Genomic DNA, 70,061 nt, shown 5'->3' with positions numbered 1-70,061 from the left:
ATATTTTGTCCAGAAAATGAACAACCATTTCACAATAATAATGTAAATAAATATACACTTAAGTGAATGCACATAATTTATATGTAGCTTTACACACATGTACAATTACAAACCTCTTTTGGGAAACGAAACGGAGTAATGAATCATGTATTGTTTTGTTCTTATGACAATAATTGGACAATCCATACGCTATAAACATCAACTGCGAATAAAATGTAAAGACATATTACCAATTATAAAGATCTAGGTTTCTCTGAATTATTTATAACAATTAAAATTCGTTTCATTCGAAAGTAATGAGCCAACCTTACGTTGTAATGAGAATTGATTCTAAATATATGCATCTAGTTACAGAGTCGACATCAACTAACATAACATAATAAATACGGTTATTATTGTATTGTCATGTTAACATGTATATCCATTCCCAAGTGAATCAAATCTGCTCGACCCAGTAATCAATGCGTTTAACAAACTCCCCTAGTACTGGTCTAAAATCAGCAATCATAGATTAGGCAATATCAGCATTCCCTCGGCGCACATCTATGCTAACAGCAAACCAAATAAGCGGACAAGGGTAATTAAATATCTTTTCTCGTAATTTATGACTTTATTTACTTAAATTCATTAGTGAATCTATCACAGCTGCTATAAATCATATACGCAGAGGACAGCCGAAGTGCCTGTCATGCATTTTGCCCGACGTTTGCTTGACGAGTTCGCGATAAATGCACTTCAAAAAAGATACTTTACCACACGGACAGTGCACCGTGATCATGCTGGCATAGAAGCTAATGAAGGCTCAGAAGCTAACGAAGGCTCGGAAGATAATGAAGGCTCAGAAGATAATGAAGGCTCAGAAGATAATTAAGGCTCAGAAGCTATTGAAGGCTCAGAAGATAATGAAGGCTCAGAAGATAATTAAGGCTCAGAAGATAATGATGGCTCTGAATATAATGAAGGCTCAGAAGATAATGAAGGCTCAGAATATAATGAAGGCTCAGAAGATAATGAAGGCTCAGAATATAATGAAGGCTCAGAAGATAATGAAGGCTCAGAATATAATGAAGGCTCAGAAGATAATTAAGGCTCAGAATATAATGAAGGCTCAGAAGATAATGAAGGCTCAGAATATAATGAAGGCTCAGAAGATAATTAAGGCTTACAAGATAATGAAGGCACATAATATAATGTAGAATATACTGTATAATATAATGTAGAACATAATGTAGAATATAATGTAGAATATATTGTTTTATATAATGAAGAATATCATGAAAAATATAATGTAGAATACAGTGAAAAATATTATCAAGAAGATAATATAGAATATAATGTAGAATATAATTTAGAATATAATGTAGAATACCACGAAGAATATAATGCAGAATATAAAAATGTAGAATATAATGTAAAATAAAATAAAGAACATAATTGAAAATATAATGTAGAATATAATGTAGAATAAAATTAAGAATATAATGAAAAATATAATGTTAAATATTTATTATGTTTTATGTTTAATATGTTTAGTTTATTTCACAAGGTCCAAAAAGTCAAAAGACCCATGAGGACAACATATTTACAAGTAATAAATGACAAGACAGCGCTTACAAAGTATATGATAATACACATGTACATGTAGTTGGAAATAGTGCAAAAACAAAAACGTTTCAATACATGAGAGCAGGATGACAGATGGTAGTTATAAACTTATACGTAAAAAGTGGAGATTTTTACAACAAAACCCATGAGTACAATATATGTTACTTGTACAAGCAAAAAACAACAAAACAGCGCATACAAAGTACATGATAATAAACAAATAGTGCAATAGACGTTTCATTATATGAAAACAGGGTGACAAAAGTTTAATATAAAAGTTGAAAGAGGAGATATTTTACAACAAACTTATTAAAAACATATAAGCTTGTATTAAAAGTGTACCCGTAGTATATGATTGAGCGTGTTATTGATATAAGTACTGTTTTCTCAACTCAAAAGAATAGTATATATAAGAGCCAAAGTTTCTAAGTACGTTTCTGTTTCTTGTTTGAAGTAATTGTATGAACTTATGCATAGTTGATCTTGTGCGAAAAAACTTATGTATATATTTATCTCGTAAATCTTTATATAAATCGCATTCCATAATAAAATGGTATTCATCTTCGAGTTTATCACAAAAGGAGTACGTTCTATTTTCAACTAGTGTAACTACTGGTTTACTCCATCGGCCTGATTCAATATGTAATCTATGTGATGACACACGTAATTGTGTTATACAAATGCGAAATTGTGTAATGTTAACAAGGTTAAGATATTCTTGGAATTCAAAAGATTTAATGTTATTATAAAATAGGGCCCTACTGGAGTCACTTAATCGACTTGACCAGTTTTGCACAAACGTGTCTTTAAGACGCTGATTGACTGTCGACAAGAAAAGTTTCACATTTTCGACGCCCTGCATTATCCAGATATCCTGAAATCCCAGGGAACACAATAGAGCTTTAACTTGTGAGCACCAATTTGTCTTGTTTGGGTTATTTTCAAAGTCGTTTTTCAGCAAATTGTGAACTTTGTTGGCGAATTTGTTTTGATTGCATTGCAATAGTTTTATCCAGTATTTGATTATGTTAAAATGCCTAATATTCTGCATGGACACCCTCCCCAGCTCACCATATACAAAAGCATTCTGCGTACTTCTCTTAACGCATAGAGTATTTTTGCAAAATTGTAAATGTATACGTTCAATGGCTTGGCCTTTGTTTAATCCCCAGACTTCGCAACCATAATTTAAAATAGGAACAAATAAGTCTAACCTGTGTTTGACAGTCACATCTGTAAATTTGTATAAGTATTTATTCATTTTAAATATAGGTTTATGTACATGCTAGGTTTTGATAGTTGTTTCCACCTTTACGGAAAATCATTACTTTTGTTTTTGACGTGTTAACAGTGAGTTTCCATTGACTACAATATTGTTCAAGTAAATTAAGACTAGTTTGCAGTTCTTGACTGCTGTTTGCAAAAATTACAATATCATCAGCATACAAAATTAGAAACATTTTGAACGTGTTTACATCAATACCCGGTAAGCCGCTGTGAAGGTAGATGTTTTCTATATTATTTAAAAACATGGCAAACAAAAACGGACTTAAACATTCACCCTGTCGTACCCCGAGCATGCATGGGAAACTTTCATTCAACATATTGCAATATTTAACACGTGATTTAGTTGAGTCATACATGGAGCGTATAATATTTAAAATCCTTCCTCTAATTCCTAATTTTATAAGTTTCAACCACAGGTTATCTCCTGTAACATAGTCAAATGCCTTCGAAAAATCTATAAAGGCACAATATAGTTGTTTACCTGAATTTAATATGTGAGATATGAGACCATGTAACACAAAATATTGTCTATTGTGCTCATTGTCGGCCTAAATCCTGACTGTGCCTCAATGTTAACATTATATTTTTCGGCCCAATTTGACAAGCGTAAACTCAAAATTCGTGTAAATAATTTACCTAAAGTGCTCAGTAATGTTATGCCCCTATAATTATTAACATCATTCACATTTCCCTTATTATGTAGAGGCACTTCAACTCCTTCTAACCATTCAGTTCGAAAATATCCAATTTCAAAAAAAATTATTAAACACTTATTCTAACAAAGAAACACAGTTTTACCATAAATGAAACACTCATTTAGGTAATCATCTGGCCCGCCACATCTATTTGTTTTGAAATTATTAATGCCTTTTAAAATTTCATTGGTTGTTATACAAACATTTAGTTCATCAAACATAAATGTTAGCGCATCGCGCTCGAATCTTTCAATAAAAAAACATCTTAATAGGTGGGAAGAAATGTATTTCTGGGTTATTAAAATATAATGTAGGTTATAATGTAGAATATAATGTAGTATATAATGTGGAAACAATGAAAAATATAATGATGAATATAAAGTTTAATATAGTATAGAATATAATGCAGAATATAGTGTAGAATATAATGTAGAATATAAAGAAGAATATAAAGCAGAATATAATGTAGAATGTAATATAAAGTATAATATAAAATATAATATAGAATATAATGTATAATATCATGTAGAATATCATGTAAAATATAATGTAGAATATAATGTAGAATATAATGCAGAATTTAATAAAGAATATAATTAAGAATATACTGAATCATATAAAATAGAATATAATGTATAATATAATATACAATACAATGAAGAATATCATGTAGAATATCATGTATTATATCATATAGAATATATGTAGAATATAATTAAGAATATAAGGAACATATTATAATGGAGATTATAATATAGAATATAATGTAGTATACCATATATAATATCATGTAGAATATAATGAAGAATATAATGTTGAATAAAATGTAGAATATAATATAGAATGTAATGTAGACTATAATGTAGAATATAATATAGAATGTAATGTAGGCTATAATGTAGAATATAATGTAGAATATAATAAAAAATATAATATAGAATGAGATGTTCAATATTATGTATTCTCTGAAGATAATGCAAACTCAGAACATAATTCAGGCTTTGGTTTCGGAGAATAGAGTGGGCTATTACACAGTTTTTGTGATATTTTATCATATGTCTCTTTTAGCGGTTGATTAGAATTAAAAGGACATATCGAAGACTATACGGTATGATACAAAAAATTATGTCAAATTTATATTAACACTCATTCAATTATTTATTTAAACATTTTTCCCGGGACTTTTTACGCTGGCATGGGAAAATCAGTTGTAGGAAAATTTTGTTTTGATAAATTCATAAAGATTTAACTACTAAGACTTTATTTCTGAAAACATACATTTCACACTCACACGAAGTAGCATGAAGGTTCAACAACTTTTTTTTTACTAGGAGAAATATATTTTTAGAGTATCATGTGCATAAACGAGAAAAAATAGATCTATGTTCAGTTGAGATAATTAAAAAGTTTGACATTGTGGAGATATGAAAGAAAGATGGCAGCTGCATGCTAGGAAATGCTCAAACTTTGCATGAACAATTAATTTGTGCGTTTTAAATGTTTTATATTGTTTCCTTCATTTTTACCCTATGGGTTAATAGGTACTATGATTTTGAGATACAGGGGCGATGTCCTTCCATTTACATGTAAAGAAAAAATAGTGGGCTAGAAAGACGATTCAAAGAATTACGTTATTTTGTGTGAGCATTTTAAGTCAAAAAGTGAAAATGTTTTCGAAAGTAACTTTTGTGTTATTTTCTACCCAAATTTGTTTTGAATCAACATTCTAACTTCTGATAAAATGTTGGACTTAATAGCAATCCCAAAACATGTGTTTTGTGAAATGAGAACTTGTCGAACAAAAATCGCAAATATACGACTCCACACATTTACCTTAAAGCAAACATGCATTATTTTGTATAATTGATGTAATGTTATTATACTGAAAGGTCTACGTGTGGTATCACCGGTTAGTGACTGAAATATTGGGTGTTGTCGCTTGTTTTTACTTTCCACCTAGATACACGTTTTAATTGTGTAGGTTTAAAAGCGTCAAGAATGCACGTTAACGTTTTTTGCATATTTTAGTTTACACTGCTTTTAAATGAGTTATCCTTTACAAGTGAGTGAAGGTTAAAAGTATCATTAACTTTTAAAATAATTGCGAGACGCATTGGATATTAAGATTATTTTGAGATAAATCTGTTCAGTGACATTTCATGAATATCAAATAAGGGGAATAGGTAACTCTCCGAGCTTTCTATAGAATATTTAGCGCGTAATTGATGATATTATTCAGGTGCCTGCTTTGACACAAGGGCATTTAATCAACGATAAATATCACGCAGTCCCCCCTGAAAAGTCAGCAATCCCCGGCCAATGTGTCATTTCCGGGAGACAATAGATGGCTTTGACACAAAAAACAATACACATCCCTCTGAGTTTCTTGCTTTTTAACTATGATTTGTGTACGTTTGATAGCCAGTCTTATATAACAACAACAACAACAGTAATTATAACGACATCAGCAACAACAACAACTCTTAATACTGCAATTACTTCTTCTTCCAAAACACCACCGCCACTACCGCCACCACCTTCACCACCACCACCACCAACGCCACCACCACCACCACCACCACCACCGCCACCGCCGCCACCGCCGCCACCACCGCCACCGCCGCCGCAGCACCAGCAGCAGCCGCCACCATCGACTCCAACGCCGCCACCACCACCTCTACCACCATCACTACTACCACCACCACCACAACCATCATCACCACCACAAACACCAACACCACCACCTGCAACACCACCAACACCACTACTACTACCCCCACCACCGCCGACGCCGCCGCCACCGCCTCCAACGCCGACACCACCACCACTACCAGGGACGACACTTTCCGCTTGAATGGTATTTTTCGTTTAAAGGAAGTTCCTTTTTACCGAAAAACTAGTTTAAGCGGAAAGTGTCGTCCCTGATTAGCCTGTGCGAACTGCACAGGCTAATCTGGGATGACACTTTACGCATATGAATTAAGCCCAGTTTTCTCAGAACAAGACACAATTATTCGAGAATAGGTATGTTACATGCTCTGTCAGATATCAATAAAACGTATTCAAAGAACAATAGAAAAATACGATATTATATGTTTTATTTTTTGTTTACTGGTGCAGGCTAAACGGGTGATACGTTTAAAACAGTGTACTGCACCTTCAATATGTTCCCTGTTTGCTAGCTATGCCACCGTTTCATATTATCAGGGCTACACATCGATTGTCATAAAATATCATATTACTGTTTTCAATAATGGTATTATTATTTGCATTGATGTTAAACTATTTCCACTTTATTTACACAAGGTTTAGTGCAGGCGGAAAACGTTGTCGACACACTGTCAAGTATCATTATAAAACACAATTCTAAGTTCTTTTACAATACAAAACTTTAATTCCAGTGGACTCTCGAACGAGTACTTAAGTGTTGGTGATAAGCAGGGTGAAAATCATGGAGTATGAAACGGTTATAATCACGACTGTCGTGATTATGTTGGCGGTGTTACAATTTTGATGGTAATGCTGCTGATGTTGATGATGACGATGTTGTTGTAGTTGATGATGAGGATGATGATGATGAACATAAAGATGATGATGATGTTGACGACGACGATGATGATTATAATGAAGACGGAGAAGAAGAAGACGAGAACAGAAGAAGAAGTTGATGATTGATGCTGTCGCTGCTGCCGCTGCTGCTGTTGCCGTTGCTGCTGCTAATGATGATGGTGAGGTGGAGTATGAAAAGGAGGAGGAGAATGAGGATGAGGATAATGATGATGATGCTGATGATGATGATGATGATGATGATGATGATGATGATGATGATGATGATGATGATGATGATGATGATGATGATGATGATGATGATGATGATGAAGTAGAAGAAGAAGATGATGATTATAATGATGATGATGATGATGAGGAGGAGGAGGAGGAGGAGGAGGAGGATAAGGAGGAGGATGATAAAGATGATGATGATGATGATGATGATGATGATGATGATGATGATGATGATGATGATGATGATGATGACGATGATGTCACCTATTTGCGTTCAACCATATTTCCATTTATTATAATACTCTCCAACATGTGAGCACATTACAAATCATTCATTCAATAACTAGTTTATTAATTATTAAAATTTCTCGAAATTGAAATGAAACTCAGTCCGTAATGATCGATTGCAAATATTTCTTTTGAAGGCATGATGAGTAATTAACGTGCCAAACAAACAGCAAATTCCTATTAGACAGTCTGCCGCTGTCACAGCACTGCAACCGTACTATGGTTCACTGGAGGTGGCATACATAATATTAATATGCGACGAAATCAGTTGTATTTTATAAACCAGAAATGGGCAGGTGGACTAGATGTGAGGTGCGAATAGTATTTTTCGGTGAAAGGTGTTTACACGTGTGATAATATTCTGGGGTCGTTAGTGGTAGCATTCGTTTGAAAACTGTAGACATAATAACTGTGGGTTATTTTGCACTAGGGATGTCAGAAGAAGTATTCGCGTTGACAATCCATACATTAAGGATGCTTTATGGAACTAAGAACAACAAGAGCAATATTCGTGTAAGTACTGTATACTTAAGTGTAATAGGGTAATTAGAAGAAGTATAATTCCTTTGAATAACGTATTCATTAACTGTGCTTTTGTGTGCTAGGGTTGTCGGAAGTAGATTTATTTTAAGTTATGTATTTATTAAGTTTGTAACGTTGCACTGGGTATATAAGAAGACGCTGTCGACTAAATAATGTTCACATTACATTTTTCATGTGCTTCGTTTTAGTAAAGGCGTTCGTAGTAATTTGTAGTTAAATACCTATTACAAATGTGTGTTGTGGTGTAAAATAAAATGGCCAAGTAAGTTGTGTTCTTCTTCTTTTTCGATCGCCGCTACTCTTGGAGTAATCTCACACCTTTCCGAATTCCTATAAGCTATACAGACCGCAATGATCGCCTTATTGGTCTGAAATGTGTTCCTTATAACATAGGCAAGGTGTATTGTCTGTTCGTTCGTACTCTGGCATCGTCTGAAAACAGCTTGCTCTGTCGCTATGACGCTCTTGGTCTCCTAGCTACATGCGTTGTTTGACAATGCGCCCCATGGTCTTGTAGGTTCTGCTTACTAGGCTGATGAGTCAAAGAACAGACGTTTCGACTTATTCTTCTTTTCTTCGGGACAGTAATATTCCTTGCCTCCCTCAAGCATTATGGTACCTGGCTCTACGACCAACTGACATTGAAGATGTCCAACAGCGTCTGGAAAACTTCATGGTAGGATTGTTTGATCGTTTTGTTGATGATTTCATTTGGGCTTGGATATTTCCGTCTCTTTAGTTATTGATAACCTTCTATTCTTCTTTTAGTGTCATTCGTCATGGCTTCATGCTCGTTTTTTGTCTTTGCCGGTCCGTTCTATATTACAACATAGACGTCGTACGTAGTGTTGGGTGCAAAATGTGTACAGCTGTGAAATTAACAAATTATATTTAAATTATAATTATACACTATGACTCTTAGGTTTTAAAATGTCACCACAACTAAAATACGGTTACCAGGTTTCTATATGTAAAGTGAATGATCAAAGTCAATTACATTCAATTATGTTTAAAAGCATACATACTTACCAAGTACTTGTATTTTATTTAAGAAGTGTATTTGTTACAACAACGCATTGACAATAATTGTACACCATACATGTTCGCTTTCTTCCCAATTGCGATTGGAAAAATTAGCAAATCGTTACCGACTGAATGTATAGATATTGACACGCCACGCTGACTTATTTGAAACTACTGTCCATCTTCGCGTGTGGTGTGTGTGGAGGACTCTATTTAAGATATAAACACGGAACTTACCGTTTGCAACCCACAAACTTGGAGTTATCAAAGAAAAAATTATAGATGCTAGATCTATATTGGGTATAAACTTTTCAAAAGATATTTAGTTTATGTGCGTACAAATTTAAATGTGACTATTATAAATAATGGGCGGCAATATTAGTGATGGGTATAAAGACAGTGTTAGTAACTTGTGTTGTGATAAATTATAAATAAGACTGCTAAGGGTCATATATAAGATTTCTCGATGTTACTGAATGTGAATGTCATCAAATGTGTATTGCACTTTTTCTTTTCATGGAAAAGGTAAATGATGGTCATTTCAGAACCGCAAAAATTATTACAAAGTGAATCAATCGAACTCATTTATATTTTGATATTTTAATGACAGGTCATGTCAAGCTTTTTTTTATTAAATCGAGTCAATGAATAGATGCATGTAATATATCAATTGATAGGTGCAATAACTGAATTACTACGGAACGTCGTTTAAATATTATAAACTGGTGTTACAGTAGAGGTAAACGGCAGGCGCTAAATTACCCAACTTTTTATAATCGTGTTAGTGACAGTGCTTTTATAGCTTTATTGTATTTGTGAAAATTAATATAAAGGATGAAATGGCTAAACTTGAGTGGTATGCCCAACTTAAAGTTTTTTCGCTAGGCCAGTGTTTGTTGGTGATTGCAAAGCTGCCGTTTCTAGAAGCATTGACTCAAGACCTTAAAACATGTAAGTATTGTGCATTTAAACTTAAATGTTGATTTATTTTTGTCTTATTTCTTTTGAATTTATATTATACAGACAGACAGACAGACAGACAGTTTATTCAGAACGTATACACAATTAAATCTTCTTCATAATCAAATATACACATTAATTTCAGTCACGTAATTAAGTATATTAACATAACAATACATAACATAAAATGGTCATTTTTAGAATATGAATATGAATAAACACACTCAATTCTAAGAATACGTAAATTATATCGAAGCGGTAATTAATTATTATAATTACAGATAGGAAAAAATTACACTACATGAAGCATATTTCTATTATGATGAAGAGTTATTAAATTAAGAACATTTCAATAACAACATGTGCACAACCTTAACCAAGCAGATTAATATGTAATACAAAGACATGATAATAAAATCATGAAAAATACACGCCCAGTCTATGAACGAGTCTGATTTGGCAATTTAATTTAATATTTACATACAATTATTGGCATTTTTATTGGTTTGCGTGACGGAAATTCTGTAATTAAAAATAAAAACAATAAGCAAAATGAGTCGACTTGTTGCTTACGGAGAAAAACACAATAATAAATATAGATTTTTAATACAATTATTTTTTTGTTTAAGTAATCTTCAACTTTTTCTAGTTTTTGTTTTTAGAATTCTTATTTTATTTAATTTAGTAGAGATTAATTCATGCGCTGTTATTAATATGAAAAATAGCAGGTTCTATTTTCAAAGACTCTTATCAATGCTTTGAGTTTACCTTTTAATTAATTAATAAAAAAAAAAAGTTTGCGCATTGTCACTTAAATATTTAAGTGTGTTTTTATGTACTTCACTATGTTTATGCATTTAGATAAGTCCATCGTTATCATGGTTTACTTTACCGGTATACAGATTCGCAGTTGTTATAATACATTCGTGTTAACTCTTTCAGTGCGGGAACCGAATTTTGAAGGCCTTTGCAAACAGTTTGGATCCAGATGAGACGCCACAGAACGTGGCGTCTCATCTGTATCCAAACAGTTTGCTATTCTGATAGTATTTTTTGAAAAAAAATCGAAGAAATGCTCATTGTAGAAATTCAGCAGACGACATTTTAGCAGACGATAAATTTCCCAGCATGCAAAGGGTTAAAGCTTTGCATCTGTAAAACAATGCACATATCATATGCATGGACAATGCCTGATTTCAGACCGATATTTATAATAAATATATGAACAATACAAAATTATTCTCAGGCGGAGTGCATTGTACTGCAGAAGTAATCATGACGGACTCAATGTATTCTTAATTTTTGAATGAATAAGAAGTTCATGCATCTCAAGATTATCTTTCATGTCGTCTCGTACTTATTTTATACAAAAATATTGGCGCAAATATATTAAAAACAAACATTTACCAAATATTGCAACATGCGAGTATTTGCTTTCTCAAATGTGTCATACTTGCTTGGTTAAAATGCATTTCGCTTACTTTCGTACGATATATTTCTAATGGTGTTCGTTGTTTTATTAAATTAAACAATTTCACGATTGTAACCACTCATAAGTATTTCAAATGTCAGGCCCTTTTGTTTCCAGACACCAGTTGCAATGACGTCATCGACATGGAGACACAGAAGGTGCACCAGGCGGCGTTGGAGCTCTCCATCAGCAGCGCCACCAACAGTGACTCCCGGGTCTCGTGTGACTTCACGATACGCACCGGCATCGGGAGTCATGTGATGTTCTACTTCACCGAGCTCTACCTGGGGTCGCCAAACCGCACTGAGCGCGTGGACAGAGCTTGCCTCGAGCCTCGTGACGTCAACGGCCCGTATGAAAGCGTCCCCACAGGTGCGTCGGCTTTTTTAAGAATTTACGCCACTAATATTAATTTTGCTACGTCAAGAGAGCCATGCCTTTCTACAAAAGAACACAATAAGTTGTGTTTGTCTATTTTATTTAAAAGTGGATCTGATTAGAGATGGTAAAACACTTAAGAAATAAGGTTTCGAGTTACGAGGTCAATATCATGTCTTCTTTCAACGGACGCCTCACATTACATTCGAAGTAAAAGTATAAATTCATTAACCCATTTATGCCTAGTAGACTCTCCCATTCTTCAAAATTGGATCAATTTATTTCCAAAATTAGGGATGTCTAGTATATTTATTTCTATATTTAGAATATTTCTTAGAAATTCATTTAAGCAAACAGCGCAGACCCGGATGAGACGCCGCATCATGCGGCGTCTCATCTGGGTCTACGCTGTTTGCCAAGACCTTTTTGCTAGACGATAGGCATAAATGGTTTAAGATTTGTCCATTCTAGGTTCAATGTTTTAATGATTCAGTTGGATGAGTTTAATCGGACAGAACATATTGTTTTTATTCCGTCATGCATATAGTACAACTTTAGTCTTCACCTTACATACATATCATATATAACATGCAAATTCTTTGAATTGATATCCCCCGCAAAATATTTTTGTGCAAATTCCTTGATATACGGTTTAATCTCTCAAAAGTTTCCTGTTTAAATCTTGTATCGTATCTGGGATATAGCCTGGAATAGTTATATCATACAAAAACAACAAAGGCCAATAACTCTTAATTAAGAGAGTGTATGGTTATGGTTCATGTGCATAGACCCTTTTCCATTGATCTGTATACACATATGAAGTTGCATGTTAAACTGTTGCATCGTTTCTGAAATATAGCCCTGAAAAGTTCCATGATACAAAACAACAAAGGGCAATAACTCTTATTTAAGCAAGTGAAAGATTATGGTTCAAAAGCATGGCACTTCTCCTCATTAATATCAATACACCCATGAAGTGTCATGTTGAAGTTTTGCATGGAATCTGAGATATAGCCCTGAAAAGTTACGTCAAATGAAAAAATAGCATTAACTCTTATTAAAGAAGTATAGGGCTATGATTATTTTGCATGGCACATAAACTCATTGATATCTATTCACCTATGAAGTTTTATGTTGATATCATATAAAGTTTCTGAGATATATCCCTAAAATGTTTTGTGACAGACGGACGGACGGACAGCCAATTCTATATCCTTCCGCCTTAACCGGTGGATAAAAATGTCACGTGTAAAGGTAGTGGTCGTAACACATAGTTATACAAAATAACATTTAATGGACTCGCATAAATATGTGTTTTGTTTATGAGTGTTATTTTTCATCAAACAAACCAAGATTGTTAAGAACATAATATATCGTAATTCAATAAGAAAAATCTTAGACATTAAATAATTTAATTTCTGGACTAAAAACAGTGAACATATACGCAGTAACTTCGAACACACAAATCTTTATGTTCTTGTATGTTCACGTACTAAAAAGTTCGTATCTATAAGTGATTTATTTTGTTGAGTAGGTCAGTTGGATTTGTTTCTTGAGATTTTTTTAATGATGTCTGTAGAAAAAAAGTTAAAAAATGCTTTCTTGCTAGCTAAATTAGAATAAACGCGAAATTCAATTTTTCTAATTGCATTCCATCCACATAATTGAAAATGCTCTCATAAAACTGCTCTCTAAAAGGTCTTGAAATAGACGTGCTGGATCATTCTAAACAAGTCATCGGTCCAGATTGTATTATACAAACATAAAACAGCCATAAATCGCTTCCCAACATCACTGCAAATGCCCGGTTTAATTTCTCTCCATTAATGAAACACGAAGCATTAACGAGCGTACGGATGATTATTTGATGAATTTGGTTGTTAATTGTATACATATCGATCCGTCCGTGCTCATTTGATAGATTCAATCACGTGTCAAATTTGCCTGGAGTCGGAATACACTCAACATTGAAAGTTGCGTTGTATAAACTAGAAAGAGGGTGTTCGTTTAAATGGGATTTATGGTCAACTCCTTTAATGTTTAATCCGTGAATACTCGCTTTTCAACGATATCTGATTATATGAGCCTCGCTTGGTGAAAAGGGGGGTTAATGAATGTGCGTAAAGTATCGTTTCAGGCTAATCAGGGACGTCACTTTCCGCTTTTATGATTTTTTGTGTTTAAATAAAGTCTCTTATATGCAAAAATCTAATTTAGGCAGAAAGTGCCGTCCCTGATTAGCCTGTGCAGACTGCACAGGCTAATCTGGGACGACACTTTACGCACATGCATTATGCCCAGTTTTCTCAGAACACGACTCATATCAGCGTCACTATATGACAAAACGAAGGTGATCGTGAAACTGACTAAGCTCTCCGGCATTTCAAAATAATTACTTGGTTCTAAAATATTTGGTGCAAACTGAATATTCATCACCGACTCATTGAAGGAATCTAGTTAATACGTATATTAAATATTCTAGAGGCATCATCATATTTCGAATGTAGTTCACAAGTTAGCAAAACGTAATTATTTTACCGATGTCAATGTGCTCATACCATTAAGATGATCATTGCAAACGATTGCTGAATTTCAAATTTTCATTTTCATTCATAGTTGTGGAAATGGTGAAATAAATGACGAATGTGTAGCCACACACCACGCTAGTATTGCAGAATGAAAGAATGGGTGGGTCACATACGGCGTCACATTGATCATATCGCGCTTTCAGTCGCTAATTTACGACGCAAATCCTGAAATATTGTTAGCTCTTAACATAATGAAGTCAGCAAAGCTTTTAGGATTGTCTTTAAACGTGAATACCTTTGTCCGTTAAAAAATTTGACTCTACATATGAAGATTATAAGATTAAAATTAGCTTTGACAGATATGTATTTTAGTATATTAAGATAATTATTGGACATTCCATCGATACGTGTAACGTTAAAATACATTCAAATTCCACATGCAAGATTTGGTATCGTAAACTGAAAAAGCAAATAGAAGAACTTGTGCATGCAGCATTAAAAAAAAATAGTAGCCTGTGATTAAGCATTATCAATACTAATTGTATTTTAAACGAAACTTTTAGGTGAATGTCTTTTCATTTAAATATACTCAACTATACCATACACAATATTATTTTATTGTAAGGGACAAAGGTATACGTACCGATACACTATGGCATTGCTATGCTGTCATGACCCTTGGGCAACGCTGACGTTTGCAGTGGTATATTAATATCGGCTGAGGAAATGACAAACCCTAAACACCAATTTCCACACCTAGCCTATGGGGAAAATATCATGGCATAAACATGGTTTGATCTGTTTCACTGAAATTAACGTGCTTTGGCCAGAAGCATGCTTCATAATTCGTCTGATATTAATTGCAAGATGCGGTTATTCGTAAAACTAATAGCAGACGTCTGCAGGCAATACATTACTGAAACGAGGTATTAAGAACGTGATTATTGAAACATTTCTGTAATGATTCTGGCAATGTTCTTGTGGCCAAAGTGTGCTGAAGCAAATAATGAACTATTTACTAACTTATTGTAAACACAGTTGCAGATGAGGCTATCAGAATCGATATAAGCGGATCCAGGCGGGTTGGGAACACCCCGCGCGCGCGCCTCCCAAATATTTCTGGGCCATCTAGATACAAGCACATACCGATTGAAAAACTTTGAAACTCATGTTTATAGTTTAACTCACTTCATTCGCGAACATGCACAAAAACATATAATGTTTCATACATAAAACTAAACTTACATAAAGCGGGTAAACAGTTGGGGAAATGGCCGCGCCTTTGGCGACTGCTGTTAACAGGGATTACAATTCCTACTTCTATCCCTCTAAAAAAAATCTCTGACACAAATTTCTTAGCGAAATATCTTAGCGGGTCACACAGGTCCTGTTAACAAAAGTCGCAGCGAGTAAAGTTGAGATATAGAGCGAATATTATTACGATATAAACGCTAATCACTTTCTTGTCAATATGGCTGGAAAGTGAGCGGCATTTTAAAAATTAATAAAAGTAATAAAGGATATAAATCGGCGAAAAATACCTTTCTCGACAGGTCGCCATCTTGTTTGTCACGCGATTACCCCCTCTGAAAACAATAAAAGCATTCGTGTTACAAAGTTAGTATCACAAAGCAATATTCAACATAAATATTAGCTATATCATAAGTCAATATCTCAAACCAATAGCTTCTATAGAAATATGACAAGTTTTATCACGTGTATTTGTAAAACATGATAAGCCGTTAAAGACATTTAATCCGATCAAAATCACTGGATAAGGGTCTGGTTACTTTACGAGGCATTAAATGCGACTTTCAGATGATCCGCCTCGGGAGACAGTCAAGTGAGCGCCTTTAAATGTTGTAGTATAGTTTTATACACGAACCAATTAAAAAATACGTGACAATTAAATGTTTGATTGTTTAAATGATTAACAAAAACAGTTTTTGTCTATTGTTGTGTAATTCTCAGTTACATTATTCTCCGTTTGACAGTTGTTGTTTTAAAAACATCATTCCTGTGAAAAATGCCGTTTAATTCGGCGAAGTACTGCATGCATAGAGTTCCATATTTGGGATTGTCTTATTTAAAATTTTTACTTGATGTATGGATGGTTGACAACAGGAACGTACCAATGCGTTAAATTCAAATGTCATTTTGTATCGTCTGGTTTTCAACCCACGCTATCAAGGGATGTTATCGTGATTACCACAAAGTCACTCGCGATGGGTCACTCCCATGACCTCTGTGTGTTGAAATTTTTAAAGGTACCGTCAACCAAGAATGACGAAAAAAGAAAAGTTCTAAAATACCGTATTTTTTACAATGATTAGTTTATATTGATAAAATATAACGACTGGTATATTACATTACATAGAAAAAGGTTCATATTTTCATTATATTCGGTAATAAAATTTCATCGCGAAAATAGGTGACATAACGATATACACACTATAAATAACGCAAACAGATTGATCACTTTATATATAAAATATATACAATTCACTACGCATGCACAATTTGCATTCCTGGATTTACCACGTGACGATAATGATCAATCTACAGGCGTTGTTTATATTTAACTGGTAGTTACCTGGTAGACATACCCAGTAAAATTTATTACCGAATATAATGAAAATATGAAAACTTAACAACATTTTTTTCAAGTTATGTAATATACCAGTCGTGATATTATAATCAATATAAACTATTCATTTAAAAAAAATCGGAATTGTACTACTTTTCTTTTCTTCGTCGTCGTGGTTGACGGTACCTTTAAAGACTGTTTCCTCTACTATGAAAGGTGCTATGGCACATTCGATATACGCACCTCACAACCTATCCGTTTAAGTACATCTTATTTTTCGACAGAAGGTATTTTGTAATTCTTTACGGATAGTCAACCTAAACCCAAAGGCAAATGTCCGCTCTCATTACTTGCGTGTGCTTAACTGTTTGACGATTATCACGTTCAATGTTAAATCTGAACAGTTGCATCATTTTTTATGGAATAGTTTTTAAATTTCTTTGATATAGATTCTTCCATGTGTAATCACATACATTCCTCATTGAAAGGACGAAAATTAACGATTTCTAACAATAAACTGTTTAGTTCTTGAAAACATGTCACAATGCCGATACTGAGTTCGAGAAATGATAAAACCAGTGCAGCGTGTGTAGGCTTTGCGGTAACAGGTCGGTCTATCAGATAATCAGATGGAATAAATGCTCCATGTTCGTTAAACAATTTGTTTAACAATTAACAATTAAGAGCCTTCTCTCTTTCATATTGCATTCTCACAAAAATCATCTATGAGTAAAAATGCATAAACATTTGTTGTTAGTTTGACGCATGTGTATGTATATGTATTTATGATTGATTTATTGTTTTTGACGATGAGCTGTATATGCTTAAGTCGCAAATAAACTATCTGTTAAACGAACTACTTTGACTTTTTTAAAGAGATTAAATTCAAACTGCAAATATGTGATGACGTTGGCTATAACGTGAACATAGGCATGACTTTTGCTCTCATCCCCAGTGGACACATCATTCCTGAGTTATTTGACCTTTAGTATACATGACAAACCGGTGCAAGAATCTTAAGATAATTTTCGGTAAAGCCCTAGTTTATGTAGCGAGATATCCTATGTTGGTAGCGTGATGAAAGGTCTTTACGGCAATGGATACACACGGGGGCAAGATGTTGTAATCGATCCATTTGTCACACCAGCGCTGCCAAGTGGAAACCGTCGCGAGCATAATTCGTGGTGTGCACGATTACAACTTGTTCGCGATACTTGTAAATACAATAGTTAATTGATATACATGTACATGCATTCCCGAATGGATGCAATTCTAGATATTGAATATCACCAAAATATATGAATTGTTGGCAGTTGACGGACAATATTGTAAAGTATTCTGTTAAGGGAAGCATATACCAACTATATTGGTAAATATACTACATAAAACATGTATTTTTGTTAATGGATTTAGTGTTGTCTTTTCGGTGAATACGCTGTAATCTGCAGCTCGTCTGAGGCAGCCAAACACATTAGCGTTTGCTCGAGAATTTTAATTAAACCGCATTTTATCAAACATTTTCAAACATATGTAAACCAAGAAATAAAAATCATTGCTCGTGAACATTTTACCCCAACAAGTAATCTCGAAAACATTAAGTATATAACGATTTTCGAACTTTAAATCGATAAGTTCATGTGCATCTCACAGCTAGCGACGCGTCAATCTCCACGCAAAGTTTTCGTTCCATGCTTTCACATACAATCTCTGCCATCACAAGAAAAAACTCCTACCAGATTTGGTAGGATTTCATTAAAATTTTGTGTAAGTATTATATTATGAAAATTAGTATAATTTGTCAGATTTTGAAAACAGTGTATAAGTTTTGGTTCATAATTAAAAAATACCTATATTAAATAAAGTAAAAATAACAACGGGAAAATTGTTGAACCACGTGGCTCGGCTATCATCACGTGGTTGGTTATGAAGGCAGGGATGGGATCCACCTATGCTGTTTCATGTCAAATCTCTGTTCGTAAAGTGGCAACGCGTCTAAGATATTGACATGTATAAACCGTTTGAAGTTATCAAATGTACATTGTGTTGTGAGATATCCATATTTACATGTGGTTCATACAACTTCGTGCTAAGCGTATTGGAACATTCACTGTATTTAATTCATTCTCGCAATCAAAACAATATCACTGGAAAAACACTATTAACTTTTTTTAAGGACGCATTTCTTTCTTTAAAGTACTTTGAATTATCGTCCATGGACTTACTGGAACTGTAAAAGCACCTCGTCTGAACGACAGAGATAGCCACTTTGGAACATAAATACCGCTACTTTAACATCAATCATAAAACATTTAAGGTCGCCATGTTGTAATTGATATGGAATTCGCCTAACGACCGGGAAGTCATTGGTTCGATCCCCACTGCGGGAGCATTCTTTAGATCTTCCACAAAGACACCAAGTACTTGTTCTATGCTCAGGAAACGTCATCGAGAGCATTTAAATAAGCCAGAGGCTTTCAATGCAATCGAGCTAAAATAAATAGGTTTAAACTAAACTAATCATAAATCATATATTCGAAAGTTGACCGTTAACAGCACGTGTTTATACCCTGTTTTGCTACGGTGCATGTCGGACCGTATTTGGTACAAAAACGAATATGGTACAAGTTTGTACCATATTCGGCCGAATATGGTACAACTGTCTAATTGTACCATATACGTATCTGCAGTTTTGGGGTAAAATGCCTGACCGAATATGGTACAAACTTGTACCATATTCGGATGAAAAATGTACCACATTCGTTCCGAATATGATACACACTCATCATCGTAATCATCATCATCATCATCATCGTTATCTCATCATCATCATCATCATCATCATCATCGTTATCTCATCATCATCATCATCATCATCATCATCATCATCATCATCATCATCATCATCATCACATCAATTATCAACACCCCAATGATCATCATCGTTGTTATCTTTACCAACACCACCATCATCATCACCATCAAAACCAACATCATCATATCCATTATCATGATCGTAATGGTGATCACAAAAGTTTTTTTTGTGATGATAATGACAGCGATGTTTTCGGTCGATAATGAGGATGTTGTGATGATGATGACGACGATGAGAATATCATCATCATCATCGGCCAATAAACATCGCCATCATCATCATCACAAATATTTTGTTATCATCATCATCATTATCATCATCGTCGGCCGATAAACATCGCCGTCATCATCATCTAAAAACTTATCATCATCATTATAACCATCATCATCGTCCGATAAACATCGCTGTCATCATCATCCCAAAACGTTTGTTATCATCATCATCATCATCATTATCATCATCATCATCATCATCACCACAATCATCAAACCCCAATCATCATAACCACTGTCATCATCATCACCAATACCATCATCATCACAATTTTTTTACCATCATCATCATCACAAATGTTTTGTCATCATCATCATCACATATTCATTTTACATTTTGTATTTTATAATTTGTTTCATTCAAGAGATTCAACAAACTTGTACTTTTTTCATTTATTGGTATACTGACAGGATTTTTCAAAGTAATATTGAAGAACATAGAACAGCATTTAAATTTTAATCCAACTGTAGCATTTTGACAAGACATAATATACATATATACATTCATTTTAGTAGCAGCCAAAATATCCCAAATGTGCTTCGTAAAAAGTTACCAGTAAATGAGCAAATGACAACAAATTTCCGGTAGAAGAACATAATCATCAATCACAAAAATAACATAACAGGTTTCCAAACACCGATATACATGTATATTTCACCTGTAATGTCTGTACATGACATCTATGATATCATACCAACCGATTCCACTAACACGCAAACGCAGCCATGCGTTTGCCCATTTTGGCCCCTTGATGATTCCTTTTATTGCCGAAATAAGACCGCTGTTTCTGCCCGCTCTTGTTAATAGGAAACGAACGCTAACAGGATTTCTGTTACTAGTATCTAGTCCAATATCCGGCCGAATGTAAATTCTAGGTGTTTGCAAACTCATTGACCTTATTAAATCTCTAAAGGGTTTGCCGACCTTCGCCAACACAAACTGGATTGACGGGTTTGATTGTATGCAGAACTTAAAAATTTCAACTTGAATGTGAAGTGGTAACATCAGAAATGGAAAAGTCGTTCGCTTCTGTGCCCTCCTATTGTTTATCATATCTTGAAGCTCTTTCAGGGCTGAACACACAGAGACGTCACCGTTGTCGCCAGAGTCACCGTTGTCGCCGGAGTCACCGTTGTCGCCAGACGCAGCGTTGTCGCCGGAGTCACCGTTGTCGCCGGAGTCACCGTTGTCGCTGGAGTCACCGTTGTCGCCGGAGTCACCGTTGTCGCAAGAGTCACCGTTGTCGCCAGACGCAGCGTTGTCGCCAGATGCAGTGTTGTCGCCAGACGCAGCGTTGTCGCCGGAGTCACCGTTGTCGCCAGACGCAGCGTTGTCGCCGGAGTCACCGTTGTCGCCGGAGTCACCGTTGTCGCTGGAGTCACCGTTGTCGCCGGAGTCACCGTTGTCGCAAGAGTCACCGTTGTCGCCAGACGCAGCGTTGTCGCCAGATGCAGTGTTGTCGCCAGACGCAGCGGTGTCGCCGGAGTCACCGTTGTCGCCAGAGTCACCGTTGTCGCCAGACGCAGCGTTGTCGCCTGACGCAGCGTTGTCGCCAGACGCAGCGCTGTCGCCAGAGTCACCGTTGTCATACGACTGTTCTAAGCGTGATATTATGTCCTTGTACACGCGTTGATTGATACGGATACTAACGTAATGCATGCCAAATCCTTCTGGGAAATACCCCAATGCAATTGTTCCAACATCACCATCGAACTTTCCATCTGCTGACACAATTGATGAGTGTTCTAGTCCTCGGGTAGAAACTACCAGGCACTGCAAATTATATTCTCTCATAAGTGCAATGAGCGTGAGGTTGTCGCCGTATGTCCCATTCTTAGACATATTCTTAACGTATTCATCAAATGTTTCATCATAGACAAAAGTTTCATAGAAATATCTGTTTTCTACAATGTGATGGACTGCTTCCTTACGTAAAGCATCTACGTCTTTGTATATACCAATTTTACCAAGTTGATGCGATATAGCAGCAAATTGACAATTTCCATCCGGATTTGGGTCCATGGCAATATTCACCCCATCCAACAACTGCAGATGTTCATGGTGTGTTAAAACATGATAGTACTTAGTTCTGTGATTTTGTTTCTCTGAGCGGTTCTGTTTTAATGAATGTTTTTTAATTTTTCGTTGTTTCTCTAACGCAACAGTTAGGCTAGTCATGTTTTCGACCCCAACCGATTTGCTTACGAATCCAAGTTCGGGTTTGTTCGGTACTTGAAATGACACGATATAAACACCATTTCGTTTTACTTTTTCTACCTTGCCTTCGATAACATATCTTTTGGTTGGCACCCTGGATTTTCGAAAGGGATAGCGAATTAATACTGTCTCTCCTACTTTGTACTTGCTTGGGGAAGTTGCGTTTTTCAACAGCGACCTGTAAGCCTTTTTATTTGCTCGCCGTATGGTTTTCTTTATTTCACGAGGTAAAAACATGACTTCTTCCGTAGTAGGCTTCAAAGGGCGTGAGACCCCCAAGAACTCGTTTGAAACTTGTGTTTATGGCATAGGCTAAATCTTGAAGCCCTTCGACCCAGTTAAATCCACGTTTACTTTTTGTTGCAAATAGAATCTTGGCCTTTATAACACTGTTTGACCTTTCACACTTGCCCTGTGATTGAGGATGATACGGCCTACTATTGATCATTTTGATGTTGTACTTGTTCAACAAAAGTTTCATACTAGGGCCTTTAAATTCCAGTCCGTTGTCACATTGGATGATGTCAGGGGCAAGGTTAACCATCAACACGTCCTCTAATGCCTTTGCAACTTCACGCGAACTCTTCGTTTTCAGGGGTTTTGGCATAACGTACCTAGAATAAACGTCCACGACTTGTAGAATATAACTGTATGTGGACCCCTTGTAGCTAACACTTTGATTTTTCATGTTAATTATGTCAATCTGCCATCTTTTGCCTGGTTCCTCTTCTGTAATTGTCTTTGGCTTTGGCTTGTTTGTAAATCTCGGATACTTCTCATGGTAATACTTGCTATTGTACAGTATTTCAAGGATAGCTTGTTCCGAGAACCCCGTGTAATTTACTTTCAGTTTGTTGTAAATAACCCTTGCTCCACATCCTTTGTTTTCCATGAACATCTTCTCAACAAATCTAGGAAGATCTTCTTTCACAAGGACTTGCTTTCCGCCACACAATAAAGAACCCCGGTCACCAAGCTCGAAGTCCTTACGTTTTCTAATCATGGCCAAACAATTATTCTCTTCAGGTGTCCGTTTCTTCACAGGGACATCGAACGATCCGTTTAAACATCTGACAATAATGTCGTACTTCGACCTGGGCAAGCACCCTAATTGCTTCCTTTTTCTCCTAATTGCTTCCTTCATCTGAAATAATATAATAAGTTATTATACATTTATACTTCATTAGTTAATAGAGCTTGTATTGAACACCGCGTGTCGAAAACGAATGTCTCACGACATGAGCTGAGCTAAAATCACTCGTCTGATAGCTCCGCTAAAATTTACAATCCGAACTTCCGGGCAATATGCGCAATGAAAGTAGCAAGTACTTCATGTAAAGTTTCATTGAAATCCAACCGAATTCAAATTCAGGGGAAAAATAGCGGGCAAACTTATGGCGGTCAACGGACAAACGGTCTGTAGAAACCAATGCTACGTGGATGGAAGGGATATAAAGAAGGGGCCCTGGGGGCCTAGGTCGCTCACCAGAAGTCACGACTAGGCAGGGTTCGAAGGTCAAAGACCTATAAACTCCATAAAATTTAAAATGTTCAAATCTACAGATTACAGGAGCTCGATCTGATTTTGGTGGAAAATACACTTTCGAAAAAATGACTGTAGCTTAAATATTTTAGCAGTTTAGGAGTTACGCACCCGGAAGGAATGCCACGGATAATTGGATAGACGGACGGACAACTGCAAATGCACTCTGAGGGGGGGGGGGGGGGGGGCATAAAACATAAAAATCAATGCATGTTAAAACATCAATGCATATTAAGACAACTGAAAATTAAAATTATGTACAGTACTTACTGTCAAGAATTCTTTTGAAGTTTGAAGAAAGTTTGGATTTCAATTCTTTCTAGTCGAAAATCACAACTTTTCTTGCCGACCGCCAAGTCAAATATGGTTACTGACTTCTGAGTAAGACTCGTGTGCAAAATTCCCGCCTTTTTAAAGCGGCACGTTATCAAAGAAAAAATCGGAAACTTCAAAGCTTTGTCGGCTTCTCAGCAATATGACGTCGGAACGACAAATCAACTTTACAAAGTAATGTTTAGGAATACAGTCACACCTGTCTAAAGCAGCCAGTCAAACATCCTTATTTTTGGAGAGATATATTCATTTAAAAGAGCTCAAAATCTCTTAAATCGGATTTTGGTGAAAATACACTTTCGAAAAAAAAAGTTTTAAAAATTTGAAAATTGCTATTAATGATCTCCACGAAAGTATCTGGCCCGCCCGGGAATCGAACCCAGGCCGCCTGCGTGCCAATCTGACGCGCAACCGACTGAGCTAGCCGGCGAAATAATTACACAACCAGCAAAATCCATGTAAAGTGTGGTTAGGTTAGCTGTTTCTGTTACTGCTAGTTACGACGACGACGACGACGACGACGACGATGATGATGATGATGATGATGATGATGATGATGATGATGATGATGATGATGATGATGATGATGATACTTTTGTCACTTCCAATATTAGGTTAATACAATGTATTTGAGTTTGAAAAAAAGTTTACACATCGGCAGACTATTTCATTTATTAAGAAATACATAATTTATGTACCATATACGTAGGCCATTTTCATTTTTATGAGTTTTTTTGGTATGTACCAAATACGTTTTGGCGAGCATAGAAAAACTTATTCCAACCGAATATGGTACAATGTTTGTACCATATTCGGTCGAAAATTGTACCATCTTCGGTCCGAGTATGGTACATTTGTACCATATTCGGCCGAATATGGTACAAATGTACCATATTCGTTTTTGTACCAAATACGGTCCGACAGTGCCATCTACCCAAGGAACTGTAAAATTTGCATGATGTCGCAAAATTCTCATCTTTTATTCTGCACACGTGTATGTTAATGTAATCAAACATAAAAAGAGCCGAAAAACTAAATATACGGCGTCAGATGGCCACATGACTTATAGGTGCATGCTTTTCCATTGATCATAAACTACTACATAATGTTATTTAGGAGAATTACTAAAATGTTCTAATTTTTCAATCGTGATTATCGATTAAAATAAAAAATAAAGATAGACCTATTGTGCGTAATGGTTCGCGTACATTATTGACAAAACTATCAAATTCAAGGAAGTGTATCATTATCAACTTAGAAACCGGAAATTCGAAATTGAATGAAACTGTCTGCTTGTAAATTGCAGGCATGCGTCCAATTATTTGCTCCAAAACGGAAGTGGAAATAGGGAGTAAAGTGTACGCAACAACCGGAAATGCCTTATCACTGCGATTTTACAGAAATCGAGGATTCGGAATCGATGTGCATTTCAAGATTGTTTTTGCAGCATTTCGACTAGGTAAGAATTAGAAAGCGATACAAGTCCTTGTTACCGTCCCTAAAAATTAATTATCTTCAATAGCCCCTGTCCGTTAAAGATAATGCATAATAATTTTATGTAAGTGTCGTTGTACTATACTTTATCTTTCAAAATTCTATAGATAAGGATTCATTAAAAGTGTTGACCTTACAACAACATTTCACATCTGTGTTGTGTCGGCCAGGCTTTGGTCTATAAATAAGTTAGATGAATACAATTACACTCGTAAAACACTAAAGAAATGCACTAAAATACTATATAGTCGTCTTACGTCTTCGGTCTCAACTGTTTGATTTTTATTCATCGCTAAGGTCTTGCCTTAACCTGCGTTAATATGCGCTCGAATCGCTTTATCATATTTAAAAATGTTAATTATTATTAATATATTAATATATTATTTAAAAACTATATTGATATATGGTCCCTGATTCATTCTATGATTCACTAAATAAAGCATCGAATTCCAGTCAATGCGTGTTTAAAGGTGACTGAAACCCGTAAATTTCCCACTATTACTCCCGTTCGGCTGTCCCGGTAAGTAATGAGTTGACAAACCGATGTCGTATCAGTGTTGACAAAGGTCTGATTATTCACGAGATTCCATTAGATTACAGATCTCCCAGGAAATATTCGGGAGAACTGAACGAGCGGTAGAGCATATTGACATGAGCGAAAACAACCTGTCTCAGATGCGAAGTTTATTTTTTATAGCATTTGCTAAGTAATTGTCGGCGAATAGAATTGTTGCCGCAACAGTAAATAAAGACATCTTTAATGAGCTGTGTTTTTATTGTCTGTGTGTTTTTGTTTAATTCAGAGGAGACGCCGTTTGAAATGAATGATTCAATTGTGCGTGCTTACTTAAATCATTGTTTTATTTCCATGCATTTAAGTCTCGCCCTGGGAAAACAGGGCTTAATAGATGCTCGTCAGATGTCGTCCAAGTTTAGCAAATGGAATCTGCACAAGATCACCAGGGACGACGCTTTCAGTCTAAACTGAATTTTGCTAATAGTCTTTAATAAGATGAACAATACCATAACAACGCAGAGTGTCGTTTGCCGGAATCCACAGTTGGGTTGTTTAATCTCGCATGCCACGTTTTTTTATTCGCTGTAAAATGAGACTCAAAACTTTGATCCGCTCATTTTGACCTCCAATATTATTTAACAGTTTTCACTGCGGAATTCGTATTTTGTCAATAAGAGGCTTTAACACAGAGCAAAACACGTTGTGTGAATGACATAAATAAACACGCGGTGCACGGATATATATGAGACGCTTTCTGAGAAAACTGGGCTTTATGCATGTGCGAAAAGTGTCATCTCAGATTAGACTGTACAGTCCGCACAGGCTAATCTGGGATGACACTTTCCGCTTTAATGGTATTTTTCATTTAAATGAAGTCTCTTCTACACGAAAATCCAGTTAAAACGGAAAGTGTCGTTCCTGATTAGCCTGTGCGGACTGCACAGGCTAATCTAGGACGACACTTTACGCACATGCATTATGCCCAGTTTTTGCAGAACACGAATCATATATTTATCAAACAAACACTGAGGCACGTGATAATTGAAGAGTTTCTTCCTTATTTGAACTCGTGATCCGACATGTTTTGTGGAGTTTTCAAGCAGGATCTTATTTGTTCACGGCCCATTGTAGTGTATACATATTCCCGTCATATAGAATATTGTCAATTAGAATGACATCTCTCCAGATGACAGATTGCTCTTATCGTGAGGAGATGTTCTGAAAAGGGTCATTGTGTTTATCTGTCAGTGCCTTCGTAAGCGACCAAGAATGAAATATTCAGTTGGCACATCGGTGCATTCAAATCATCCCCTCCGAGAAAAGTAGATGCCGTTGATTAAACCCGTAAATACATGTATCGTGTCTTCTAACCTATGATACAACAGAACTGCCCGAGGTTATAGCAAAGGTTAAATAGAAAGTAGTAGTAGTAGTGGTAGTAGTAGTAGTAGTAGTAGTAGTAGTAGTAGTAGTAGTAGTAGTAGTAGTAGTAGTAGTAGTAGTAGTAGTAGTTGTAGTGGTGGTGGTAGTAGTAGTAGAAGTAGTAGTAGTAGTAGCAGTAGTAGTAGTAGTAGAAGTAGAAGTAGTAGTAGTAGTAGTTGTAGTAGTAGTAGTAGTAGTAGTAGTAGTAGTAGTAGTAGTAGTAGTAGTAGTAGTAGTAGTAGTAGTAGTAGTAGTAGTAGTAGTCGTAGTGGTAGTAGTAGTAGCAGTCGAAGTCGTAGTAGTAGAAGTAGTAGTAGTAGTAGTAGTAGTAGTAGTAGTAGTAGTAGTAGTAGTAGTAGTAGTAGTAGTAGTAGTAGTAGTAGTAATAGTAGTATTAGTAGTAGTAGTAGTAGTAGTAGTAGTAGTAGTAGTAGTAGTAGTAGTAGTAGTAGAAGTAGTAGTAGTTGTAGTAGTAGTAGTAGAAGTAGTAGTAGTAGTAGTAGTAGTAGTAGTAGTAGTAGTAGTAGTAGTAGTAGTAGTAGTAGTAGTAGTAGTAGTAGTAGTAGTAGTAGTAGTAGTAGTAATTGTTGTTGTATATAGTTGTATTCGAAAAATACTCGGATTCCACACAACATATTTTTGTATTAAAAAAGTATCAAAACGTACACAAGTCATAGTTAAAAAGCAAGAAACTCAGAGGGATGTGTATTGTATTCAGTGTCACAGCCATCTATTGTCTCCCGGAAATGACACATTTGCCGGGGATTGCTGACTTTCAGTGGGGACTGCTTGATATTTATCGTTGATTAAATGCCCTTGTGTCAAAGCAGGCATCTGAATAATATCATCAATTACGCGCTAAATTTTCTATGGAAAGCTCGAAGAGGTACAAATTGCCCTGATTTAATATTCAGGAAATGTCACTGAACAGAATTATATCAAAATAAGCTTAATACCCAATGTGTCTCGTGATTTGTTGAGAAAAAATCGCACAGACTAATCAGAGACGACAAAGTCCGCTTTTTGGAATTTTTCGTTTGAAGGAAGTCTCTTTTAAACAAAAATCAAGTCTAATCGGAAAGTTACGTCCCTTATTTATTGAGGGACAGCACCGTCAAGGATGGGACTACTTTTTTCGAACAGCAATTAAGCCAAGTTTATTGAGTGGTAAGCTTGTTCGGACTGCTTCGTCTAGGATGGGACTACTCTTTACCCTATTATTATTATATTAAATTACGCTAAGTTTTCTCAGAACGAGTCTCATATTTTATCGTTTTCAACATAAATCGAGCAGGTGTTGCCCTTAAGTATTATTCTGTATATAAATTGACCTTGAACATTCTTTGGTGCATGAATTTAATAATAACATTCTTTGGTGTGGTTAAGTATCTCGTATTGAAGTGAATTGATCGTGAATTCGTCCTGGGCACTTCGGTTGTCTTTCGCCCATATGATTTATAGCAGCTGTGATGGATTCACTAATGAATTTAAGTAAATAAAGTCATAAATTACGAGTAAATATATTGAATTACCCTTGTCTGCTTATTTTGCTTTGCTGTTAGCATAGATGTGCGTCAAGGGAATGCTGATATTGCCTACTCTATGATGGCTGATTTTAGACCAGTACCAGGGGAGTTTGTTAAACGCCTTGATTGCTGAGTCGAGAAGATTGGATTCACTTGGGAATGGATATAAACATGAAAATGCAATCATAACCGTATTTCGTGTAATAATCATGTTACAAAAGTTGATGTCGATTCTGTAACGAGATGCATATATTTCGTATCAATTCCCAATTCAACGTCATGGTGGCTCATTATGTTCGAATGAAACGAAATGTAATGATAACTAATATTGCCATATAAACCGTGATCTTCATAATGCAAATATGTCTATAAATTTTATACGCAACGGATGTTTACAGCGTCATCGTTTTCCAATTAATGTCGCTATAAAACATAAAATTGCATAATTGGTGACACTGTTTCGTTTCCGAAAAAAAACGGTTTGTAATCGTATATGTCTGTAAATCAACAATTATGCCAAGGCATTGATTCAAGTTCACTTATCATCAGTAGAATTAGCAGTGAATGCATACGCGTTATAATTTGTATGTCCGTCCGTTCTTAAATATCGGATATAGCTGGTAAAATGCTATTATTTAAATTGATTTCCAATATAATTATAAAAGTGTGTTTCATCTTATTTTCCTTTCGATGAACAGTCCAATACATAAAATGCATACGTAACACATACTTTATTTTACTTCTCTTTATTAGAGATTAAAACAGCTTAAACAGCGTACGCTTTTTCTAATTACACCAACCAGTAATTAAGACATAGCATCTAATAAAAATGTAGTGTCTCTTTATTATTAATGGAATCTCAAAATAATAAAAACATCGGTTCTTTAACGAATTAACATCCCTTTCACCGTAAGTTAAAAAAAAATATTTAAAAAAATATACTCACTGCGTCTATTTAAGTGAAATAGCTATCTTAATTCTTAAGAAAAAGATTAAAAATAAAAAAGTCTTTAATTTGAAGATAATGGTCATTTCTAGGGTCGTGCAGGACGTCCGAGCGAAAGTGCAACAACGAGCGCTGCATCGCGCACGAGATCGTGTGCAACGGACACAACCCGTGCGGGGACCACTCGGACTGCCCGACGGGGCTCGAGCACCTGTCCAGCTGGGCAATGAGTGGCATTGTGATCCTGGGGCTGCTCTGCGGCGGCATCGTCATCATCATGGCCACCGTGTGCCTGCAGCGCGCCGGAAGTAAACGCTACGAAATGGTGCGTAGACTATTTAAGACGTTTTTTTTCGATTTTTTTTAACCGCCGTTGATGGGTCAATACATAATGGTGTGAAGTTCTGATGCGAAAAGAATTAAACAAGGCTTTAGCCCGAGTTGTTAAATAAGCATGCATTAGAAAGAAAAAAAGTATGTAAATTCACTAAATTGACCAATAAATATAGAGAATAAGAAACCTTTTTAGTATTTTCATAAAATGGAAAATGTTTGTGCAATTGAAATAGGAACTTTATTATGCCGTGTGAAGTTCCAAGTTTATTTTAAGCCCAGTTAATACATAACATGAAAATATGAGCCAAAATTACACAAAAATACATCGTTAGCTACATAATTGAATGGGCTTCATATTATTCAGCAAACGTGATATATTTTTTGCATTTCAATGGAGAGACTATTTAAATGAACACATACGCACAAAATTAAACCATTTAGGTAAAGGGGAAACATCCACTATTTTAATGTACATATAAACAATCACGAAAGACATTTCATACAATTCAACTGTTTCAAAATATCTTTAAAGAGAGATTATACGATTTTGTCAAATATTTATTAATTAATATAAAATGTGTAAAAAAACTTATTAAACATATATTTCATTATAAATTAAAATAAAAGTTCAGAAGAAAATGTGTCGAATAATGCGAAATATGTAGGAAAATATGTACGAAATATCTTCGTCACAATCGACTCGGGGCGCTAATTTGTCTTTGCTGCATTTTATGAAATTCGTCTTCAATTTATAATTTTTCTTGCCTATTTTGTTTTATTGTTACATATTTTATCAATATATTACAATTTAACACATATACAAAATCGTATAATTTCGCTTTAACGAACATAGTTTCATGCACGTATTTGTATCATGATGTTGTACGGTGGGGGCTTCATTTTGCGTTTTTCCTGCGGAGTTGAACAAGTTTTTTTTGTTGTCACGCGTTTATTATGTGTTAATGAATAAATGTATAATGAAACTTATATGGGATATAAGGCAAGCTGTCATTGCATACCAAGTGTTTATATTGAACCCGATGACGTGTGTTATTTATCCGGTCCTAAGTAAGTTATCTAAGATGCACTTAACGAACTACCTTTGGTAGCATGCAGCACGTGGAATTTCAAAGAAAAACTTATCTTAAACTGTGACTTTCTTGAAAAAGTAAACACCCATAACGAACGATTAATATACGGTATGTCAAAAGGATTTAAATTCAACTCATAGGTAGAAATAAGAGAATTGTTTGGAATGGGTTTTATCAGATAATTTCTGAGAATGACGGTAATTAGGGGGACGATTTTGAGCGTATATGCTATTGATAATCAAAACAATTATGCGATGGAGGAACATACGGCAGAGAGAAATTAATGCTTTATTAATTGAATAATTTCAAAGAAAACAATCGACATGAATTAATAATCATACTACACGCATTGAAGGTGGGTATCGATCCAACGTCTTTCCGGTCGTATTCGTCTGTTTGCAAATTACAGGCGCGCAACTGCGGATGTATTCAAATTACTATCACGGCGTTCAAGCAACCGTTGTCAGGAAATTGTGGTAATTCTTTACAAATTATCGATAATTAAAACGGTTTTTCATTTCGCGATCAGAATGCATTTGAAATCCAAATTCCGTCTCCAGCAAAAATTTTATCGCCAGTATTAACTGCGTAGCCTGATGAAACATAAAACATAAGTCGTGTTCAACTTCGTTAATTATGGGGAAATTAAAGTGATGTTTTTATGAAGTGTCATGTTTAAAGAGCGTACATTCCTTTGCACAAATTTAACAAAACTTTGAGGAAAAAGCCTCGTTCTGGACAAACTGGTCTAATTACATGTGTCGTGTTCTGAGAAAACTGGGCATAATGCATGTGCGTTAAGTGTCGTCCCAGATTAGCCTGTGCAATCCGCACAGGCTAATCAGGGACGACACTTTCCGCTTTTATGGCATTTTTCGTTTAAATGATGTCTCTTCTTAGCAAAAATCCAATTTAGGCGGAAAGGGTCGTCCCTGATTAGCCTGTGCGGATTGCACAGGCTAATATGGGACGAAACTTTACGCACATGCATTATGCCCAGTTTTCTCAGAACGCGACTCACATGTTCGTTAAGTGTCGTCTCAGATAAGCCTGTGTTCTCGCTGAGACTTATAAGGGACGACACTTGCCGTCCAAACTGGATTTAAAATTTAGAATAGACTTCCTTTACACGAAAAATTCCATACGAGCGAAAAGTATCTCCCCTCATAAGCCTGTGTGGACTGGGACGACGCTTAAGGCACATACATTAAGCCCAGTATTTTGTCCCAGACAGAGGCTTATAGGAGCTTTATCGGACATAAATGAAAGAGCTGTTATGGCCAGAAGTAATGGAATTCACGACGTTCAAGTCAAGTCGAATTCAGTTTAACGTTTTTCTTATGTTATACCTCGTTATTCTTGAAAAATATTATCAGTACATACATTCATTAATAATTATTAATTAAGCACGTGTGATAAAGTTTTTTTTTAAATCATAGATCGGATTCATACGCTTGGCCCTAGAAAATTACTATATAATACAAAAAGTTAGTCCAGATAGCATTGCTATTTTATAAAAATATTGTAGATGTAATTCAGACTTTCGAAGGTTGAAATGGAACAGACTCGTTTATTTAAAGTAGAAAATATTCCAATAATGCTGTCATAGCCTTAATTTTTTAATGTATTGATGTTCAGTGTATTTTATTTACGAATTTTATGATCAAATTGCTTCCACGATCCTCATATTTTAAAACTTATTTAAGCTTGATCCCCGCTATCACAATTGTAAATGGTGTCTTAAAGGGGCCTTTACACGTTTTGGAAAATTGACACAATTATACAAAGTTGTTTCAGAATCGCAAATTTTCGTTTTAGTTATGCTTTTTGTGAGGAAACAGTCATACTGAACATTTACCAGGCTCTAAAATAGCCATTATATGCATCTTTTGACGATTTAAAGACCTGAAAATTATAAAGCATTGCAACGCGAAACGATCGAATAATTTGGAATGTTCTGTTGTTGTCGTTATATTTGGTGAAACTACGAGGATTGCTTATATAGAGTATAAAATACATGCAACATTGCATGAGTACGGATGGGCGAGTGGTCTAAATGGTAGACTTTTTACTCCAGGGTCAGTGTTTCGAGCCCTGTTGAGGGTTACTTTTTTATTTTTTTTATTTCATTCTTGATTGTTTACTGGAGCTTTTTAGATCCAATGTTTACATTTATCAATAAAGCGCATTCAATGACAAACTTCAAAACATGCCAAAATCTGTGGCCCTTTTTACATGGAACACATTGTGCTGGCTGTTATACCAAAAAAATAAAAATCGATAGTTTTGTTCAGTTTTGCATATAGGTCATTTAAGACAACAGGTTTAAGATGTTTCATTTAAGTCATTATGTTAACAATATCTTTTTATTTGTATAACATTCTTTTATATATTTTACAACGCCATTTATTTCGAATGCCATTTGTTGTTGCATACATTGAACTTCTTTTGTTAACCTCTACATGATTTATTTTATGTTTTGTAGGACGACATCATACTACCGACGAACGGCGATTTGCGTCACGAGTGTCCCCACGTTGAACTGAACGCGATACACGTGCCTTCAAGGCGCTCTACCGACCCCGATGGTGACGTCAGAAAATCGGAGCACAATGAGACGCAGGGGAATCAAGCCACCAACTGTGGCATTTCTAGCGATTTTGTGCCGCAGTTTGAAGATAATCTTGATTTAAATGGCGACAGGGAAAGATTATTGCATCATAAACATACGCGAGACATCGTTTATCCCCAGGAAACACTGGAAAATAAACGTGACCCGTTTATTTCCATGAGGTCTGAAAATCATACCCCTAAAAACTTATTCCAATCGGACGGTGATCTGATATTTTCCTCCGCCTACGGGCAACACATACCCGATCGGTACTCAGCAAACATGGCTCGTACTTCCACATTTCGGAGGCCAGATTCAGAAAATTCAAACCGACGTTTAGAAACGTCCGGCTATTTTGAGGACAAACATAGCAACCCCCGACTCTCAGGGCACTCACTTGTTATGTCCGACAGCGACAGCGGGAATGACGAGGATCGAGCTGATTGCGCGAGACCGCAGCGTTCATTACGTCATCAAGAGGGCGCTTTTCATGCCTCGACTGCTAGTGAGATTTTTAAAAGACAGAACATGGCGAAATTTGCGGAAGTTATGTCGCCTCCGCCTCTACATTATGGGACTTTAAAGAACATGACAAGTGCTTTAAAGATGAATACTAACGATGTTACGACAACAATCGCAACCTGTTAGTTTCCTAAAAACATTATATAGAACCAACCTGATTTTTCTTATTACTCAATTGTTTTAATGTGTCCAAATTTACTTAAATCTTTGTTATTAAATTGCATACGTTTATTCAGCGACTTGTTATGTAATTGATTAAAAAAACAAACAAATGAAGCGCGTGAGTGTGTTTGTGTGCGTCCGTTCGTGCTTGCGTACGTGCGCAGGTTCGTGCGTGCGTTCCTGCGTGCGTATAGATAGTTATCACCAATAAACGTTTATGATCGGCATCGAATAGCACTTTTCCAAAGCAAGTTAACCCATTTATGCCTAGTGGACTCTCCCATCTTTAAAAATGGGATCAATTTATTTCCAAAATTAGGGAGGTCTAGTATATTTATATCTATTTTTAAAATATTTTTTACAGAAATTTCTTTAAGCCACGGACTCTGCGGTTCAGTTAGCTTACTTTGTAAAGCACTTGCCGTGATAGCTAGAGGACCCGGTTTCTCGTCCCGCACTTAAGGCAGAATTATCCCCTACTGGCTATATACTTTATCTTTATAAATCTTTTAAAATGTCTTTATAAATATTTTGAAATAATCGGTGTCTTTTAATAACCATACTCGCACATGTACACACGCGCACGCACATGTACATACACGCAAAAAGAAGCTGTTTAAACAGTTAAAACTTTTAAATTAAACATTTAAATGTTCCGAATTTGCAAAAATATAATAACACTATACGTATTAAAGTGTTAACTTTAAAGTAAGGACTAACAACTACACATGTATATATATATCTTTATTAAAAGTGGTATACAAATACATGTCGTTTCGCAAATATAATTAAAAATATATTTGCAAGAATTTGTAATGAACATAAATTTTGGAATGCAAAAGTAATCTACACGCAAAAAAGTATACATTTATTTAAGAATGTACACATTTATACGCAAGACAAGTCATTTTGACGAGTCTACGATTTATTTTTATTTTTATTCCATATGTATATCCAACAACTAATCTAACCTCACATTTTTAAACACATATTTTAGTTATTAAAAATGCTTCGAGGTGATGCTCTGACACTTCTTGATAAAATTACGTGTCTCAGCTGCTTTTAACTGTTTTATGAACCAAAGCAATTATAAGACGCTGGTTGTTGCACGAGCGCAAATAAATCGATTCTTTGTTCTGTATTTACTTTGCAATATATTAGTCAATATCCATCATGACTATGCTACTTTCACACCTAGAATCATTGATTGTTTGAAAGATGAGGTCATAACGTAAAAAATACCATTACAAGTGTTCGTGTGTGTTGCAATTCAAAACACCTACATTTAAAATTACACAACGGCATTCAGTGGTGTGTAGCCTGTCATTTTGAGCAAAAACCCCAGGCTAGAGAAACCATTTTCATTAACAATGAAGTACAAAAGGGTTATATCCTTAGCTAACATACCATATGTAATACTAAATCAACCGTGAGTGCTGAAGATAAGACTGACAGCATATAACCATCGCGCCAGACCTTCCGTTTGCGCGTGTGTAACCTTTTCATATTCCCGATAAAGAGTTATGTGTAAGTTGCCTCCCTTGAACGAAGGAATTGAGAGGCTGACCATGTAAAAGCTGAGATTTCCTGTAGAAACATTTTAAAGTTCAGTCTATACAATATTAAATAAAATAATAAAATGTTATATGTATTTATAGCTGTATAGTTGAAGTTTGTTTTGTTTATTTGTTTTAAAGAACCCCACCATCTTCGAATATACTCTACATGATAAAACCCTAAAATCTGCTGAAACTGCTAAGTACCTTGGAGTAACTATCTCAAAAGATTTAAACTCGACCCATCACGTTAATAAGATAACCTCAAAGGCAAAGAACGCTCTTAGATTCATACAGAGAAATATCAAAACTCAAAATAAGAAAATAAAAACCACAGCCTACTTCACATGTTAGACCCCCAACTAGAATAATGCTCTTTAATTTGGCACCCTTGGCAGAAACATCTTACTTACAATATAGAAAGTGTCCAAAGAGCTGCGGCTAGATATGTTTGTAACAACTATGACTTCCAAAGTAGCGTAACCCACATGTTAAATGATCTTGGTTGGCCCTAGAAAGCCGCAGACTCTAACCCTCCCTCATCTTACTCTATAAAATTCAGTATAACCTTGTTTACGTTGACCATGACCACCTCACCCCTACCCGTAACCTGAACTTCCTGATCCCTCAATCCCATACCCAGTACCACCTTAACTCCTTCTTCCCCAGAACCCTAAGGCATTGGAATAGCCTCCCATGCCAGGTCAAGTCCAGTCCCAGCCTAGATATCTTCAACGATAGGCTGGTGACAGTTACATTCTAGCCACCCTACTATGTTTTTAATCTTGCACACTTTGATCTTTGATCTTTTAACCTGCACTAATATCTTATTTTTTAACACAGTTTTCTTGACTGCGCCTCCCAGTTATAGTCAGAATTGATTGCTCGGGAGTAACAAGTAGACGTTGATGTAGATCTAGATATGTTTCCAATTCTTGCTTTAAAATAAAAAAAAGCATGTGTGAGGCAAAGGGAATCCGTGTCATTTCATTAATTACTGCGTGCTAAACAGTTCAATTGTATTCCAGCATGATGAAATAAACTACAACTACCTTTTTCAAAAATTATTATTCTTAGTTCACTAAAGCGCACTCAATTAGTTCACTTTTAAACGAATACTATTTTTAATATCCTTAATTAGTTAAAGCACACTACACATGTATATGCATACACTGACATAATAACCAATACATAATAATGTCTGAAGTTTTGATCATCAAACGCGTAGACACTATTACTACACCGTAGTACAATTGCAGTACTGTGACATCCCAGCAAATCGTAGTACAGGTGAAGTGCTGTGGCATTTTCAGCATACCGTAGCACAGTTACAGTGCTGTGACATTCCCAACACACCGTAGTACAGTTGCAGTGCTGTGACATTGCCAGCATACCGTAGTACATTGGCAGTGCTGTTGCATTCCCAGCACACCTTAATTCAGTTGCAGTGATGTGACATACCCAGCAAACCTTAGTAGAGTTGCAGTGCTGTGACATTCCCAATACACCGTAGTACAGTTACAGTGCTGTGACATTGCCAGCATACCGTAGTACAGTTGCAATGCCGTGAATTTCCCAGCAAACCGCAGTACAGCTGAAGTACTGTGACATTCCCAGCACATCGTAGTACAGGTGCAGTGCTGTGGCATTCTCAACATACCGTAGTACAGTTGCAGTGCCGTGACATTCCCAGCACATCGTAGTACAGTTGCATTGCCGTGACATTCCAAGCAAACCGTAGTGCAGCTGCAGTGCTGTGACATTCCTAGCACATCGTAGTACAGTTGCAGAGATGTGGCTTTCCCAGCAAACCTTAGTACAGTTACAGTGCTGTGACATTCCCAGCATACCGTAGTACAGCTGCAGTGCTGTGACATTCCCAGCATACCGTAGTGCATTTGCAGTGGTGTGGCATTCCAAGAACACCGTAGTTCAGTTGCAGTGCTGTGGCATTCCCAGAACACCATAGTACAGTTGCAATGCTGTGACATTCCCGGCATACCGTTGTACAGTTGCAGTGCTGTGACATTCCAAGCAAACCGTAGTACAGTTGCAGTGCTCTGAAATTCCAGCATACCGTAGTGCAGTTGCAGTGCTGTGACATTCCAAGCAAACCGTAGTTAAGTCGCAGTGCTGTGACATTCCAATCATACCGTAGTGCAGTTGCAGTGCTGTGGCATTCTCAGAACACCGTAGTACAGTTGCAATGCTGTGACATACTCAGCACACGGTAGTACAGTGGCAGTGTTGTGACATTCCCAGAACACCTTCGTACAGTTACAGTGCTGTAACATTCTCAGCACAACGTAGTACAGTTGCAGTGCTGTGACATTCTTAGCACATCGTAGTACAGTTGCAGTGCTGTGATATTCTCAGCACACCGTAGTATTGTTGCAATGCTGTGACATTCTAAGCACACCGTAGTACAGCTGCATTGCTGTGACATTCTCAACACAACGTAGTACAGTTGCAGGGCTGTGACATTCTCAGCACAACGTAGTACAGTTGCAGTGCTGTGACATTCTTCATCATCATCGTCATCATCATCATCATCATCATCATCATCATCATCATCATCATCATCATCATCATCATCATCATCATCATCATCATCACCATCAACAACAACAAAATTATCAACAGCAACAGCAACATCATCATCATCATCATCATCATCATCATCATCATCATCATCATCATCATCATCATCATCATCGTCGTCGTCGTCCTACTCTTCCTCTTCCTCTTTCTCCTCCCCCTCCTCCTCCTCCTCCTTATCATCTTCTTCTTCTTCTTCTTCTTCTTCAGCATAATTTTCATCATCATTTTCATCAATGCCAAATACAAGCCGCTACTTGAGTGCCGACAACAAGGATGGAAGAACGTCGCAGTCGAGGTTGGTATTCTGGGCGTTGCCGGTCAGTCACACTGGAAGGTCTACGATGTACTTGGCATCACTAGAATGGCAAGGAGACGGACGATAGCAGATGCCTGCAGGCAAGCAGAATCTGCTTCAAATTGGTTTGGGCAGATAAGAGAGCAGCAGTGGATAGCTAATCAGTCTATGGTCGAGATTGGATTACCCTCGAACGTCGCACCTCCGGAAGATGTCGTGGACAGCGCCGAAACATTAAGTAAAGGAGTACTCCACCTGAGGACGATGCATGGGCCCCATCCATTATTTGTATTGGTGTTGGTACAGAGCATATATGAAGGTTATTGTTGGCAGGAATTAAATATGTTTAAATATGTTTAAATAAGTGTCGATTTCAAACATTATTTAGGGTTAATCATAATAAAATAGCCTTACACAAGTTCATAAAGATATTGATAAGAACACAAAAAGAAAATGTGCTTTAAAGTGCCTATGTTACAAAGTTTATTTAAAGTATTAAATAAATGTAATTTATTTTGTGTTGTGGTGATTAATTCTTTTATTTAAAAAGCATCTTTTTGTGTTTCTGTCTCTTCTTGTTTGCATTTAAAGATAAAATTGTTAGACAATGATATTTCGGAATTAATAACGTGTGCATTGTTTGAATTAGCTACAGTCAAATTGCATAATGATATAATTGCTAAATTTAGTTCAATGTTTTCTAACCTTTCTCACTTAATGTTATTAAAGTTGTTGATATACATCCACATTTTTTTAATGAAATTACAATCACAGAATACGTGAGTCTTCGTTATTGAGTGCATACAACAGAAAACGCATAATGTTGACGAACGATATTGCATTTTTGAATGTAAGTATGGTTTGATAAAATGGGCATTGGTAAATTTATAAAGTTGCACTACTTCAACATCGCTGCAAATAATAATACAATTGTCTGATATTGTATGACAATCGATGTGTATGCCTGGCAAATGGAACAGTGGCATAGCTAGCAAAAAGTGCAAATATTTAATTTCAAATGAATTGTGTTGTCTTTATAATAATATGTTTTTAGATACTAACCGTTTTGCCTGCACCAGTAAAAACATATTTATCAAATCTTTATACTGAGATATTCTTCTCAATTGAATATCTTTTTATTCGTATTTGAAAGATCGTGTAGCACAATTATGTTCTTATCATTATTGGTATATTAACAACTCTTTGTTCTTTTGATAAGCGGTCATGTAGCAAAGGAACCGCAAGGGCGTTAGGGCTCTTCGTTTGGCTCCTTCTCATTCAAACTCCAGATCAATATTAAGTGGACTTCACACAATTTTTAATTAATTTTTAAATTCAGGAACAATAATAATCGTTAAAAGGAGTTGAAATAATAGCATTTATATCCGTAAACGATCACATTTGATATGTGTTGCATGCTTTCAAACGATCGCTTTACTTTATTAAGATCATATATACGCGACAAAACATACAATACTGCAGCATTTATTTACGGCGCATGACATAAATCGTGAAATAAATCTATCATCACGAGAATTCCCTCGGGGGTGGAGGGGGAAGTAACGACAAGGTTTCTGGTGATTACAGTTTTACAACACTTGAATGTATGCTTTTCTACTATTGGAACACATTTCGAATTGATCGTTATTGTTCAAAATTGACAAAAACTTGTTACACACTTGTATCTGTGTGATATATCACGTCTCCAGATCTTTAAAGAACCTATTTAGAAGTGTAAATAAATAAACGTTTTTAAACCAATTATGAACAGGCGGTTTTGAAACCAGCCAGACCCGGCTAGCTGAGATTTAACCCATTTATGCCTAGCGTCTAGAAAGAAGGTCTGGCAAACAGCGTATACCCAGATGAGAAGCCGCATGATGCGGCGTCTCATCAGGGTCTATGATGTTTGCTTTAAGGAATTTCTGTAAGAAATATTCTATATTCTAAATATAGAAATAAATACAAGACATCCCAAATTTTGGAAATAAATTGATCCAATTTAGAAGCATAGGAGAGTCCACTAAGCATAAATGGGTTAAGAACGCCTTTCTGACAATTCGAGTTCCGAAGGCTAAAACACCAGGCAGAAAGAAGAACAAAACCGCCTTAATAAGTTACAATTCAGGGGCATATTGACAGTATTTCCGCCACAATTCATACATACATTAAAACATTAATATTCCAACAAGCAGATTTGTATCTAGTAACAATGTTAAATTGATAAAATTGTTAAGGAAAATGAATTTAATTCCAGTTTTTCATACATTCCTCCAATTTCAACTAATGCTTATAAACTTACGCACCTCTTTCAATGTTTCACATTTAAAGGGGCACGTATAGCGCCGCTGCGTATAACGGTATCTCATACGAAATTCATTCATACTGAGTTTACTGCTTGTACAGATTATCCCGCGTCTGCGAAAAATGTCCTTTTCAGAATATATAAATAAATCATTGTGTTTCAAGCATTCATTTAATACATTATTTTAAAAGAAAACACTATTTTCAAAATAAAATACTGTATTTAACGTCTAAATGTGTATTTGAATGCGGCGACACATCCAAGAAATTCATTTTTTCTGGATGAAGCGGTGATCATTATTTAGACGGCATGTACCGGTAAATCATTACATAAAATTAGTTATTGCGTACGGCAAAGGGGAAAAATGACGAAAATCAAACGTGTATTGTCATTCCACTCTATTTAAAACACAAACTAGATGTGTCAAAGACACGAAACCGCCACGACACATTTAGGTCATAACGCTTTATACGTTTGAGCACATTCTACCTATCAGTGAAACGGAGATTAGGGACCGTAGGTATGTAAGTCAAGACCAATAGACAAATGCAACGCGTTTTAACCGCCCAGTACCATGTATACACGTCTGTTTAGAAGAACAACAAGATAAGAAAATAGTACAGGCCACTGTTGGCCTCCTCGTGTTATAGTAATCCGCAAACCGTTAACCCATTTATGCCTAGCGTCTAGAAAAAATGCCTTGGCAAACAGCGTAGACCAAGATGAGACGCCGCATGATGCGCTGTTTGCTTAAATGAATTTCTGTATGAAATATTCTAAATATAGAAATAAATATACCAGACATCCCTAATTTTGAAAATAAATTGACAATTTAGAAGGATGGGAGAGTTCACTAGGCATAAATGGGTTAATGGACCCTAACCCTAAGCGGACTGCTTGGGAGTCTCACGTTGGCCGGTAATATAAGTTATATTATACCGCACATTTTAGCACATTCATGCTATAATAAATTAAGTATATGTCATATACAGTTATAGATCATGTATACTGATTTAGTTGGCAGAAGAAAATCGATGAGACAATAATATGACAATATGCGTTGTGCTTTTGCAACAAAGGTACACGTATCAACCACGAGAGCTAAGCGGACACTAAGACAAAATGAGTCGCGTTCTAAGAAAACTGGGCATAATGCATGTGCGTAAAAGTGTCGTCCCAGATTAGCCTGTGCAGTCCGCACAGGCCATTCAGGGACGACACTTCCCGCCTTAATTGGATTTTGGCTAAGAAAATACTTCATTTAAGCGAAAAAAGTGATAAAGCGGGAAGTGTCGTCCCTGATTAGTATGTGTGGACTGCACAGGCTAATCTGGGACGACACTTTACGCACATGCATTTAAGGGTGTCACGTTTACAGATTTTTCTAAACGTTTAAACGAAATGAAATAAACGAAACGTTACCGTTTAAACGGTATCCCTATGTCCTTTTTAAAAGCATCAGTACCATCGCATTTCCAACCCGAAAATAGTATTTTATTTCCGGAAGTAATATTCAGTGCATATCCCATTCGCGCAATGACGTCATATTAAAACCATAAAATATTATAAAACAGAGCATCCGAATCACCACATGTGTATTCGTCATTCTGTAAAAACAATTTAAAGAGAGTCGAAAATAATGTAAAATCAATGAAAAATACGGTTTCCGAAAACGACACTCCGAAACAAATGCACGTATTTTGCATATGAAATACAATGCGTATATCGTTTGACCGCAGAAAATGAAAAACCAATTAACTAGCAAAAACGTAATCAATATATACATTGGTTAAAATATTGCTTTTCAACATGCTACACAGTGTTTGACTTGGCTAATCAATCTCTTAAAATATTTCAAGATGGCGGCATATGCACTGTTTTGTTGCCAAGTTGTAAGATTTACGGAAAGTAGCGAAGATTTTCCGTTAGTTTCCGTTCATGTCATCGATATACTTCGTACGGCTAGTCGGCTACGTTATTCGCACCCCAATATTTATTATATTGACAATGACTGTCGTTTGAACGTTTACTGTTTTGGTAAACGTTTTTCAGCAAAACACGAAACGCGACCGTTTAAACGTTTAAACGTGACACCCTTACATGCATTATGCCCAGTTTTCTCAGAACACGACTCAAATAATGCCTAGTTCTGGGAAAACTGGACTTAATGCATGTTCGAAAAGTGATGCCTGCCCCAGGCTTTTAGCCCAAACTTGATTTTATGTTGAACAGACTTCTTTTAAATGAAACTTCCATAAAAGCGGACCGCGTTGTCCCTTATTACCTTACTCGGGCTGCACTTTACGCACATGCATTAAGCCAGTTTCAACCAAAACGAGGCGTAAATAATTCCTGTAATTAGCAGGCACTATATTGCAATATTGGTCTGCTAAACCAATTAGTAAATTAACTTGAGTAACGGGCCTTGGACATGCATATACGCTTAAAAGAAGCAGTGTGATGTAAGATATAATATACATGTAATACAAAATGACTTAATAATAATAATAATACGTGAATTGAAATAAGTTGCTTAATACACTATCATATAACAGAAAATAATTTTATTTATTAGTGCGCAGTGAGCGATCTTTCGTACCCAATTTGTGGACGAGTATAATAAATTATGGAATGAAATGTATTTGGCTATTTCTCGAAACCTTATCCCTATTTATCAAAAGTAAAATGTGTATGACCAAACCCGTTAAGGAGCTTACTCTTAGCGGTAAAGACAGCCTTTACATATGATGTGAGCCTTGTTCTGAGAAAACTGAGCTTAATGCATGTGTGTAACGTGTCATCCCAGATTAGCGTGTGCAGTTCGCACAGGCTAATCAGGGACGACACTTTCCGCCTAAACTTGATTTTCGGTAAGGAGGGACTTCTTTAAAACTAAAAATACCATTAAAGCGGAAAGTGTCGTCCCTGATTAGCCTATGCGGACTGCACAGGCTAATCTGGAATGACACTTTACGCACATGCATTATGCCCAGTTTTCTCAGGACGCGCATTGTACCCAGTTTTCTCGGGACGCGACTCATATTTTCATCGCCGCTATATTTTCAACATATAGGGATAGTTTCCGGTTCGGTATAAACAGTGCAAAACAAAATGTAGAACTTAGTTTTTCTAAAAACATATGCAATCAGTGCGATCTGAAATGTGACAAGTGTGCAATTATTGAAAATATTGGATTTGTGAATCAATGAAATTGTACGTTTAAAATGAAATACAAACAAAATTTGTAATTTGATAAACTGTAACATTTTCAAAGCTTAATTCGCCGGGTGGTGTATTTTTCCCACTAGATACTAGTTTTAGCGGGTCTGAGCACCTAGCAAGTACCGTTAACCCGTAACCCGTCACGCTCTACGTAGCAAATAAGTCGTCACGCTTGAAGAAATAAGCGCAATTAATCACATTTATCAGGCTGCTACGTTTACCTCTATTGGTTATCCACAATTTCACGCTTTAAAATACGCTCTCAATCAACAATGAATAGCGGGAAGTGGACACTGTCGTCTACAGCTAGCGAATCCTCAACAAACACAAGCTTGCTGGAAACGTCAGTGTTTGAAAAAGGTAAAAAGAGCGAAAGCAGCAATAAAGTACAAAATACTAAGAAAAAATCGAAACCAGACTCGAAAAAACAGAAAACTATGACGACATTTGTCACTTGTGCACAAAATGAAAATCGTGAAAAAAGCGAAATAACAATTGAGAGACGCCTTGATGACATAAGCAATAAATTGTCTCACGTCCTCACCAAAGAAGACTCATCATTTATTAAACACATAATCAAAGAAACCGTAGAACAATTAAAAGAAAAACTCCTAGGCAACGTCATTCGCCGGATTGAAATCCTTGAAAGTGATGCTTTTGAGTACAAACGAGAAATCGAAACGCTTAAAAACGAAAATGCATCGAAAAGCAAAATAATCGATGATCTCAAAACACAAAATGCGGCATAAGAACAAAAGAAAGGCAGGGAGTCAATGCAGCACGACGAGTTCGCGAACGCCACGGAACAATACAGTAGGCGTAACAACCTAAGAATAGTCGGTGTTTCAGAAGACCAGGACCGACAATCCTCGGAGTCGGTAACAAACAAATTCGTAACACTGGTCAACACGCATCTGGGTATGTCCATATTGCCTAATGATATTGACATAGCACACAGGCTCGGTCAATTCAAACCTAACTCAAATCGGCCTGTGATTGTCAGATTCGTTAGGCGACAAACTAAGATAGACATTCTGCGCAAAGCCAAGCTTTTCAAGGGGTCTGGCATTTTCGTGAATGAGGACCTCATCAAGCTAAATGCAGAGGTACTTGCTTCCGTCCGTCTGAAGCAGCCTAACACTGTCGAAAAATCGTGGTCATTTGAAGGGAAAATATTCGCGCTCTTCAAAGGAAACCAACACGCCACGCAAATAAAACATTCAGAATTTAAAACCTGGCTTGAAAAACCGTGGCCCCAAAAATCCTACTCCGAGTGTGTAGAAACAACCGCCAGTGCACGAAACAGAGTATCACCACGCTAGTCGCATGTACGACCTGTGTAACGATGAACATTGATTACTATATATAAATATATTAATAAATATAAATATATATTACTATAATCATATAAATAAAAATATATAAATGTTATAAACTTTATTAAGACTAGTCACATGTACGACCTGTGCATCGATGAACATTGATTACTTTATATATAAATATAATAATAAATATAAATAAATATTGCCATATATATATTAACGATTAATACCTATAGCATTTCAACTTTGTTCTATTTAGCAGTGATTTATACAAACTATGTGTGTATCGAAATTACAGTATTGTGCCCCCGGGCTGCCTATCAAAATTAACCTTCCTAATTTAATACTAACAAATTATTTATTTGTTTATCACATATCATAAACATGAATCGACAAAACAAAAGTAAAAGTACATACCACGGATAAATAAAACATTGTCTCTTTGTGTCAAGTATAATAATTGATCATGCTACGCACATGCAGATAATATAGTTTTTACTCTGTACATAGTTACGTCCCTTTTTAACAAAAATTCATTGGTCTCACAATGTTAACACGGCTGCACGTATAAGGCCACAACAAATTGATGATTTGTTCTACGGATTTTAGCCAAAAAAAAATGGAGCGAGCGAGCGAAATAAAAATAAATTAATTTTTATTCTATTTTTAAAAAAATCACAGGCGAGCGAAGAGCGAAAAATAAAAAATAGATATATTGTCTCTGTAAATTGATATTTGTTGCCAAATAAATGCATGATATCTTCAAAATACAAACACAAGGTCATTTAGTAGTACTAACTTATTTTAACTCTAGTCCAATGTTTGTTAAAGTATGATAAACAAAATATTCTCCAATAGTTATTCTGCTTATTCACAACAGGTAGTGACTACTTAATGTTAACATGGTACACTGTACTTTTCACTAGCAAAGTTATATAAGAAGCTCAGTCTTCTGTCAATGAAAGTTAAATAGCATGACAATAAATAATATGCTAAACATCAAGCGTAAGAAATATCTTCAATTTGTATTTGTTCTAAATATCATAGGTTATAGTAGTATACATTATACTCAAATGCATTACTTTGGTTAGTTTAGCAATGTTAAAATTAGAAATGAGAAGTTTAAGTTTTGTAAAGTAAAAAAAAACATAACTTCCTAATGAAAGAACAATAAGAAACAGATAGTTATTTTATTTTAATATAAAACACATGCCTTTTAATCAAAACTATTTATAGATGTGATTAGTAGGAGCCCTTTATTTTAACATAGCACAGTGACATATATTTGTCTAATTTGAGTGCCAAACAAGAGATGTGTTTGTCAGAAACACAATGCCCCCTACTGCGCCGCTTTGAAAATATATATTTATTTTTTTACATGAACTTGACCTTTCACCACTCAAAATGTGCAGCTCCATGAGATACACATGCATGCCAAATATCAAGTCAATATTGCAAAAAGTATGGCCAATGTTAAAGTTTTCGGACAGACAGACGGACAGTTCAACTGCTATATGCCACCCTACCGGGGGCATAAAACGACTAGTATCAGTTCTAGTATATTTATTAAATGACTAGTACTATAATATATATTTATAACAATAGTAGTAGAACAATATTTAGCGTGACTATTTGTAAAACACATCAATTTACAATAAAACATACTTTTCCAAGAAAAGTGCAATCACAAATGACTAGTATCAACTTTAATCTTAACACAAAACAATTAAAATCTGTAGAAATAGAAATTAAACTGGAAAATACGAAACACTAATATTTTTAAAAGTTAAAGCATTTGCTCTTTATTCCAATCCATGATTTTTCATTTTCAATCACAACATGTTAACATTTATAAACATGATGATAATGGTCATCATAAACACATACTTTTGCTTTGGTCTCATTTACAAACCAAATCAAAGTAAGAACTTTTGAAGGCTTGAATGAGTTCATTTGACTTTTTGTTTTTTTAAAAACTTCTTGGCGCCCCATGTTTTTGCCTCTTTTCCAGAATGTCGACAAGACACACAAATTGGCCTGACAATGGAATATTTTGTATACAAATCTGCAATATATGCATCGTTGTCATCTAACAGACAGTCAGGAGATCCACAGTGGATGCACACTGGTGGTAGGTAATGCCGACACTTGGCTGAGAAATAAGCTGTTTCCACCTCAGAGCTGCAGGTCACGCATCTCCGAACATACAGGTCAGGTGCATCTTCCAACTGATCTCCACAGATATACGAATGGCATGCCTTAATGTTCCGCAAGAATTCCTCCTGCAAGGAAGTGAAATGTTATGGAGCTTTTCACAAAATTGACAGTCATCATTATTCGCCCTATCCAAACAGAAAAAATCTATGGTCTTTTTTTCAGGCTTATAGAAATTCCCAATTTTACCAGCCTAAAGTGCTTGTAAAACTCATAAAACAGATATTAAACAATTTCTAATTTTATTTTCGCTATTTTTTTTCCAAAAAGAATTTGAGCAACTTTAAGCAACTTTAATCAACTGCCATTAGAAGCTTACTTTCAGAAAGATGAAAGTACGAAGAAAATTGCCATGTATTTGAAGGATTAAATAAAATTTAAAAAAAATTGTGTCTGTTATTTTGAACAAAATGTACACAAATGGCTGCGCTCGAAAATTCTGACTCAGGCTAGTAAAATTTCCCATATTACTAAATTTCTATTACTGTAATACTTCTCCAAAGCCTCTTCATAGACATGGAATTGATGGCAGCTATGTCTTGGATAAGTTCAAGAGCACATACATGTAACTAAGGAATAAGTGAATTAATATGTGTGAAAATTGTGTCATGTTAATCTACACTTCATGGTGATTCGCATGCAAACAAATTGCCAGAAGGATTGACCGACAGAGTGACTCCAATAAATTGCCTCCCAACCTTTGTGTTTGCAGCATTATTAGACTTGAAACCTATTCAAATCAAAGCAAAAACGAATGCATTTCCTTCATATTAAGATTATCATTTACCAATGCATTTTTTGTTTTACAACTATTTATATCTTGAATGGGCCTTTGATGGTATGAAATAAAAAACAATGTTTTGCAATGTCAATCTGGTGATATATTAACACATACCGTGTTTGATCAGACATTAACAAAAAATATTCGGGCTCTAAGTTGCAAACCAACAAGCCAAAGAGCTTTTTTCTGATCTGTAAAAATATGTATCATTCATATCAATTTATTGGATCAATACGTGTCTTTTTATAATCCTGCCAAACTGTGTATAACTGTGATGTTTAAATGTTAATTTAGACTCTTAAAAATTATGTAACCAACATGTTATGATCCTATAATGTTGAAACACGCTGTAAATTGTATTTTTACAAAACGTTTACCTGTTGTCGGTCAAGCTTGTTTGGACTGAAGACACATCTTGGCCTGCTACATTCTCCGCAAAGGACAGCATCTCGAAGCTTCTCATTCTAAAACAACATGGAAAGATATAGTGTAATGAAAGCAAAAATATTTAAAAAATGCTTTTTATGGCAAAATGCCCGCTTCAATTTCCAGCCTGCAAAAATGTTGACAACATGATATCATTTTGACATGATCACTTTTTCTCTTGGTGTTGCCAATTGCCAGGTGGAAGAAGGAACGGATGTATACTGCAACAAAAATGCACTTGGAATATTTCTCTGATTTTTATTTTAATATCACAGTTGTAATTCAATGAGGTTTAGTTTAAACCTATTTATTTTAGCTCGATTGCATTGAAAGCCTTAGGCTTTTTTGAAACGCTCTAGAGTCTTTTTCCTGGGACTAGAACCAGTACTTGGTGTCTATGGGGAGATCTAAAGCACGCTCCTACTATGGCAATTGAACCCGTGACCTCTCGGTCGCTAGGCGGACACCATATCCACTTTGCCAAGGCGACCTTACAATAAGGTTTGACAGTTTGACCTAAATATAATAATATAAACATGAAATAAAGTGTTAAGTTATTTGCGAGCTTCTAAAATATTATAATTATCATTACCCTCAAAATTTCTCGATTCTCTTTATCATGGTTTTGTAATTCCTCATCATAGGTTCCACATGGTCTGGTTGAGGGTCTGTACTTGTCACGGGTCAGGGCTTTCCCAAACAACTGGAATTATTATTATGTTATTATAATTTATATAATTGAATTGGCATGTTTAAACCTTATCTCAAATGTTGCTTCCAGTTTCTAAACACAATAGTCACACATTATCATTTAAATCATTAAATTAACTACATGTCAGCTGGACAAGTTAAGTTAACTAAAATGTCAACAAGGTATATAGTTAAGTATATTTATGCCTTTTTATTAAACAAAAGGCAGAACATAATATGTTGTCAGATCAATGAAGTAAACATGAGTAAATTGATTATTCAAATTTAATTGTAACTATTGACCATTTGCACAGGTACACAACCTTCAAATGCCAAAGTAAGTTTCCAAAATATATTTGTAATTTACACAACTTCATCCATTCAATAAATATGTCATATAATGGAATACAAATGCGATAAATTTACCTCACTGAATGGTAGGTAGTGTTCACCATTTTTGTCAGGCTTTGGTTCAGGGAGGAACCTGAGGCGGTCAAAAACATCCTGATCTCGGACTGGGTTAACGGAGCAGTAGCCACATTCATCGGATGAACACTTCTTTAACTGGAAGCAGTAGTGGCTGGATTCTGCATGCCTCTCAAAGAAATCCTTTAGAAGAAAGGACACTGATGTTTATAGACGCTCTTCCATATTAATAACATGTTGTTTTTTTGTCATTTTTTAAACAAGATGTATCTTTATACATAGGTTGATTTTTCATTATAAAATATAATAAACACACGTTTTCATTAATATTGTTAATAAGACAGCATAGCCTTCACAATATCCAATATTTAATAAAAAATGAATAATGTTACCCGGTAAACATTTAACTTTTAAAATTGAATAATTGTGTATTGTTCTGAGAAAACTGGACATAATGCTTGTGCATAAATTGTCATCCCAGATTAGCCTGTGCAGTCCACACAGGCTAATCAGGGACGACAATTTCCGCTTTTATGGAATTTTTCGTTTAAATAATGTCTCTTCTTAGCAAAAATCCAGTATAGGGGGAAAATGTCGTCCCTGATTAGCCTGTGCGAACTGCACAGGCTAATCTGGGACGACACTTTACGCACATGCATTATGCCCAGTTTTCTCAGAAAGCGACACAGTTAAACTTTCCATAACCTAGACAAATTGCTTGCCTGTGCCAGATGCATATTTTAAGGTTGAATGTTAAAAACCTTTATTTGTTTTTCTGTCAGATAATAGTATACGCACTGGCGCATATTAATTTAATGCGAAACAAATACTTAAATTGGAAGTGACATATTAAAAACTAATATAAATATGCATTATGTAACCAGTGACCATAAGCAATTTTAGTAGAGGGCAATATACAGTTATATCAATATAATTTTACTGAGAACAACAATTATTATATCATTTCCAGACAAGCAGGACATTATCTATGCATTTTTCTTTCAAAAATAAATTTAGTTTGTTTTACCTGCAGATGCTTGCTTTTCTTCAATTCAGCGCTTTTTGTGTCAGCTGTGGCTACTGGACTATCTGCTCCAAAGCCAACACCAGTGATATCTAAGATGGATGTGATCTCTTCATCTGATACCCCTTTCAAAGTTTTAACAGGGTTTCCTTTCAAGCTCATTTGTGAGAAACGTTTGTTCACAAGATCAACCACTGGTTCCATACTTTTCTTGAAAGCCTCTTTCAGACCATCTTTTAGTCTGGCTTGGTTTCTTACTGCAGTTAGAGAAGACAAGTTTTTAACCATCTGTTCATACTTCTCTTCCATTTCATTTCTGTTTAGCGCAACATGCTGCAAGGCCAAATTTAAAATGGACATGCAACGTTCAGCTGGGTTGGTCCAACTATGTGATGGTGCCGTTCGGAGTGCAATTAGCATGTCCAAATCTAAATGCATGAAGATAAGAGTGAGCGACAACTTAACCGTTTCATAAGTGACTCTATGATCCGGTCCTCCATCAGTATAAAGGCACATGATTGGGGTTCTCAAATTTAATCCATCTGAAGAGTAGGCATCATTTAATCTTACGAGTTCAATAACTTCAGCAGCATGTCTAAATGGGCTAGATGGGCTGAATACCTTTTCTTTTGTTGTCACATGCATGTCCCCTGAAAAGAAGCTGTCTTTCGAGTCCCTAGGAATTTCTGTGACAAGAACAACTGAAGGAACAAGACCGCAAAGATGAAAATCATGGTCAGTTGCAACTAATACAGGTCCCTCTGAAGGTGTTAGAACCTTGTTATGCCCTCTTACTCCAGTTGATATAGGGATTCCTGGTTCTCCCACTGGAACTATTGCCTTGTCGTCCATGCATAAGAACATAGCACTGTCTCTAAACATCACACAAAATTCTTTCATATACTGAAAGTATTTTGCAGCATAGTGTGAATCAGGATGTGAAACTCTTGCCTGGCGTGTCTGCACACGGAATTTAACATTGAACTGACCAGTGTACCTTAAAGCAGTCTTATGAAATGGATTACTGGGACAAAACTGCAGTCGGATCGTTTCATTGCTAGGAATGGGTGTTCCATCAGGCACTCTTTTACAAATGTCATTCTTTAAAGTCTCTATTGAAATTGCCAATGGCAAATACATTTCATCACATTTTCGTCTTTCACTGACCTGTAAAACCTGTTCTTCAAAGAACTTTCCCATTTCTTCAAAAAAGGCATCATAATATGTATCAGAGCCATTAGTTGCTCGTAAATCAATCAATAACTGAGAGTCATCTGCGCCTATGATCTTCGACACCCTTTCATTAATTTCTTTTTCACTGGAAGAATTGGCACTTTCTTCATGCCCTGTTAGGCTAAAATACATGTGTCTAACGACTGACTTTGGGCATTTCACATAACTTATAAACTTGTCAATAAATTCTTGTCTCATAGCCCTGCTTGAGAACGTCGGAAGATCTTCTGAAATTTGAGAGATAACTTTCATGTTGCGGGATGTTTTGTCTTCTGTTTGACCTACTGGAACACTCCAAATGAAATTTAATGTTCCTATGCTTCCTCCATAAGCAACCCTATACAACATAATCGGTTTGGACAAACGAAGGTTTTTGATGAATTTGCGACGTTCAATACGATTATCGGGACAAAACTTGTCAAGGTGCACATAGGTATAATCTGATGTTTTCACTACTGTCTGGTTTAAATGACTATATTCTTCTTTAACATTGGACGGTGTTACAGGATCTATGCAAACCGAGTTCGAGTCACCGCAGTTAGCTGTTTCTCTTTTATGACTTATGTTTTGGTGTTTTTGGTTATCATTTTCAAGTCTGTCTTTGTATTGTTTTAGAGATTCTGCTAATTCACCCATGATTTTTGCTAACACTGTGTTTCGTTTATCACTCAATGATGGCAAACTAAGGGCGGAGTATAGATCACCAACCAATTCGCCAAGTCTGGCTGCCTTTACAATAGGTGGTCTGTGCCTAAGTAATTTGTAGCTGTTGTAATTTTGAAATTTGTTTAATTCAGTTGGAACATGACAACTGGCATCTTTCAGTCTTGCATGGCAGTGATCTACGTACCACAAGGCATTGCTGAGAGATTTTAGGGCTTGTTTTCCACTGTCCTCGACAATATTAGATGGCCATCCACACCCAGTACTTTGGGCCCAATCAATCAAGTCGCAGTACAGTTGTTGTGGACCAGAAAGTTTCTTTACTTTTGAGCTTGTGTTTACTTCATATTTTTTGGGCATAATGTATACCTTGGACTTGTTCATTAAAACTGTGAATGCATTGGAGTTTGAACTTGTTGATGGAAGTCGTGCAGAATTAATTGTATATTCGACCATTTTTTTGTCAAGTTCTACTGCGACATTTAGTTGCATGTTGATGTTCGAAATTTTTATTCTATCGCTACTACCAACTTTACTGCAGATATTTACAGAATTCACGCATTCGGGCGACATTTCGAGGCCTGATGATGATGCGGCTGCGATGAATAAATCGCTAAAATCGTCCGTAATCCGGTGACACATTGCCACAGGAGAAAAAATTGAATTACCATTGGTGTCTTTCGCCGACACGACTATGCAGACGAGCGCCGCCATTATTTTACCATAAACCAATCTCATTATTATCGCAAAGCGTTATAAAAGTCGTAAAATACGTAGGCTAAATTAAACTAAATCTGTAAACAAATACATGCGGAGCAAAATTGTTGCTGCGGGCGCGAAATAAAAATAAAAATATTTTTATTTAGTTTTAAGATTTTTAGGTGCGGCAAATCCGACGAACATTTAATCAATTTGTTGTGGCCTAATGTTAAACTAAAGCTAAAATTACGTGTTCGCTGCTGACCAAAATGCGCATTTCGTGAACTCATTTTAGTATTCTGTATTCATGCATGTTATAAAAGTGCTCACTTTTTTCTTTACGTTTGTATACTTAAATATGCATGAACTACACCAACTTAAGCAGTGAAAATTTATTCGGATGTGAAATTATATTTACAACTCTAAATAAAAAATATCTGACAAAAACTACCTTTCTTAATAACTTTCTGTATTTGTTCATGTCTGTATACATGAAATCGCACATACACTAGGCAATAGTACTCGTAATTTAGCAATTACAAAATTGTAAATTTGCACAATGCGTGTAAATAGTGTTATGTCTCAAGTATGCATAAATGTACTTTTTTACATTTGTATGCTTTGAACATTCAATTATGTTTATAACTGTGAATGTTCTTGTACCTAAATGTTTTCTTTTTTACATGTATATGTGTTGAACATTCAATTATGTTTATGACTGTGAATTATCTTGTGCCTAAATGCTTTATTTTACATTTGTATGTGTTTAACATTCATCAATGTATATGAATGTGAATGCTCTTGTGACTTGAGTAAATAGTGTTATTTCTCACGCATGCCTTTCCACATAAATGTATTTTTTTTTTACTTTTTGTGTGTGTGTTGAACATTCAATTATGTTAATGATTGTGAATATTCTTGTGCCTAAATATGCACGTAAATTGAGCAATCACCCATGAATTTTTGCAATTTGAATCTGTATTAATCTCATCAAAGTTCGCAAATATTGATACTGCATACAATCTCAATCTTATGTCTTTGTGCACGCTGAACTTTAAAAACAAACTGATAATCGTGAATGTTAATAAAAATACCTGGTCATTCAGTGTTACCACTTACATTATGTTTTTATCCACTTGATACCTTCAATACCATGGGTTCCCTTTTCAGTTGTTATTGCAAATATAACGTATGTTTGAAGGTACTATAAGTGGAGAACAAAAATCATCTGGTTTTTTTCATTTAACACTAATCAGCTAGCTTCACTCCCTTTAGTTATAAACACTGTTGCTTCATTTTCGCTTTCATATGAAGCCTTGTTTAAGTGTTAAGTGAATGATAGATGTACAATGCAATAACACTGTCTGATTCACTGTCGCTGCTTTCTTAGTGTTATCTTTTTTAAGTAGATACATTTCGCAACTATGAGTAACATGCATGTAGAATGTATACTAATCTCATGTATTTGTCTATAGTTGTATTGCTACAAACCATATCCATGTAGCCAGCTTTGTTATCTTAAAAATAAATGTCTCCAAGACAAAAGCAATGGTATTCGAAAACGGAAGGTCACGTAGTATTGATCTATCTATTTATAACACAAAGATAGATTTCGTTGATTCCTTTTAATATCTCGGTGCAGTTCTATTTAAGAATGGGAATTTCTCCAGGACATAAAAAATAATTGCACAACACGCCTCGTTCTCGTTACATAAACTGTTCCAAATATTTGAACAATTTGAATTTCCAGTATCCCAAAAAGTTAAACTTTTCGACATATTAGTTGGAGCTATACTACATTACTGCGCTAAAATATGGGGCTCATACCCGGGCACTGACGTTGAATTTATACATACCAAATTTCTAAGATATATTTTAAGGAGTAAAAAAATCGACTACTACAGCAGCGCTCTACGGAGAGTTGGGAAGAGTGCCATTATCAGTCCACCGTAAATATATTATGATAAAATATTGGAAAAAAATTATAACTTTGCCAGAAAGCAGTCCCGTAAAAAAGATATATTATCTACTTAAAACAGACGATTTGAATAACAAAACATACAAAAATAAAAATTGGGCTACACAAATTAAATCAATATTAAATGAACATGGTTATAGTTCAATATGGATTTCTGAGGATATCGATGATAACTGTTTATCTCTTGTAAGACAACGGATATATGACCAATACTTTCAAAAATGGTACTGTGACATAAATAATTCACCGAAACTAACAACTTATTCAAAATTTAAACATACATTTACCCGTGAAAAATACCTAGACGTAGTCAAGGAAAATTACCTTAAACGATCACTTGCTCAATTGCGAACGTCATCACATCAGCTTGCTATAGAAACTGGGCGATATTCAAATACTCCGCAAAATGAACGGCTTTGCAATTATTGCAATATGAACGCGGTATAATCGGAATATCACTTTTTGTTAGTTTGCCCCAAATACAAGGATCTCAGAACAAAATTCTTCAAACCTTATTTTTGCCGATGGCCTACTGTAAATAAATTTATCGCACTTATAAACTCAGAATCAAAAATTGTACTGAATAATTTAGCAAAATTTGTTTTCTTTGCAAATAAGACCAGAACACTGCAGAGTGATTAAAAAAAGATTTATTACAATTGTTAGTATCATTCTACACATCATTGTGTGTACATGTACTATCTATGCTCTTGTTAACCATTGTTGTTAATTGTATGTCTTACCCACTGTATATTTGTTTTCTATATTGTTTGCTATAAACATTGTATATGTTTTATGCAATAAAGAATATGGTATGGTATGGTACTCATGTACGATAATGACATTATCATTGTAAAATAGAATGTGTCCTGTCCAAGTTAGTGTAATGATTACACGAAACTGACAGCAATCACCTTAAGTATTTATAAGTAATATCATTTAGTTTGCTACAAATAGAATCACTCTTGGCAATTTATGATAGCATTAAATTAGTATACTAGTAATTATGCACTTAAATAGTAACTGACGATTTAAAAATAATTCAAGATGATATAATATTTTTAAATAAATACTTTAAATAAATGCTTATAATAGGGTAAATATATATAAGAAATAAAACCACTTTTCATAAAAATGAAAAATTTCAAGTTAACGTGGCACTGACCTGCATATGCTTGTTTATCTTTGCAATCTCTAACCGAGCTGCTTTATTATATATTGTAACCATTTTTCTTGTATGTTTATTTGTTTACTGCGTATCCTTTTTGCTATTATTTCTTTTACTTCTTCATTTTTATGGAATATTCATCTTTTTCTATATCTATTTTATGTTCTCTATTTTTGTTTGTATGTGTAGACATCTAATGTCTTAAAATAGAAACAAACTGGACATGTTTTAAAAATAGAACTAACTGGACAAGCACACATAAATTATCATTTATATCACCATTCACCTCTTTAAATGATTAAATTATTTACTTTGAATGTAAAAGGTCTAAATAATAAAGACAAACGCATTAAAATCTTCAAATGGTTAGACGAAAAAAATATAGTATATTCCTACTACAAGAAAGTCACTTGACACATACTTTAGCACAAACCTTAAAAGATGAATGGGACGGAGACATCTATCTCAGTGGACAACATACTAATAAACAAGGCATTGCCTTTCTGATAAAAAATAATATAGGGGTCACAGTCGATAACTTTAATGAAATAATAATTGGCAGACAAGCAAGCATAGGTATCAAAATACATGAAACACAAATAACATTAATCAACGTTTACGGCCCTAACATAGATGATTACACTTTTTACGAAACATTGCAATCCTTTATAATTATTAACCAAGATAAAAATATTATAGTCGGTGGCGATTTAAATATAGTTCTTAACCCATTATTAGATAAAAGAAGGGAAACCTTTATACTCATCCTAAAAATATGAACATTTTAAATAACATAATTGAAAGCTATAATATGATAGACATCTGGCGTACAGTAAATCCAAACGAAAGCAAATTCACCTGGCACTCATACACAAAACCAACAATATTTTGTAGATTAGACTATTTTTTAATATCTGAGTCACTTTGCAACATTATTGACACATGTAACATTAAACCAGGATTTATGACTGACCACTCGCTAGTTGAACTAAAACTGCATAAAATACAACCTGAAAGAGGCCCAGGGTACTTTAAACTTAATAATAGCATCTTATTAGACACACAATATAAAACACAAATAAAACAGGAAATAACCGATACAGTTCAAAATAACAAAGATGCAAATCCAAACACCTTATGGGAAATAATTAAAGGTAATATACGTAACACAACAATAAGATACACGTCATTTAAACAAAAAGGAAAAAACAAACTTGAAAATGAAACCATAAAAATCATTGAAACACTTGAAAAACAGTTGCATGAAACAAACACAAATGATTCCACCGCTATTGGAAATGAAATTGCTTCAAAAAAACAAATATTAGAAGGAATTTACCATACACACCTCAATGGCATAATACTTCGAGCGCGAGCACAGCATGTTGAACATAACGAAAAAAATACAAAATACTTTGCAAACATTGAAAAACGTAGAAGCGAACAAAAAACTGTACACAAACTAGTAGTTAATGGCAAAGACATAACAAATAGAAACCAAATACTAGAAGAACAACGCCTATTGTTCGAAACGCTCTATAAACAAAAGAATGTCGAAAATAACACACTCTTTAAAAATACACATCATACTTTAAATGAAGAAGAAAAACAAACATGTGACGGATTATTAACTGTATATGAATGTGGACTAGCCCTTAAAGAAATGCAAAATAACAAAAGTCTGATCTGATCTGATGGCATCAATATCGTGTTTTATAAAATATTCTGGAACGATATTAAAACATATTTAACAAATTCACTAAATTATTCATTTAACAACGGAAGTCTAACCACGCTTCAAAAACAAGGTATAATATCACTCATTCCAAAACCCGGAAAAAACTTAGAATCCCTGTCAAACTGGCGCCCGATTAGTTTACTGAACAATGATTATAAAATAGCAACTAAAAGTATAGCAAACAGAATTAAAAAAATATTACCATCAATCATTTCAAGATCTCAGTCCGGATTCATTAAAGGACGTTACATTGGTTAAATCGTTCGTCTTATACAAGAATGCATAAATCATTTCAACAATTCAAATAAATCTGGTCTAATATTTTTTGCAGACTTTGAAAAGGCATTCGATTCACTTGATCATTCGTTTATGTTCGATTGTTTGGAAAATATGAACTTTGGTGAAAGTCTAATTAAATGGGTAAAACTTTTCTACACCGACATTAATAGTATAACTAGTAACAATAGCTACTTCTCAAACAGCTTTATCATTGAACGAGGAGTTCGACAAGGATGTCCACTCTCATCATCGCTATTTTTTATATGCATCGAGTATCTATCACATCATATCCAATCAAATAAACACATAAAAGGCATATCACTAGAATCTGACGAAGAAATCAAACAGTCCCTATTTGCTGCCGATGCAACTTATTTTTTAAATGACAATTACGAATTAATTAAATTAATTTATGTATTAACAGTTCTCCCAAATCTACCAAATGATGTTATTGACGATATAAATTCAACAATATTTAATTTCATATGGGACGATAAACCTGACAAAATTAAACGAACTCAATTATTTCAATCCGTAGAAAATGGAGGTATCCAATTAACGAACATTTACTAATTCTTGAATGCAATCAAATGCAGCTGGGTTAGAAGATACCTAGATAGTACCAATACGAGTAAATGGAAGCTATTCTACCAGATTTTTTTTTAAATATGGTGACTCCTTACTCTTTGAATGTAACATCAGCAATACTATCTTACATGAAATTGCAAACGAAAACATATTTCTGTCTGATGTTCTATCAGCATGGAGTGATGTTACTCATAACTTAGAAACCCAAACCAGCAGTAAAACTATTTTATGGAACAATAAAGACATAACTTCAAACAATAAGACGTTTTTCTATAAAGATTGGTTTGAACGAAGCATTAAATATGTCGACCAATTATATGACTACAGAATTCATACATATCATACATATACGGAATACCTTCAAGTAATTTTCTGAAGTACTGCACATTAATCAAAAGCATACCCATACATATTAAATCTGTAATCAATACAAATAATACACCATGTACTCAAACAGCATTCGTAGAAAACTTACTTGGAAGAAAAAACAAAACGAACAAAATATTTTACACACTACAAATTAAAAACCCTATAGAAAACTCCAAAACCCAAAATAAATGGCAAGTCCTTTTCGGAGAACATGAACTTAATTGGAAACACATATTTACCATGCCATATAAAGCAACTATTGAAAGCACACTGAGAAATGTTCAATATAAATACATCCATAGAATTATAGCTACAAATAAATATATCTTTAAATGCAAATTATATTAACTCAAATCTGCGTGACTTCTGCGGTGAAAACATCGAAACTATAGAACATCTTTTTGGGGAGTGCAAACACATCCAGCCTATTTGGATCAATAAGTATCTTTTCTTGAACAACAGCAACTAAACGTTAAACTATCTGTCTTAAATGTAAGTTTCGGAATTTACTCATTGAACTCAATAGACTGTATTAATATTGTGAATTGTATTCTTATATTGATGAAATATTTTATCTTTAACATGAAGTACAGAAAACAAGTACCGAATTTTAATTTTTTGTCCATAGTCTTAAACTAAAAATCCAGATTGAGAAAGAAATAGCCCTCAGTAATGACACATTACAAATCTTTGAACGAAAATGGAATCGGATTAAATTCTCATAATGTTTGTCCAGTTATATACATTTCACTCTTATGTTAGTTTATCTTTTCTAAAATATTTTTGTATAGTTTTTTTTTCAATCTTATAAGATCATTGTGAATATATAACAAAACACATACTGTTGTGACAGAAATGGAATACAACAAGGTGAAACACTTTATCAGGCATAGTTTCTGTATACTTTGTTAGAACCATTGTTTGCAAATGTATGTATGTATTCCATGCATGTATACAATATAATTATGCTTAATAAAAAAAATCAAAAAAAATCAACATAGTGTATTTGGTATTGCGAATCGTTTCCCATGTAAAAAAGCACATTTCATTATAAATGCGAGAACAACATTGTTTTAATTCGTGCATATAACGACAATACCATTAGACGGCGATGGACGCCTTTGATGTATGTTTTTTTCTGTCAGAAATACTCACGTAAACGTTTTAGGCCTTTCAGGGAAACTTCTTTATCAATAGCATCGTTTCTTATTAAGTCACGTTCTATCGTCATAAGTGTTGCAGATAGGACTATTCGTTTATAAAATCCAATGAGCCAACACGTGTATGATGGTCATTTTAAAATGTCCTTAATACGCCAAAGTCCTACCATAAAGGTTCTTAAGTTATATAAACGTTTATAATAACTATCACACTATTAAAAAAGTCTGCAAGTGCTTACTGTGCATTGAATTTGGTAATATTAAACGTGCGTTTTTGTTGTTTTTTTCATTGGCAAAACATGATATTGAAGTCAAAAACGCTAAGCTAAACTTGTGTAATTGTCAGTTTAAAAATGTCCATTTTATGCCCTGGCACCATACTACAAAAATTCTTTTGTTATATATAAGTTTATAACGTTATATTGATCAAACTATTTCAAAGGTCTGCAGCAGATTATTCTCTCTTGGAACTGGTAATATTAAGTGTGCGTTTCTTATTTTATTTCATTTGCAAAAAAATGATAATTTTCAGTAATCAAAACGGTATTCTTAACTTTTAAAAATGCCTTTAATGACGATACTCAATTTACGACTTATCTAGACCAAAATGTATGTAGACATCCACTTGAACGACTCCAAGAGCGAATTAACCCTTTGCATGCTGGGAAATGTGTCGTCTGCTTAAATGTCGGCTGCTGAATTTCTCAAATAAGCATTTTCTTCGATTTTTTCCCACATAATACTATCAGAATAGCAAACAGTTTGGATCCTGATGAGACGCCACGTTCTGTTTCGTCTCATCTGGATCCAAACTGTTTGCATTTAAATAATGACATTCAACTCTTTTGGAAGTGTAATTAGTTATTATGTTTTATCGTAGTGCATGCACATTTCGCCTTGTATTGTGTGTGCTGTCCGGTATGGGCACTGGGGTCAGACGAAAACAGTGACGTCAAATACATCAATAAATAGAATGCGCAGTAACGTAGTCAAATAAATAACCCATGCCTTGGATACGCACGTTGAACTACGTTAAGTCTTTTGCAATTACATTGTGATGCCGAACACAAAAGCAAAATCCGGCGTAAATTCTGATTTACTTAAAAAAAGTAATTGACGTACTTAATGCTATTATAAGTCTTTGTGTGTTTGTCAATGACTCTGTAGTGGGTACTGCAAGAAATGTCTTTTGATACACAATGTGTCACCCAAAAGACTTGCCATCTAGACACATATTTCTCGAAAGCCCCGTCATAATTCACGGTACCTTTTGGTGTAAATCTTAATATGTTTATCGGTTTATGATAATTATATTGTTTTTGGACTTCTTCTAATATCTGTGATGAAAATCATAACAAACAATTTTGAAACAAATGTATGCATTTTATCTCTTCTTTTCAGAACACCTTTTTACCTTAAATTAAATTGATAATTTACCATTTACTGATCCCATAAAACGGTCTTATTTGCTTGTAAAATAAAAATATAATTATTCTACAATTTTTGCATGAAAGCGCCACTGAAAAGGGACAATGTGCTTAATTAACCCATGTATACCTAGCGTCTAGAAAAAAGGCCTTTGCAAACAGCGTAGACCCAGATGAGACGCCACATGATGCGGCGTCTCATCAGGGTCTGTTCTGTTTGCTTAAAGAAATTTATGTAAGAAATATTATAAAATTAGAAGTAAATATACTAGACATCCCTAATTTTGGAAATAAATTCATCCTATTGAGAAGGATGGCAGAGTCCACTAGGCATAAATGGGATAAAGTTGTTATTCGTAACTCAGGAACACTGCGTTTCCGAAAATGTATATATGGTACAAATAAAAGGTTTCTAAATCCACGATATTTTGTCATTCAAATTTCCATGACCTCAAATATCTTGTCAGTATGTACGTTACGATGGGACATAAGTGCATATAACAATAAAACGGTGTGTATACCTAGTGATTTGTTGATTTCCGAAAAAGGACCATTGGCACTCCCATGCGCTTGTACAACACCAACGCAATCAATATGGGCCGTGCTCTGTGAAAAAGGGGTTTACTGCATGTGCGTAAAGTGTCGTCCCAGATAAGCCTGTGCGGACTGCACACTTTCATCCAAAACTTGATTTTTGATAAGAAGAGACTTTTTGTAAACGAAAAATACCATAAACGCGGAAAGTGTCGTCCCTAATTAGCCTGGGCGGACTGCACAGGCTAATCTGGAACGACATTTTACGCACACGCATGAAACCCCTTTTTTCACAGAGCACTGCCCATATATAAGAAAGTTACCGTTATGTGCTGTACAACTTTGATGGCATTTGTCCCAGTTACAGGATTGGTATGACCTAGTTGCGCTTATCTTAGACGAGTTGTTATACATTGTTTGCCTTCATTTAAATTGTTCCGTTAGAATGGCTTTACAACTTGTATTGGCATTGCAATGACTTCAATAACTGTCTAAGTTGATTGTATACACTTCGCCAAGGAATCTTATACATATGAGTCGCGTTCTGAGAAAACTGGGCATAATGCATGTGCGTAAAGTGTCGTCCCAGATTAACCTGTGCAGTCCGCACAGGCTAATCAGGGACGACACTTTCCGCTTTAATGGTATTTTTGCTAAGAAGAGACTTCATTTAAACGAAAAATGTCATAACAGCGGAAAGTGTCGTCCCTGATTAGCCTGTGTGAACTGCACAGGCTAATCTGGGACGACAATTTACGTACATGCATTATTCCCAATTTTCTCACAACAAGACACATATCATACTGAAATCTGATCATCCAGTATGAAAGATTACTGTCGTTGAACACCTATATTGTTTTACTTTAACGTCGCATTCCTTTTTGTTCAAAGTCCACAAAGCAATTACCATAGACTGTGTTAGCGTGTTGGAGCTTTAAATTAATCTTGCCGAACTTTGAGTGTCTGATTGTTTTGATAAATTTTATAGTATTTCAATTAAAGAAATTATTGGCCAAATGTAAGCTATTGTCATTTAACTATTATTCATTAGTGTTTCCCGGTACTTAAGGATAAACATGTCATGTCGATGGTAAATCATCAAAAACTATGCAATTGTATTAAAAATACTGTATACTTTTATTTTTTAATTGAGGTTGAGCAACAGCTTTAAATGAAGAACTTGCATAAACGAACCAAAGACTGCTTCGATGACAAATCATCATAAGATTCTGATCATTTAATGAGCATGCAAACGAATTTGATTTTAACAAATATATCTAAATATACATGTATGATTAGACGGAATGCAAACTTGTAAAATCGTCTCGTTAAACCATTACAGCACGTAAAAATATTTCACAAATGATTTTGTGTTACTTTATACATCTACTTAAATGAGTATAATTCATTTTTCGGAAAAATGCATACAATATATGTTAAAGTGCTTATATGATTTATATTATAATGTAAAGAAAAACACTTCAAACGTGCAAGATCAGTTTTATAACCATTTAATCGGGATCGGTTTGTTTCATAATTACTCTTATATAAAACCTATATAGTTAACATATGGCATATCGCCCTTGATTTCAATAAATGTCTTTCATAATGTTTCAATATGTTATGAAACACAATTCAAGTCCTAAATTGACATGAACCGGATCCTTGATTGGCCAAACACTCCCTAACGCTGTGTGCACCTTTTCGCAAGGGTCACACTCCCATTGATAAAAGCGCGTTCCCTTTAGGGCCACAAGTCACGAGACATCCCCCTTCCCAGTCCTGACCTTCTATAAAAGCGGCGTCAAATCTCTGGAAGTCATATTTCGACTTTCGGTAGGAATGATAGCTTCTATCATTCTTGCTCTTGCCGTTACCTTCGGGGCGGCAAGGGCCCAGACGGGTGAGTGATGGAATAACGTATTCTCTATGCCTTCGATTGATTTAAACATATTAATATATTGATCATAGGCAAGCAGGTATATGTTTTATTGCAAAATAAAATTAACTATAACAATTGATGAAAGGTTTGTGTGAAGAGGATACTAACGGAACAATAATTGCTTTGTATTGTTTTGGGAATTGTGTGTGTGTGTGTGTATGTAATAATAGTTCAATGTTTTCTTTTTATAAGTTGTTTAATTGTCTGCTTCAGTTTTAAGTACGAGTTGATTTTGTTAAATTTAAAGCTTTTACAGCCTACATCTATTGAAAGAGTACTATGTTATTTCGTATGTATTAATATAGTTAGAATAGGTAATGTTGAGCATTTTATGCACCACACTGAATGGACATTCAATATTTAAATTATTTGGAACAGTAACATTTTTTTTATTTATAGATTTATATGTTTTATCAGCAACAATTTAAAGAAAATTATTGAAAAACGTAACATATTGTTTAGACACGGCGTCATTATGGACGATTTGTTGTTATCATCTATATTTTCAAGCATACCTTAGTCAGATTTAAGCACAAAAGCAACGCCATAAGAAAGATATCACGAAATTAAAATTGTGATGAGAAAGTGACAGTCGTTGCGACGATAAGGGCCTTTCCCTTGATGCCTAGCACCTTATCTTGAAACGATCACATGTTCTGCGGTGTTAGAGGTCATCACGATTAAGATCTGTGCTAGATTCGCACATTGGCATTCTGTAACGCCAATAGAATCTATTTAACCCATTTAAGCCTAGTGGACTCTCCCAAGCTTCAAAATTGGATCAATTTATTTCAAAAATTAGGGATGTCTAGTATATTTATTTCTATATTTAGAATATTTTTTACAGAAGTTCCTTTAAGCAAACAACGCAGACCCTGATGAGACGCCGCATCATGCGGCGTCTCATCTGGGTCTACGCTGTTTTCCAAGGCCTTTTTTCTAGACGCTTGGCATAAATGGGTTAGACTGAGCACATAAAATACTGATAGTGTCTGGGAGAGAAAACACAAAATCGCATCTTGTTATAACGCAAAAGAAAGCTTCGTTCATGTTACGTAATAGTATATGGAAGATATGCTAAAAAATACTACAGACAAAACAAATAAAAAAAAAAAATAACGTAACTCATGTTCAAAAACGATGTTCAAAATACACAAATAATAAAACATTATATCCGAGACACATTCTTACAACTGGTATATTTATAAATTAAATCGTTTGCACTAGTTCTTTTCATTGTTCAACATGCATATCAATAATACATAATTTATTGATAACAAACAAATGATCATAATTTATTATGACAGTAATACTTTTAAATACGTTATTACATTATGTTTCAGGTTGTGACACAAAAGCGGATATTACATTTTTAATAGACTCATCCGACAATGTCGGTCAGCAAAACTTTATCAAACAATTAGCATTTGTAAGGGATGTGTCGAACAACATGCAGCTTGGGCCTAACAAGGTCCAAGTCAGTGCTGTCACATTTGGCACTGGGGCCAAGAACCAGTTTGACCTCAACCAGTACAGCGACAAGGCTGCCTTGGAGGCCGCCATCATGTCGATTCAGTACAACGGTGGTCAGCCTGCTCTGGCGAATGCGATCCGTTATGTGACGGGTTCTTCCTTTAGCCCTCTGCACGGAGGGCGGGCGGACGCCCCACACGTGGCGGTCGTTCTCACCAACCAGCCGTCGGGAACAATTGACACCATAAAGTTGCAGTCGCAGACGGCAAAAGACAATGGTGTCATCATTTACGCGGTTGGTATTGGCAACGGTGTCAACATGAACGAGCTGCAGACGCTGGCTTCGGACCCCGACTCCCGCCACCTCTATACCGCCAATAACTTCGACGCCCTGTCAAGTTTGAAGGACATACTTGCAACAAAATTATGCAACGGTATGTGTGTACTTTTTTACATCTACATTTTGGCATTTTTTTTATTTATAAGCAAACATGAAAACTATCATTAATAAATTGTACTCAGATCTACTTATTAACAGTTTAGATGAATCTATTAACTGATCTTTTCCAGAGTTGCCACCAGACCCTTCCAAGCTTCCTGCACCAAGCAGTAAGTGCATCATTACATGACACATTTTTTTCGAAAATTAGCAGCCAGGATAGCGTTGTATCAATGTATAACGCGCACATGCTGTTTAATTAGAAATTTTGAGGTAAACACTACGCCTTATACACGGTAACTTACAGTACCCACAAATGCCTACAACGCGTTAAGAAATGTGTATTTGACGGTTCTAATATTTGTGTGAATGTGATTTTTTTAATAATTTATGAATGTAAGACGGCGTAAACAGTTCGCGCACACAGTGACATGTTTTAACATATTATACATTGTGATCACACGTATCACCAAATGAAATTAAAGCCATAGATACGTTTTCTGAATTTGATTTTCATTAAATTAACTGTTCATCTTTTCAAAAAATTATAAATGATTTTCCGGTAAAATACACTAAGGTTAGAAACAAGTTACAAATTACGCATTATTTACAATTAAAAAAAATTACCACAACACTAAGTCGTGTTCTTTTTTAAAATTTTAAAAATAAAATCAACAAGCTGAATGGTTACAAAATACGACCATATATATGTATATGCACACGCACCGATGAATGATATTTTCCATGACAGGTTGTCTCCAGAAAGCTGACGTTGTCTTCATGGTCGACTCATCTACGAGCGTTGGACAAACAAACTTCGCCAAACTAGAGCATTTCCTCAAGGTTGATAACTAGTTTATACAAGAAGTTATATGAATACTTTAGTAACACGATGATATATATTAATCTCCTATGCCAAACAAGTTTTTCGTTTACAGATGTATTTGTTTAGTCAGAAAACGTGGTTGATTTACTTACTTTTCTTTCGTCCCTCTAGGATGTCATGACTAAGCTAAACGTCGGCCCAAACAACGTGCAAGTCAGTGTGGTTAAATACGGCAGCTATCCTTCATTGGAGTTCTCTTTGACCCAGCACCCTTCTCGTCCTGAGGTAAGACATATAACCAGCAATGCAACTGTAATTTAAACAGGTATACTGTGTTATTTTTTAATATAAATCCTATTCCATTTATTTCACGGTATAATTACTTCGTATTTTAACCCATGTATGCCTTGCGTCTAAAAAAAGACCTTGGCAAACAGCGTAGACCCAGATGAGACGCCGCATGATGCGGCGTCTCATCAGGGTATGCGCTGTTTGCTTAAGGGAATTTTGTAAGAAATATTCTAAATATAGAAATAAATATACTAGACATCCCTAATTTTGTAAATTAATTGATCCAACTTAGAAGGATGGGAGAGTCCACTAGGCATAAATGGGTTAAATATAATACTAGGCACTGAAAGCTGTTGAGGCGATGACATATCTCGGCGGTGGCACCAACGATGCAGATGCGTTTACCTTCGTCGGAAACCAAGTTATGAGTCAGAACCACGGCGCCCGTGGGGACGTTCCACGTATCGCCGTTATGATCACTGATGGTGGATCCGCCAACTCACAGGCCGCCATCGCCGCCGCCCAGAAGCTCGGACAGCAAAACGTCGGGATACTCGCAGTCGGCGTCGGTAGCCAGGTGAATCACGCAGAGCTGAACAACATCGTGGACGCACCGTCATCCCAGAACGCCTTCTATGTGAACGCGTATGATAATCTCGACAGCATAACCAACAATCTGCTGACTCAGATGTGCAAAGGTAGGAAAAACTGTGTCTTATATAACGTTTTTTTGGAAACAATAATTGATATCTTCCAATCTATTTAATTAGTATTGTTGTGTAATACGTGCATAGCAGTTAATATATTTTTCATGTATTTATTATTGGATTCCTCTTTATTTTAGTCACAAAGATGCAACCATCCATTTCCGGGGCAACTCTACCCACCGATCCCTGCAAAGATGTCGAAAGTAACTGCGCCTCCTACGGTGCCGACGTTTGTAAGACCTACCAATCCTGGGCACAAACCCACTGCGCCAAGTTTTGCGGATTTTGCCAGCGTATGTTTCTAAAGCAGCAGTTGAGATTTTAGTAACAATAGTTTTGCAAAGTTAAAATGCGGTTAGATTAAACATCATGCGTATAATAATTATAAGCTTGATCTTAGTATACATTCGACTTTTAACAAATGAACCTCGCTGTGGGAAAATGGGTTTTATTCGTTTCAGTAAATTGTCGTGCCAGATAAGCTTGTGCAGAATGCACTGGCTAATCAGGGACCAAACTTTTTGCCCGGTCTGCACAGGCTAATCTGTGAAGACAATTTACGAATATGTATTAAACCCCATTTTCACAGAGCGAGTCTCGGATGCCTTATATAACAATTTCTTTTTGTAAATCAGCTCTCTACACTGCCGCTCCTCCAAAATGTGTCGACAC

General features: G+C 35.3%; 3 protein-coding genes and 1 long non-coding RNA gene across 15 annotated transcripts in view; 2 read left to right on the top strand and 2 right to left on the bottom strand.

Moving 5' to 3' along the window:
* The first annotated feature begins 9,406 nt into the window (after nucleotides 1–9,406).
* LOC127846629 (uncharacterized) lies at nucleotides 9,407–35,036 on the top strand. Its single transcript, XM_052378058.1, has 5 exons — nucleotides 9,407–10,175; nucleotides 11,773–12,027; nucleotides 25,693–25,845; nucleotides 30,384–30,616; nucleotides 34,204–35,036. The coding sequence occupies exons 1-5, from the start codon at nucleotides 10,064–10,066 to the stop codon at nucleotides 34,975–34,977; spliced, it is 1,527 nt and encodes a 508-aa protein (XP_052234018.1). The 5' UTR covers nucleotides 9,407–10,063; the 3' UTR covers nucleotides 34,978–35,036.
* LOC127846630 (uncharacterized) lies at nucleotides 11,964–27,567 on the bottom strand. Of its 2 annotated transcripts, XR_008033588.1 has the most exons (5): nucleotides 27,422–27,567; nucleotides 26,904–27,075; nucleotides 16,103–16,147; nucleotides 15,205–15,322; nucleotides 11,980–12,096 (listed from the first exon to the last, which is right to left on the bottom strand). It is a non-coding gene; the product is annotated as an uncharacterized LOC127846630 (long non-coding RNA). The 2 variants fall into 2 exon arrangements; XR_008033587.1 differs by lacking the exon at nucleotides 15,205–15,322 and having other exon boundaries at nucleotides 11,964–12,096.
* Nucleotides 35,037–47,496: 12,460 nt separating the features above from the next.
* Nucleotides 47,497–54,612, bottom strand: LOC127845385 (uncharacterized). The gene is made up of 5 exons (XM_052376263.1): nucleotides 51,879–54,612; nucleotides 50,852–51,034; nucleotides 50,328–50,438; nucleotides 49,687–49,773; nucleotides 47,497–48,596 (listed from the first exon to the last, which is right to left on the bottom strand). Exons 1-5 carry the CDS (start codon nucleotides 54,507–54,509, stop codon nucleotides 48,264–48,266), a joined length of 3,345 nt encoding a protein of 1,114 aa, XP_052232223.1. The 5' UTR covers nucleotides 54,510–54,612; the 3' UTR covers nucleotides 47,497–48,263.
* A 10,869-nt stretch (nucleotides 54,613–65,481) lies between these two features.
* The window catches only part of LOC127846468 (uncharacterized), a 57,223-nt gene continuing 52,643 nt past the window's right edge, over nucleotides 65,482–70,061 (top strand). For all 11 annotated transcript variants that reach the window (XM_052377730.1, XM_052377727.1, XM_052377729.1 and 8 more), the window contains exons 1-8: nucleotides 65,482–65,614; nucleotides 66,997–67,560; nucleotides 67,697–67,735; nucleotides 68,317–68,408; nucleotides 68,563–68,676; nucleotides 69,023–69,380; nucleotides 69,527–69,682; nucleotides 70,025–70,061. The exon at nucleotides 70,025–70,061 is cut by the window's right edge and continues 73 nt beyond it. In XM_052377730.1, coding sequence (XP_052233690.1) covers nucleotides 65,554–65,614; nucleotides 66,997–67,560; nucleotides 67,697–67,735; nucleotides 68,317–68,408; nucleotides 68,563–68,676; nucleotides 69,023–69,380; nucleotides 69,527–69,682; nucleotides 70,025–70,061 — 1,421 coding nt within the window. In that variant the 5' untranslated portion in view covers nucleotides 65,482–65,553. The remainder of the gene's footprint in view (nucleotides 65,615–66,996; nucleotides 67,561–67,696; nucleotides 67,736–68,316; nucleotides 68,409–68,562; nucleotides 68,677–69,022; nucleotides 69,381–69,526; nucleotides 69,683–70,024) is intronic.

Source organism: Dreissena polymorpha, chromosome 9 (assembly GCF_020536995.1).
Source record: "Dreissena polymorpha isolate Duluth1 chromosome 9, UMN_Dpol_1.0, whole genome shotgun sequence".
Taxonomy (NCBI): Eukaryota; Metazoa; Mollusca; class Bivalvia; order Myida; family Dreissenidae; genus Dreissena; species Dreissena polymorpha.
The sequence above is the reverse complement of the archived record's forward strand: the minus strand, read 5'-3'. Positions and strand labels throughout refer to the sequence as shown.

Bases quoted from the DNA above. Each gene is read 5' to 3' on its own strand.
- LOC127846629 (XM_052378058.1), top strand. From the start codon at position 10,064: ATGGCTAAACTTGAGTGGTATGCCCAACTTAAAGTTTTTTCGCTAGGC. The intron at 12,028-25,692 runs GTGCGTCGGCTT...TGTAAATTGCAG, and splicing joins GTATGAAAGCGTCCCCACAG to GCATGCGTCCAATTATTTGC. The intron at 25,846-30,383 runs GTAAGAATTAGA...GGTCATTTCTAG, and splicing joins TTTTGCAGCATTTCGACTAG to GGTCGTGCAGGACGTCCGAG.
- LOC127845385 (XM_052376263.1), bottom strand. From the start codon at position 54,509: ATGAGATTGGTTTATGGTAAAATAATGGCGGCGCTCGTCTGCATAGTC. The intron at 50,439-50,851 runs GTAAATTTATCG...TAATAATTCCAG, and splicing joins ACTACCTACCATTCAGTGAG to TTGTTTGGGAAAGCCCTGAC. The intron at 49,774-50,327 runs GTAATGATAATT...ATGTTGTTTTAG, and splicing joins AGAATCGAGAAATTTTGAGG to AATGAGAAGCTTCGAGATGC.